General features: G+C 37.1%; 3 protein-coding genes across 3 annotated transcripts; 2 read left to right on the top strand and 1 right to left on the bottom strand.

The window, feature by feature from the left end:
• Nucleotides 1–9,844: 9,844 nt before the first annotated feature.
• Nucleotides 9,845–17,424, top strand: LOC143578093 (subtilisin-like protease SBT2.6). The gene is made up of 12 exons (XM_077061760.1): nucleotides 9,845–10,083; nucleotides 10,265–10,329; nucleotides 10,404–10,577; nucleotides 11,003–11,147; nucleotides 11,753–12,147; nucleotides 12,230–12,325; nucleotides 12,985–13,057; nucleotides 13,157–13,442; nucleotides 14,478–14,800; nucleotides 15,373–15,640; nucleotides 16,297–16,578; nucleotides 16,788–17,424. The coding sequence occupies exons 3-12, from the start codon at nucleotides 10,414–10,416 to the stop codon at nucleotides 17,192–17,194; spliced, it is 2,439 nt and encodes an 812-aa protein (XP_076917875.1). The 5' UTR covers nucleotides 9,845–10,083; nucleotides 10,265–10,329; nucleotides 10,404–10,413; the 3' UTR covers nucleotides 17,195–17,424.
• A 7,685-nt stretch (nucleotides 17,425–25,109) lies between these two features.
• LOC143578090 (uncharacterized) lies at nucleotides 25,110–27,089 on the top strand. Its single transcript, XM_077061757.1, has 5 exons — nucleotides 25,110–25,354; nucleotides 25,436–25,514; nucleotides 26,190–26,280; nucleotides 26,456–26,514; nucleotides 26,751–27,089. The coding sequence occupies exons 1-5, from the start codon at nucleotides 25,110–25,112 to the stop codon at nucleotides 26,826–26,828; spliced, it is 552 nt and encodes a 183-aa protein (XP_076917872.1). The 3' UTR covers nucleotides 26,829–27,089.
• A 1,132-nt stretch (nucleotides 27,090–28,221) lies between these two features.
• On the bottom strand, nucleotides 28,222–38,103 carry LOC143578092 (protein HESO1-like). Its single transcript, XM_077061759.1, has 11 exons — nucleotides 38,072–38,103; nucleotides 36,849–36,921; nucleotides 36,253–36,441; nucleotides 35,968–36,144; nucleotides 35,097–35,281; nucleotides 34,325–34,420; nucleotides 34,075–34,120; nucleotides 31,606–31,712; nucleotides 31,412–31,513; nucleotides 29,548–30,163; nucleotides 28,222–28,541 (listed from the first exon to the last, which is right to left on the bottom strand). The coding sequence occupies exons 2-11, from the start codon at nucleotides 36,865–36,867 to the stop codon at nucleotides 28,504–28,506; spliced, it is 1,575 nt and encodes a 524-aa protein (XP_076917874.1). The 5' UTR covers nucleotides 36,868–36,921; nucleotides 38,072–38,103; the 3' UTR covers nucleotides 28,222–28,503.
• Between the last annotated feature and the right edge of the window lie 33,986 nt (nucleotides 38,104–72,089).

The following is a 72,089-nucleotide window of genomic DNA, read 5'->3' as shown; positions in this document are numbered from 1 at the left end:
GGCTTAAGGGCGGGACGGCGACAAGAGGGAAAAGAAGGCGGAAAGAGAGAAGAGAGAAAGAGGCGGGAAGGAAAATATATATTATTATTAAAAGTAAAATATAAGTAAAAATAAATATTAAATCATAAAAGAAAGAGCGGATCAGAGAAACGGGTACCTGGGTCGGGTCGGATCGGGTCAGATGTCACAGTCTCCCCTACTTTAAGAAATTTCGTCCCGAAATTTATCTCGAAGTAGGTTGCGCAGAGAACAGGTGCGGGTACTTGATCTTCATTTGATCTTCCCTTTCCCATGTAAACTCGGCTCCGCGCTTGGACTCCCATCGAACTTTAACAATAGGGATACGACTGCGCTTGGTTTGCTTTACCTCGCGATCCAAAATCTCAACAGGCTTCTCAACGAAATGCATGGATTCATCAACTTGAACTTCATCAAGTGGTATGTGAAGGTTCTCGTCAGCTAAACATTTCTTGAGATTGGATACATGGAACGTTGGATGCACATTACTGAGCGCGGGCGGCAGGTCAAGTCTGTAGGCAACTTTTCCTACACGCGCGAGAATCTTGAATGGACCAACATAACGAGGAGCAAGCTTACCTTTCTTCCCAAAGCGGACAACACCCTTCCAGGGCGACACTTTGAGGAGAACAAGATCACCAACTTGAAATTCGAGAGGCTTTCGCCTGCGATCTGCGTAACTCTTCTGTCGGCTTCTGGCAGTCAGCAGATGATCACGGATCTTGGCGATTTTATCGGTTGTCTCCTGAACAAGTTCGGGTCCTGTGATTTGAGTTTCTCCCACTTCGCTCCAACAAATCGGAGAGCGGAACTTACGACCGTAAAGTGCTTCAAATGGGGCCATACCGATACTGGAATGATAGCTGTTATTATAAGAGAACTCGATCAAAGGCAGGTGCGAATCCCAATTACCTCCAAAATCAAGAACACAAGATCGAAGCATATCCTCAAGAGTTTGAATAGTTCGCTCAGATTGTCCGTCAGTCTGAGGATGATATGCCGTACTCATGTCCAAGCGAGTTCCTAGCGCAGATTGGAGAGATTTCCAAAAGCGGGATATAAAACGGCCATCGCGATCGGATATGATGCTCAAAGGAGTACCATGGCGGCAGACAATTTCCTTGACATAAAGCTGCGCGAGATGCTCAACACGGTTGCTTTCACGAATGGGCAGGAAGTGAGCAGACTTAGTCAAACGATCCACTATTACCCAAATGCTATCATGTTTGCTTGCTGTCAAAGGTAACTTGGTAATAAAGTCCATCGCTACACATTCCCATTTCCACGTAGGAATTTCTGGTTGTTCGAGCAAACCAGATGGGCGTTGGTGTTCAGCTTTTACCTTAGAACAAGTCAGGCATCTAGCTACGAACACAGCAATATCCTTCTTCATACCGGGCCACCAATAGGTAATGCGCAAATCCTTGTACATTTTATCGGCGCCAGGATGAACGGAATATCGAGATTTATGCGCTTCACTCAGGATATCAGCGCGAAGATTCTCATCAAAGGGAATCCAGATGCGATTGAGATAGCAGAGAATTCCACTCAGATTGGGCACAAAATGCGCTTCCGCGCCACACGCTAACTCGGCGCGAAGGTTACCATTACTGATGGATGCGCGCTGCGCGTCACGAATGCGTGATTCAAGGTTGCTTAGGATCGGCGCGAAGTGAAGCTGGGTGCGCGGCAAAATACAGTTAAGCTGGCTGGGTTTTCGGCTGAGCGCATCGGCTACCACATTAGCCTTACCAGGATGATACCGGATCTCACAATCGTAATCACTGATGAGTTCGTTCCATCGGCGTTGTCTCATGTTAAGTTCCTTCTGATCAAAGATATGCTGAAGGCTTTTATGGTCAGTGTAGAGGATACACTTAGTACCATAAAGGTAGTGTCTCCAGATCTTCAAGGCAAATACCACTGCGCCTAGTTCGAGGTCGTGAGTTGTATAATTCTTTTCATGAATCTTGAGTTGCCTTGATGCGTAAGCGATAACCTTGCCTCGTTGCATAAGAACACAACCGAGACCTTGGTTGGATGCATCGCAATACACGACAAAATCATCATTACCCTCAGGTAGCGCAAGAACAGGAGCTTCACACAACAGACGCTTGAGCGTTAGAAAGGCTTCTTCTTGCTTCGAGCCCCACATATACGGTTTACCTTTGTGTGTTAGAGCTGTTAAAGGCAAAGCGATCTTTGAGAAGTTCGAAATAAATCGCCGGTAGTAACCAGCTAAGCCCAGAAAGGAACGGATCTCGGTAGGAGTGGATGGCGTAATCCAGTTCTTGATTGCTTCAATTTTGGATGGGTCGACATGAATACCCATCTTGTTTACAACATGACCAAGAAACTGTACTTCATCAGACCAAAATTCACACTTGGAAAGCTTAGCATAGAGCTGCTCGGCTCTAAGCTTTTGCAATACCAATCGGAGATGTTGCTCATGCTCGGCCTTGGTCTTAGAATAAATCAGAACGTCATCGATAAACACAATCACGAATTTATCCAAGAAAGGCCTACACACCAGATTCATTAGATCCATGAAAACGGCGGGTGCGTTGGTTAAACCGAAGGACATGACCAAGAATTCAAAATGGCCATAACGAGTTCGAAAAGCAGTCTTCGGAACATCTTCATCGCGGATGCGCAACTGGTGATAGCCAGAGCGGAGATCAATCTTGGAGAAACAAGAGGCACCTTGGAGTTGATCAAAGAGGTCGTCAATACGCGGTAAGGGATACCGGTTCTTAATGGTGAGTTTGTTCAACTCGCGGTAATCGATACACATGCGAAACGTACCATCTTTCTTTTTAACGAACAACACCGGAGCACCCCAGGGCGAAGAGCTAGGGCGAATGAATCCTTTAGCGGTCAACTCTTGAAGTTGGCTGGCCAATTCTTGCATCTCAGCGGGTGCAAGACGATAAGGAGATTTAGCTACGGGGGAAGCACCAGGGACAAGATCAACACGAAACTCGACTTCACGAGTGGGAGGGATACCAGGAAGATCATCAGGAAAAACTTCAGGGAAATCACGCACAACAGGGATATTGCGAAGCTTCTTCTCTTCAGCAGGTTTGACCACATGGGCTAAGAATGCAACACACTTCTTCCGCATAAGCCTTTGGGCTTCGGCGCAAGACATAAGCTTAAGACCGCGGGAGGGTTTTCCGCCGTAGATGTGAAGATCACCGTTTTCTCGAGGAATGCGAATCAACTTCTTGGCGCAAATAACTTCGGCGCGATTCTGCGTAAGCCAGTCCATGACAATAATAACATCGAAACTTCCAAGAGGCATGGGGATGAGATCGATTAGAAAATCGTTTTCATTAAGGTTAAGCGTACAATCCTTGATCACAGAGTTTATTAAAATAGTTTCACCATTAGCCAATTCAACTGAAAAATCTTCTTTTAAGCTATCGCGCGGTCGCGCAAGCTTCTGCTCAAAGGCGCGAGAGATAAAACTTCGATCGGCGCCAGTATCAAAAAGTATAGAAGCATAATTTCCGTTAAGTAAAAATGTACCATTAACTACGTCATTATTCGCTTGCGCTTGGTGCGCGGTTATATTAAAAGCTCGTCCACGCGTCACTTGGTTTGAAATCTGGTTCACCGGATTCGCTTGTGTGATTTGCACTTGTAGCCTCGGGCACGCGTTCCGGAAATGACTGGGATCACCGCAGTTAAAGCACGATCTGGGTCGTGGGTTTTGGTAGGTTGGTTGTGGGTTCTGCGGGTAGACTGGTGGTGTTGGCGCAATTGGATTGGCGGGAAGGACTCTACAGTTTTCAGCAGTGTGACCAGTACGGCCACATCGGTTACATTGCCGACACGGGGTTTGGGTTGGGTGGTGAAATCTACAGGTTGGGCAAAAGGGGTGGTTTCCTGTGTAAGGTTTCTTAGTTGGCGGGGCAGGGAGTGCTGGATTGGTTAAGGCATAGTTGTGGACTACAGGAGGTGTTGGGTAGGCTGACAGTGGTTGAGGGGCTTATACTAGAGGTTGGTAAGCAGGTTGCTGGACTATGGGTGGGTTGGTAAGCGCGTAAGCTTGTCTGCGCTTACGTTTCTGGTTACTGTTTGAGGGTTCTGGTTTGGTTTCTGTTGGTTCAGGGGCAGTTTTGGTGGGTTTGGTCTTCTCAGCTCCCCGCAGGAACAAGGTTCCTGCTCTGACATGGTTGTCGCTGAGCACAGCGGCCAACTCAATAGCGTCAGGGAGGGTTACTGGGTTTCTGGCCCATACAGAATCTTGAATTTCCATGGGGAGACCCCCAAGGAATTTCTCGATTGCTCGGCGTGAAGGGGTAACAAGGTGAGGGACCAGTAAGCTTAGCTCGTGGAAGCGCGTCGCGTACTCGCGCGCTTCTCCACTGTATTGCTTCAGGTTCCAAAATTCTTCCTCCAGGCGCTTTACTTCGTTGGGAGGGCAGAATTCTCGCGTCAAGAGATCCTTAAATTCCTCCCAGAGTATGCTGGAAGCAGCTTCTGCGCCACGCGCATGGGCTACTCCATTCCACCATGTAAGCGCTCTGGATTCCAGGACACTGGAGGCATATAGGGTTCGTCTGTCATGAGGGCATTGGGTATGAAGGAAAGTGTTTTCAATCTTTTCGAGCCATTGGAGCATCACGGTGGCTCCTTCAAGACCTGTGAACTTTGGAGGGTTACCCGCATTGAAGGACTTAATGTTGTAACCAGAGGTGTTGGTATTGTTTTGGCTCAAAGCTTGGGCTATTGCGGTGGCCATTTCCTGGGAACGTTGCAGCGATCGCCTGCGCGCGGCTTCTTTCTTCCTAAGATGGCGAGCTGATAGTGGAGGCATTCTATAAAAGTTTTAATTTTAGTTAATATCTTGGTTTTATCGCAAAGTATAACTTTATAAAGCTTGGTTTCGCAGAGTTAGATGCTATCAAAAGTTAAAGTAAAAGAAATGACTTTAAATGCAGACTTAATAAAGGTAACAAATTCGAATCGAGAATCGACAATTCATGTATCACCATGACCTTCCAAATTCTCAATTTAAAATATACGAGCAAACGAGTATTGGAGATTGACGATTCATGTATCACCATGACTTTTCAATCTTCAATATAAAACATACAAGAAAATGAGTATTGGAGGTTGACAATTCATGTATCACCATGACTTTTCAAGTCTCCAACCTCAGAACATAATCGTAAATGGAAATTGAAAATCAACTATTCATGTATCACCATGACTTTTCGGATTTTCAAATCCAACAAACGAACATGTAAGTAAAATCAATAAAAATCGAAATATCGCGGGATAAAACATAAAATCATATACTGCGTCTGCGCAAGCATATTTATAAATAACGAGTAATTAACAATAAGCGCGCAAACATGAGATTTCTCTCATGCGCGAGAAGGGACTCTTAGGTATTCTAGGTCGTTACGTCTAACCACCTATCCTAAAGTCAACGAGCTCTGATACCAATCTGTAACACCCCGACCAAAGGCGGATTATACATCGGGGCGCCACATATTGTTTCATTACTCGTGACACTATTGGGTGTCAATATTTAATAAATACATTCATTCGCGCACGCACAAGGTATACATAAGATAACATAATCATCATAAATCAATATATTATAAATCATAATATTCGAACATCAATAACTTGTCTTGATACATTTTAATCTAGGTCCAAAATAAAGAAAACTTCCTAGGTTATCTCGAGCTCCAAAACAGCTACTGCAAACCTGAACATGTGTTAAAATAAACGTCAAACACTTGCGTGTTGGTGAGAAATCAAGTTTAATAGTTAATACATAGATAACAATAAATCTGCGCGCAACATGTGTATGTCTGGTTTTCAACAGGGGTGTAATCTGATCGGGACCAACTCTAAGATTCATAGACTGCCAGTGCTCACAATTGAGCTCACAAACAAGACAAACTGTGCATGTGTAAACAAAAGAGAAAATCATAAACGATAGTTCTCCCGTGTTCATCTAATGGTACCATGAGAACTGCGGAATAGACCGACAAGACGGTTAATGATCCACACATACAAATAAACAGCCAAGTCTACGTCCTCAACACATGGGATACTGCGCGACTAAAGTTCATAAACAGTTTAAGACTCTAAGTTTGTATGAACACATGAACATACCAAAACATTAAAAATAAAAGGGATTAGGTACGAGATTACTCACTTGATAATCGGTGTGAAGATAGGTAAAGCAAGAACCAAACAAGCAAAGTTAACCTATAATTAAAGATTATTGTTTTAACGATTTGTTTTAATGTCTTGATTATAAGTTAGCATAATTAATAAGTAAATCATTATATAATATATATTACCGGAAAAGCAGGGTAGAACAGGGAGGAAAACGGAGGCAGAGAGGAGGAGACGGCAGAGGACAACGGCAGAGAGCAAAGGAAGAGAAAGATAAGGAGAGATTAAGTGTTTGTGTGTGATGTGTTAGGAAAATAATATTATTATTTATAGAGAAACCCTAGGGAGCACAATCCCTAGAAAAGGGGAAAAGATCTCAAAAAGTAAAAGATTCCAAAAGCAAAAGATATCAAAAGATATGGCAACTGCAGGGGACAAGGGAAAAGCTGACAGGGAACAGTAAAAGCATGGGCGGGTCAGATAAAGGTACTGGTCAAGCATGGAAAAAGCAGATCTCCAAAAGATAATGTCAGTCACTTTTTCTGCCAACCAATGGGGTTGGTGCGCATGCTGCGCCGAAAGTAACTTTTCAGACATAAGACAGGTTAGGTCAACAGCACAGAAGATAAGACATCACAAAAGTAAACGGCTAGATTAAACAGGAGAAAAGACTCAAGGGTTAAACGCGAGAAGGCATCGAGCGCGAAGGCAAAAGTGCGCGAGCGCGAAGGCAGACAGAACCAACCTTAACACGTCGCGGGAAGAATTATATTTCTATGCGCGCCGCGGGAAGAACTTCAATTCTAAGCGCGTCGCGAGAAGAACTATATTCCTTAGCGCGTCGCGGGAAGAACAGTATCCATAGCGCGCCGCGGGAAGAACTAAAATCCTTAGCGCGCTGCGGGGACAGTTCGTCTCGCGTATCGCAGTAACAGGTGGTCTTCACGCAGGCTTCCTTGTAAAGAGTCTGGCGCGTGGAGCTGCGCAGACAACCTTAGGCGGGAAGGAACAAAGGACAGAGGTTCAAGGCTTAAGGGCGGGACGGCGACAAGAGGGAAAAGAAGGCGGAAAGAGAGAAGAGAGAAAGAGGCGGGAAGGAAAATATATATTATTATTAAAAGTAAAATATAAGTAAAAATAAATATTAAATCATAAAAGAAAGAGCGGATCAGAGAAACGGGTACCTGGGTCGGGTCGGATCGGGTCAGATGTCACACCCTCCCCCCTAACTCCTGATGTGCACATTAGTGACCTGAGAAAGACATGCTAAAAACTGTTAACACAATGATTGGTGAGTTCACATGTTTGTATTTAAAAACAATTTATTTGAACAAGTAGATAATGTAAGCATTGTCTTATTACTAGTCTTTACCCTGACTTGGCAATGTTTAGGTCAATGTTACACCCGTCCGACATCTACACATCCGGTTGAGTTTTAGCGAGGCGAGGTGGGGGGGAGGTTGTTAAATCCAGTAGTACTGCTTAGTATTACCCTCCAATTAACCTTAGTTAATGGTCCAATGTGTGTGAGGACTTTCATTTTATAAACAAACTATGTATACATGCAATAATAACAATTTACAATATCAAAAAAGGTTTGTGCATGCTTTCTCCTCTAAAAGGAGTAAGTAAAAGAGAGAGGCCATGAAACTCATCTTGAAAGCATTCTAACAACAAAGTCAACTACTAAGCGAGAAAACCCGTACGAGTATCCTAAAGTGTACAAGTACGTAAGTAATGTGTAGTGATTCCTGGAACCCCTAGTATCCAAACAATCCCATTGTTTAATTATATTTGACCAAAGTTTGACTTTTGTTGACTTTGACCATAGTTTGACCGAGTTGACCTGACGACCCGTTGGTGACTTATAATCAAATATGTTACTTTATAAGATATTTCAATTCATGAATTTAACGGTTATGCACGACATGTAGACTAAGTCATCTTACTTGTACTGATCATAGAGCAAACAAGTGTTCACCTCTACCACGTATCCCAAATCAGACCAATCATGTAGACAACTGAGTAGTGTTTGGTATGCATGAATGATATAGGGGATGAAATGAGTCATTTGAGGGAATGAGAAAATGAGTGTTTGGTTGGTGAATTGAATAGAATAAACCATTACACATGGAATTTCATTCCCTCAAAACTCATTCATTCTCACCGCCTTCTATTTGTTTTTTCATTTTATTCCTCTTTCACCTTACCCTCTCAACAACACCACCTAATAACCACCACTTGACCACCACCACCACCTGACCACCAACCGCCATCACCTAATCGCCAACGCCACTACCTAACCACTATTGCCACCACCTGACCGCCAACGCCTCCGCTACCACCGTCACTGCCACTACCGCCACTTTCACCACCACTACTACAAATCGTCACGACCACCTAACCGCCACTGGTGCCACCACCACCGTCACCGCCACTACTATAATCGTTACAACCACCTGACCACCACTGGTGCCACCACCACTACTATAATTGTTACAACCACCTGACCACCACTGGTGCCCGGCATAATCATCGCCACTACTACAATCGTTACAACCACTGATCACCATCGCCATCGCTCTACCATCGTCGTCGGTGCCACCACCACCACCGGCACCATTGCAAATTTATTTTGATAGTTTTTTTTATAGAAATATTCTTGTTATTTATATTTCATTCATGCGTTTTTTTTTTCTTTTTTCTTTTACTAAACCAAGTAAAGTAATAATTCATTCAATTCCATAGGTTAACCAAACGAGACAACTGATTGGTAATGATCAATTTCATTCCCTTATCCATTCTATTCCTTCGTCCATTCCCCCTCTATTCCATTACCTTCTAACAAACATACCTCTAGTCTCTAAATACCAAAACATGTACCAAACATCTAACAAGTCAAATAGTGTGTCATTGATCATAGCACTCATCATCAATTATACTTATCCATTTTAAGTTTGCAAGGCAGATTACGTGACACAAAAAGTACTATGAAATTGAAGACATTTCTAATAACACAAACATGATCACATAATTCATAACTAAAAAACTATAATTGAATCAACTAAACGGAGTTTATTTTTACTAATTATCTCTTACAAATTTACCAACATTTTACTTTTTTTGCACACATACTTTTTGTCACGTATCTATTTTCCTTTTTGATAGTTTTTCTGGACGAGTCAAGATCTCTTCTTATATCTTTTTTCGTATACCATTTTATTGTCTTAGAAAATATGAATTAAGTTTTGTATAGTAGTAAACATTTCTAACAACACACAAATGATTAGATAACTCATAACCATAAAACTATTACTTATCAACTTAAATTGTTTTTTTTTTCATTTTTACAATGATCTCATATTTTTTTCTCATCAGATAATAAGAAAAGAAAACACAAATAAAATAATGAAGTTGAAATAAATATTTGGGTCGGAGGCTGCAATCTTTCAAGTTCGAATCCGATCTTAACTTGGTTTTGTCGTTTTGGGTCTTCGGTGATGGGTCTTCCCCGAAGCATGGGACTGTGGCTTGGACTACCAGCGCAAACTGTGATCGCAAACATATGTGGTCTCATTTTAGTATTTTGGTTATTCTGAATATCAGACTTTTATTCAATAATAATAATAAAAAAAAAAAAAAAAAAACCACTGGTCTGAAAGTTGAAGGTGAATTAACAGAGACACAGGAAGACTCCACTTTTGTTGGCTAGCTTCTCCAACTCTTCCGAAAAAGTGAACAAAACACTAACCACCCCACTTCTCAAAACACTCACTGTTGTCCTTTCACTCAACTTTTTCATTATTTTTACTCTAACTCATCATTCCACATTTCTGTTTGCCACTTACTTACTACTGTAGATCAGTTACCACTCCATTCAACTTTTCATTTTATTCTTTTCTTCCTTCATATATCAATGTGAGAGCATTTAAAACTTCTCACCTTTTAATAATAATATTATCATTATTCTTTCTTCTGGGCTTTGATTCTTGATTCAATAAGTGAACTTCACAAAATCACTTTTTTTTTATTATTATTCTTTTCTTGTAAAGATTGGTTTTTTATTAATGGGTATGTTCTTGTGTGTATAAAAAATCAGGTTTTTGATGTAATTCCAAGTGAGTGTTGCAGATACATAGATAGATAGATCCATATTACAAACTGGTATGATTCTTCTTGAATCTTGTTTTTTATTAAATGTTATGATATTATGCTAACTTTGGTTTGATTGGAAACAGATTTGTGGTGATGATGAAGATGCAGATGATGATGTTTTTGGTTTTGTTTGGTTTTGTGAAATCTGAGGTTTATATTGTGACAGTTGAAGGAGATCCAGTGATAAGTTATAATGGTGGCATTGATGGTTTTGAAGCTACTGCTGTTGAATCTGATCAGATATTTGATGTTACTAGGTTAGTGTTCTTGAAGAATTAAGTTTTTGATTTATAAATAATTTATTTATAAAATCAGTTTGCTTTTAGTAAATAAATATGTATTTCATTATTTAAAAAAATTATATAATTATATAGTTAAACAGGTATAATCGTATCATAAACGGGTTAGGCGGATTGACCCGTTTAGAAACGATTTTATTCATGTCGACCCGTTTATGACCCTAACCTGTTTAACTCACACCCAAAACTGCTTAACTCCATGTCTTGTTAGCGGGTCGTGTCAAAAGTTGCCAGCTTTAATTTTTCCTTTGTCATATGGCTCGTAGGACTATACATACGGCCTGTATGACACGTTAGTGGTGTGTGGATAGTGGTGTTCCTTTTATGATTATTATCACATTTCAAGCATCGCGCTTTTGCTAACTGTTTTGCTTTATACACAGTGAATCGGTTATGTCATACTCTCAACACCTTGAAACAAAGCACGATACGCTACTTGGATCACTATTCGAAGACGAAACCTACACAAAACTATACAGTTATAAGCATCTTATCAATGGGTTCGCGGTCCACATGTCTCCTGAACAGGTCACAATCCAGACACTTCTGTTTATGCTGACTTTTGAACACAAAGTTAACGAGCTTGGGTTTATGCTTAACGGGTCTGCTCAGTTTTGGGTTTATGTTCATCAACCATTTATAGATATGTTAGTTTTGGTCATTTATGGTGTAAACAAGCTGAGCCCGAATAGGCTAGAGCTCGTCTTGTTTAAGTTACTAGAGCTCCGGTTTGTTTGTTAGACAAACTTATCTTTGGCTTGAGCTCCGCTCTTTATTATTATTAATTAATTTTCATATATTTATAGTTTTTTTTATATACATTTTAATAATAATTTTTATATATATCAAAAAATATATATTTTTTTGTTATTTTTTTTTATCATACTTTATACATAATAATAACTATTTACATAATTGCATATTTAATATATTAAAATAAAGTTATTTAAGTATAGGCTTTCGAGTCAGCTCGAGCCCGATAAGTGAAGGTCGGGCTCAAACTCGTCGATTAAACAGGATTATTTTTATGCTCGAGCCCGTTTATCTCAGCTCGATTCGAGCTTTCACTGAGCAGCTCATGAGCAGCGTGGTTCGTTACATGTTTTCTTATATGTTTATTCGAATATTAGTAGGCAGAAACGCTTAGGCGAGCCCCGGGTGTGAAGTCAGTTGATAGAGATTGGAAGGTGAGAAAACTTACAACCCACACACCACAGTTTCTAGGACTCCCGACTGGCGTGTGGCCCACTGGTGGCGGGTTTGATCGGGCCGGAGAGGATATTGTTATCGGGTTTGTAGACTCGGGTATTTTCCCGCATCACCCAAGCTTTCAAAACACCATAACCGAGCCTTATGAACCGATTCCAAGATACCGAGGGAAATGTGAAAATGATCCCGACACAAAGAGGAGTTTTTGTAATGGGAAGATTGTCGGGGCCCAACATTTTGCAAAAGCGGCTACGGTCTCGGGTGCGTTTAATCCCGAGGTTGATTTTGCTTCTCCTTTGGATGGTGATGGTCATGGAAGGTTGGTGTTTTTTTTTTGGACTATATTTTTATAGTTTGTTATCGAGCTTTTAGTTAAAGACGCGGTGATTATTGTTTTGCAGTCATACTGCAGCCATTGCTGCGGGAAATAACGGGATTCCAGTACGGGTGCACGGGTATGAATATGGAAGAGCAAGTGGAATGGCGCCTCGTGCTAGGTTTGATCACTATTTCTTTTGACCCGTTGGCCCGTTTTTCTTTAAATGGGTTGATTCGGTTATGTTGTGTCAAACAGGTTTGTTGGGTGGGTGGAAGTAATGTAGTTTTTTTTAATTTATTTTTTATTCTTTACACACATTATAAGTTTATAAAGAAAGTTGGACAATAAGTATTTTTGATCAAACCCGACCCAAACTTTTTGACTAGGGGTGGTAATTTACGACACAACATGAAAATAATTAGGTTTTGGGTTGGTGTATTTAGCTCGTTTAAAAAACGACTCGTAATCGGGTTGACCGGTTTAAGTTGACCTGTTTAACTCGTTTACTTAAAATAGGTCAATCCACAATCTCGTTTAACAGAATCTTTTACAGCCCATCAACTTAATTAACACGTTTACAACTTTCTTATCACCCGTACCTGTTTGGCACGTTTAGAAAAGTGGGTTAATTGGGTCATGTTCGGGTTGACCTACATAGCCCATTTAATTAAACAAATAAGCCCACTAACCCGTTTAATCCAATTTTTTTACAACCCATCACCTCGATCGATACGCTTACAACTTGGTTGTGCACCCGCCAACCCATTTGACACATTTAGAAAAATAATACGGGTCGTGTTTGGGCTAAAATATTTAACTCGTTGCCAATTTGAATAGGATTGCGGTGTACAAGGCTCTCTACCGGCTCTTTGGAGGCTTTGTTGCCGATGTAGTTGCAGCCATCGAACAGGTTTCATTTCATTCCTTATCGGGCCCGAGTAACAAAACATATTTTCATCTAGTTCATTTCACTTATTACTCTTACTGACACCAACTAACATGTTAACAGGCGGTTCATGATGGTGTTGACATTCTGAATCTCTCGGTAGGGCCCAACAGCCCACCAGCTACTACACGGACCACTTTTTTGAACCCGTTTGATGCTGTTCTACTCTCAGCTGTAAAAGCTGGAGTTTTTGTTGCACAAGCAGCCGGAAATGGTGGCCCGTTTTCCAAAACATTAGTGTCGTACAGCCCGTGGATTGCATCCGTAGCTGCTGCAGTTGATGACCGGAGATATAAAAACCATTTAACACTCGGGAATGGGAAGATCCTTCCTGGCATCGGCATGTCGCGTATGTTTAGTTATATTTTATAGTGGTGTGCCTAAAACTGAAAAAACCGACCGGTAACTAAGAAAAGTGAAAAACTGAAAACTGGACTCGGACAAAAAACCAACGGTTTAGTTTTATATTTTCGTGAAAACCAAATTTTCGGCTCAGTTTCGCATTATCAAAACCGAAAAAACCGAACCGAACTTATGGATTTTATTTTTTAATTGAATGTTAAGTAATTAATAAGACTTTTAATAAATAGTGTAACACAAACAAGTTAGCCCAAATGTATAATAATCAGTTAATCATTAATTAACAAAAAGGTTTAGGCCCAAGTTCATTATTTTGAGCCAATTTCTTTCCCGCAATCCCGCCCAAATTTTTTTATTCCAAATGGTAAAAACCAAAAGTACCGAAAAAGAACAATTTTCAAAAACTCAAAAACCGAAAATACCGAATTTTCGGTTTTTGGTTCGGTCTTGCTTTTACTCATCCTAACCGGATTGGATTTATGGATTTTTCATATATTATTTCAAATGTTAAGTAATTTATATTTATTCCACAAATAATTATTTTTGGCCATTTTTTTTTCTGGCCCAAAAGTTTCAAGCCCAAATGACAAAACCGAAAAAACCATATCCAAACAAAAACCAACGGTTTGGTTTTATGTTTTCGTAAAGCCGAATTTTCGGGTCAGTTTCGGTTTCACATGTTACTGAAACCGAAAAGGCAGGACGGAACTGAAGTTATGAATTTTCATGTTTTATTTTGAATGTTAAGTAATTTATTAAAATTTAACAAACTGTGTGACCAAAATATTTTAGTCTAAATGTATAATAATTAGGTAACCATTTATTAACAAAAAGATCAGGCCAACATTCATTATTGTGGGACTAATTTTTTCCGGCCCAAATGGTAAAAAGCCGAAACAAAACGGTTCTCCAACTCAACCAACTTTTCGGTTTGAACCAAAAATCGACCTGAACCGACCCATGCACATTATTCTGCTTTTGACTATTTCATAAAATTAATCTAACTTGATATTAATCAATGCAGCTGCAACTGGTATGAATCAAAAGTTTACACTCGTGGCAGCTAATGATGTGTTGTTGGACTCTTCGGGAAAGTCAACTACCGCGGATTGTCAAAGACCCGAGGTTTTAAACAAAAATATGGTCAAAGGGAACATACTTCTTTGTGGGTATTCGTTTAATTTCGTTATCGGGATCGCATCGATGGCCAAAGTGGCTGAAACTGCAAAAGCTCTTGGGGCAGTCGGGTTCGTTCTTGCTGTCGAAAACGCATCACCAGGCACAAAGTTTGACCCGGTACCTGTTGGCGTGCCAGGAATTCTCATCACTGATGTCAGCAAGTCAGAGGTACATGTGTAGGAGAGCTAAACTGGCCGTGTTCGCATGTTGGCGGGTCCAACCAGGCACAAACCAGAAGTTCGTGCCAAACACATGAACCAGAACACGACATGAATATTCGCAAGTCGACATGGACATAACTTGTTTAACCCGATTTTTCCCCGCATATTAATACTTTAAATGTTCAATTTTACAGCAAAAAATAGAAATGCATATAATACAATTAATTTTTAATTATAATTCCTATGTCAATTTCTCTTCTTAAGTTTTAAAATTTGGCATTAAATGCCAACCAATTTAATTAATGACATATAAAATAGTCTAAATATACAAAATAATTGGGTTAAATGAGCCAACCCGCGAACCCACCTGGTTGAAACACACCACCCGATTAGCTAAACGGGTTTGCGGGTTCGATCCAGAACTGACCCGAAACCGTTTACACTAAACTTAAACCTGTGATTTTCGTGTTTGCTTCGTGCCGTGTTAGAAATTCACACTCCAACGTCTATACTAGTTTATTAATGTATCGTTGAGTTTCCAACTTTTTAATTACTATAACATTTTTTGTATTGTTTTAGGAGCTTATTGATTATTATAATGACTCGACTTCAAGGGACTGGACGGGTCGGGTCAAGAGTTTTAAAGCAGTCGGGTCAATTGGAAACGGGCTGGAGCCCGTTCTTCACAAATCAGCACCAATGGTGGCATTGTTTTCGGCCCGAGGCCCAAATATAAAAGATTACAGCTTTCGAGATGCGGATCTTTTGAAGCCTGATATTCTAGCACCGGGTTCTTTGATTTGGGCTTCATGGTCCCCCAATGGAACAGATGAGGCTAATTTCATAGGTTAAAATTACACTCTGGACCATTTTTGACCCGTTTTATTTTTAACTAAATTTCTTGATTTTGCTGTTTGATCTGTTAGAGATAAAATATAATCTGAATTGGCCCGTTAACGAGTAATGGGTCGAAATTGCCAGCTCTGGCTGATATAGTTAAGTTTTCTTTTTAATTAAATTTGACATGTTAAAAGATAAAACACAATCTGAATCGGCCCGTTAATAAGTAACGGGTCAAAATTGCCAGCTCTAAATTAGATAATCTGATATAACTAAAAACTGAACTTAAATATTTTTTAACTAAATTTCTTGCTTTTACCAATTTGATCTGATAAAACAAAATCAGCCCATTAACAAGTAACGGGTCGACATTGCCATCTTTAGCTGATATAACTAAAAAATAATATAACTGAGGTCTGTGTATTTCTTATTAACTAAATTTCTTGCTTTTACCAATTTCACCTGCTGCCATACATAATTTGAACCGGCCCGTTAACAAGCAACAGGTCTTATTTGCCCGCTCTAGCTGATAATCTGATATAATTAAAAAAAATAATATAACTCGATACCTCCTTTAAACTAAATATTGCTTTTATGAATTGATGGGCCGAAATTTCCAGCTCTAGCTAATATAACTGAATATTTACTTTTTTGCTTGAGCAGGAGAACACTTTGCTATGATCTCTGGGACGAGCATGGCTGCACCGCACATAGCTGGGATCGCAGCTCTCATTAAGCAGAAGCACCCTCGGTGGAGCCCGGCCGCTATCAAATCAGCCCTGATGACAACCACAAATACGCTTGATAGAGCTGGGAGCCCGATCCTCGCCCAACAGTATTCGGGCTCTGAAACCATGACATTTGTTCGGGCCACACCATTTGATTATGGAAGCGGTCATGTTAACCCCCGGGCCGCTTTGGATCCGGGCCTCATTTTCGACGCAGGTATGTGTTTTTTTTGGCCCATTTACTTTTTGTTCATTATAATTAATTACTAGTTATTATTAGTATTTAGTTATCTTTAGCCCATGGGCCCGTTATAGGTTTCTTTAGGGTTTCTGAGGTAACTACTTACCGATTTGGGTTATGTTTCATCTCAAACGGGCCAAATAGAAAACATTACATAAAAAAACGTTTTTATTTAATTTTTGAAGGTTATGAAGATTATATCGGGTTCTTATGCACGACACCCGGGCTCGACTCACACGAAATAAGAAACTACACACACCTACCATGCAACTACAACCTCGGGCACCCGTACAATCTAAACTCACCATCCATTGCGGTCTCCCATCTTGTACGGACCCAAACCGTGACCCGAACCGTCACAAACGTGAACGAAGAAGAAACATACAAGATCACAGCCCGAATGTCACCAGCCGTAGCGATTGAAACGAGGCCGCAAGCCATGACACTTAAACCAGGTGCATTGGGTAAGTTCACGGTGACTCTAACCGTACGGTCAGTCACCGGGATCTACAGCTTCGGGGAGGTTTTGTTAAAAGGTAACCGAGGGCACAATGTTCGAGTCCCGGTTGTAGCCATGGGTTATGACCAGTAGTTTGTGTTTGGTTGATTATTTTGTAAAAGTGGTAATAAAGAAAAGTTGTAAAGAGTATTAAGTTTTGATGGTGCCAATGTTATGGAGGTTTGGTTGTACTTTATGCTTCTTCGGTCGTACACCGTCGAGGGTAAAGGCGTAAAGGGAATGTTGGGATGAAATCGAGTCAGGTTACGTTGGCTCGGCTCGATGTAGTGTTGTTTTGATGTATGTTTATCTGGAGTTGTAACTGTTAGAATTACAGAATGAATGTTGTAATGATTTGTATTTGTTGTAGTAGAGTTTATTATTATTATTTTTTTATTTTAATGTCAAAGCTTTGTGCTTTAGGAAATGATTTGTTACACTAGTTATTTCAGAAAAAGAAAAATCACATAAAGGTTTAAAACTTTCGTCAATTTAAAATGATCTAATTACAATATAGTAGCATATTTACGTCATTATTCTGGTACGATAATACATCCTATATAAATCATGAGTTACACGAGTATGGAAAGTAGATATTTGGATATGAAAGTAGACACTCGAATTGATTCTTGTAGGTGAAAAGACAATTCTAATGATACATGAGTAAAAAAAATGAAACTAGGGTATCATAATATTTATTTATTGTAATGCTTATATATACCGACTGTATTATATTTTAACTTGTAATAATTGTTGTACGAATATAAGGTATAAAAGAATTATAATGATAAAAACTAGATATACTTGAAAATCCCCACGGGTATACCTGATGCCTGACATGTACTTTCCAGACAAAGGCTCGATGGGTAAATGGGTCGGGTATGGGACACAGTTTTACAAATGGGTATGGGCATGATTACCAATACTCGACCCGTTGTCATTCCTATAAATAACACAATTAATTGTATATGTAACACCCCGGCCCGGAAAGGGCTGACGTGTCACAATAAACATGGTTTCTGAACAAAAGACATGCTTTTATTTATTTACTTGTCAAAGACGTAATACAATAGACAAAACAAACCTAAGGTTAATTTAAAAACTAGTACGACTAAAAGATATTTTGTTTAGATCCTGACGTTTTATTCTTCTCTCTTAATCCCGCCCAAAGTAACCTGCAAAAATTTTAATAATAACGGAATGAGCCGAATGCTCAGTACGAATCAAACAATTAATGATTTAATGAAATGTAATTTATAGTGAACTTACTGTAAATGATACATTGCAAAGCAACCTTATAAAACAAAGTAAATCATTTCATACGGATGTACCCATGAGCGAGCATAAAACGTGACAATATACCGGTAGCTACTCCTGCATATTTATCACACGAGATGGCGAGTTGGCATACCCGTTATCCATCTCCTTAATATTAATCCTAGGATCGATCAATACGTCTCCTAATAGCCATATGTACCACACTTGTATTTAAGAGACGCCGTGAACTGATCTCACCGTCACGGTTGGTTCATATGTTGTCGATGCCGCAACAACATGCTCGTGGGACACTCCACGAGAAGCGACACTCAGGGTATTGAAATATAGATGATCTTATTCATATAACTCATAGCAAATATATTATCGTAACATATATTCGAACATGCGATAATGAGTATAATTAAACAATTAAACATAATACTATTGCATAACATGAAAGCTAAATCTAATGTTATAATCAGAATTGGAATCCAACGGACATTCAAGTGAATTAATAATCCAAAGACGTGAGGAGTTTTAATATATATATAAACTCAATGGGTTTATATCAGTTGAATACAAAATAACAAGGAGTAAGGGTAAGGATCTGTAACTTTAATGTTCCAAAGTGATGTTAACCGGTTCACAAGCGTTTTAATTATCTGGCTGGTACTTCGTCGTCTTTAAGACTTCGCCGGAAAACGAGTGCATTAACTGGAAACTGTTTTTGAGTTCTGAGAGAGGTTTCTGTACGTACCGAGTGACCGAACATTACTAACAAGGTGACGATAGGTAGTGGCGTTATCTTACGTTTTAGTTTAACAACTAGCGGTGACAAAAAAGAAAGTTTGACGGTTAACGCCGGTTCCGTTGTGAGGCTGCAAGGTGGTTCAGAGGTGGAGGGGGCCTAACTATTTTAGTGTTTTGTTTCATTTCATTTATCCGGAAACGTAACGTTTCTTTATATCACTAGATATAATTTGTATTTTATTATTTCTTATAATATACTTATTTAAATTATATCTATGTTGTTGTTTATATTATATTTATTTTTGAAGAATGGTTATAAATATTTGTTCATTACAGTATACATGTGAAATACATACATGAAAGAGATTAATAGCAACACTACTACTAAGTGTCTAAAATCACTAACCATGCATGAATTGGGTTTGGGTTGTAAATGAATCGAATCAAACCAAACCAGAAGCCTTATTCATATTCATCCGTTTAGCATTAAGTTTGTTCACGAACGCTAACTAAACGGAACATCTTGTTCATGTTCATTCATTTAGGAATTAAACTTGTTCACAAACACACACAAACATGTACTATTTAAGAAAAAATAAATATTATTAATCAAAAACATTAGACATGATCACCTTAATTAAAGATAAAGTTAAACACTTGAGATAATAATAATCATATACATAGGGGAATGTTAACGTACAAATGAAATTAACATCCTAAACATGAGAATCAAATAGAGTAATTATATATACAAGTAGAGTAATTATGTAACTACATTATATAGTAATTACATAATTACTCTATGATAATTACTATACTTGTATATAAAATTACTCTACTTGATTCTCACGTTTAGCACTATAATTTCATTTATATTTGATCCAAACCCCATATACATAATCATCCCCTAATTGATGGATTTATTTTGATAATGTTAACAAAACACAAATTAGATTTGTTGTTAATCAAAGGTGGACTTTATAAAGGGTGCTGCTAAACGTCCCCCATCCCCTTTTCATTTTTAATAAACGTACCACATCTCTCAAGTTTTGCATAAATACGATTTAAACCTTTTTGTTTTTTCTTTACCATGTTGTTATCTGTTATTATTATTATTATTTTAAAAAGGTTTTTTTATTCTTTTAAGAGTTTTTCCTTTCCTTTTTTTCATATTATAAAACTTTTTTTTGTATGTTTTAATACTTTGAAGTATGTTTTTTTAATAGTTTTTAGAGATAGCTTACATTTTTTTTTCTAAAATCGCATTGTTTTTAATCAACAAAAGAGTCTACACAACATCGACTTGATCATCAATAAGTTAGTTCTTTTCTTATACGCCCAAACCTAACAACATATATTCAAAGGATTTTTTTGTCGGACAGGAGACATATAATAAGATAAAAATATACAAAATCGTTTTATCGTTTTTGTAAAGAGGTTATATCGTTATTTCTTTAAATATATTTTATAATGATGGTAAATATTATTAATATGATAGAGAAAATAAACACTAAAATAGAGAAAAAAAAACTTTGCAAAAAATAATCAATATTACTAGGGCTATGCAACGGTTCAGAACCGCGAGAACCGAACCGGAACCGGAACCGAACCGGAACCGAAAATGAGTGAAAAATAGAACCGGAACCGGAACCTATTATAGTAAACCGGTTCGGTTCCAGAACCGCTAAAGCCGGTTCTCGCTAATCGGTTCTGGCTAGAACCGGTTCGATCATTTATTTATCAAATGAGTTATGCAAACTTTGCAAGTTGCAAAACAAGTTTATATAATTGTATATATTCTTTCACGGTAAAACTAATTTAGATTACAACATTAACACCGGTTATACTTTTTATTAAAAAACCTAAGTGTTGAAGTTAAATAAATCATTAGCAACAATAGATTAATGGAAGATCATGTCATTTTATATTAAATTACCTTGATAGCTTAAATCAAAATTGATCATGATTGCTAGTTCTTGAACGTAAAGAAAGAAGATTTGAATTAAAAAATGATTGAATGGATGCCGGTTAATAAGTTACTCTATAAAAAATGGGGATTGGTAAATTTATTTAAAACGTTTTGAATTTTCCGGTTCTTCGGTTCCAAGTCTAGAACCGCCGGTTTTACCCGGAACCGAACCGGGAACCGTATAATGCAAATTCTTAGAACCGAGAACCGAACCGATACACATTAGTGGTTCTGAGGCACCGGTTCGGTTCCGGTTCCTCGGTTCTGACGGTTCCAAACCGTTTTTTGCTCACCCCTAAATATTACTATTATAAGCTTTACAAAAAATATTATAGGGTAGTAATATGTCAAATAAAACTGTTAAAGGTATTGAAAGTCTAGGGGAGGGGGTATGACAAGTACACGAGGGAGGTACGTTTAGCCTAACCCCTTTAGGCTAAGGGTAGTGAGGCTTAGGGATGAGCGTGGGACAGTACCCGTATCCGTACCTGTACTTGTACCCGATTGTACTTGTACAAAAAATCAGTAAAAACACGTACCAATATTCGTACCAAATTTTTCGGTATGGTACATGTACGACTGTACGAGTACGAGTATTGGTACGGGTATTTCGGTACAGTACCCGTTTTTGTACCACTTTACCTTTTTATTTCCAAATTTTCGACGATCTTGAAACCGGTACCGGTACGAGTAACAAACAGCCTGAATTAGTCCGAGTATCGGTACTTGCACAGGTACGTGACGGGTACCAAATTAGTACATGTATCAAATTGGCCGTCGATTTAATGATAAGATAGTTTTAAGAACCCTAATTCGGTCGCCGACTTTAAGTGATTTGTTTGTTGGTTCGAGTCTTAGATGTTATATAATTTATTTTGAAGAAACATTTGGTACTTGTTCAATAATAACATGATCCCCCGTATTACGGGGGCTGTTAAAAATTATTCGTTTTTAATATTTATATACTTTTTTAGAATTTAATTTTACTTATTGTAAGAAAATTTATAATATACTTATAGTTTGATGATAAAAGGGTTTAACATATAACTAAGATGTTATAACCCGGTTTAAAAGTTATCTGGGTTTGGTGAGACCCGAGACCCGCTTATTTTTTTTACTATAAAATTGTTTCTTAATTATAAATAATATCTTTTAAAAAAGTCATATAATAATTTTTAGTATATCCTATTTTATTGGATTTTCACATCAATAATTTGGTGAGAATAATTTTTAATTTAATAAGATATTATAACCTGTTTAAGGAATATCTGGGTTTGGTAAGACCCATACACATGAATTCGGGTCAAATGCATGAGAAACCTCCTTTTAAAAATCAAGCAAATCTGGTGACTCCAAAAGGGGGGGAGCGATCACATCTCGACACGTAGGATTTTTATGTTTTCGTTTATATATATATATTATAGATATGAACAATCCAAATTAAACCCTTATATAATCCAAACATGAACAAAATACCAAATGTACCCATACCGTACCCGTATTTGTATCCGATTGTACAAGTACCACAATTCAACAAAAATGAGTACCAATTCCCGTACCGAATATGCAGAATCGGTACGGGTACATGTATGTGTACGGGTATGGTACGAGTACAAGTACGGGTATTTGGGACAAAATGCTCATCCCTAGTGGGGCTTTATCAAGCGCCAAGTGATTCAATACATTTACGACACGTAAGCGCTGACGTGGCTCGTGATCAAGCCCCTGGATCAAGCCCCAGAGGGTGTGGTCCAGGTGATCCGGGGCTTGATTGAATTTTTTTTAAACACAAAAATACTAAATAAAATAAAAAAACACATCTTCTTCCTCCTTCTCCAAACCACCATCGTCCACCCCCTCTTCTTTCTCTCTCTACACCCCAAAACCACCACCAAACACCGCACAACCAATAGCTTGGAACTGACGACCATCAAACACCGACGACCACCAAACACCGTACCAAACACCGACAACCCCCAAAAACAAGTTCCAGCCAGTAGCTCGAAACCGACGACCATTAACCACTGCACCACCACCATACCAACAACATCCACCGTCCACCCCCTCTTCTCTCTTAACGGCTCTTTTTATCCACCCAATGCCCAACTGCTCTTTTGAGCCCCGCGGTCCGGCTCGCCCCGGCCGCCCGCGCCCACGTCCACGCAACAGGGGTAGTGGTGTTCGCGAGCCACCTAGGCAGCCACTTGGACCACGCCCAGCCCTTCACACCCCACTACCCTCGGCCTTATAAAACAAACCATTAAATGTTTAGCATTAAGTTAGTGAAACGAAATAAACATAAATAATAAACTTATAAGATTTGAATGTCAGGTTGGTTATTATAAATAAAATATTATAAAAATATAAAATAAACCTTTAACAAACAAATATAAACAAACAAGCGTAAACAAACAAAATTTCTTGTTCATGTTTGCTCATGTATTAAATGAACAAATATAAACGAGCTTCGTGACGAATGATTCACGAGTTGTTTGCTAAATTCTCGGTTCGTTTACAATTGTGCATGAGCAATCTTAGTAAAAAAAATAAAAAATAGTTGACCTAAGACCAGTGTTGCAAAAATCGCTAGTCGTGGTCGGGCGGTGGGGTGGGGACTAGCGATTAATCGGGATTAGTCGAGATTAATCGGGATTAATCGGATCAGACTTTAATGTATATTTTTTAGTTTTATACATACACATACATTTTTATATGTAATTTTCAGTTTTATACATACACAAACATATTTTGGCCGGAAATTGGCAGGAATCTCACAGGAAACCACTAGTTTTTGCTGCAATCTCGCCGAAAATAGTTGATTTGGGTCGAAATCTCCCCGGAAACCACTGATTTTAGTTGGAATCTCGCCGAAAATCGTCGATTTTGGCTGGATAACCGATTAATTGACCGACTAGCCCAAAATTAATCAGTGAAGTGGAGACTGGGGATTAATCGGTGACTAGTCGGGAACACTGGCTAAGACTTGTACCTTATTAATTATGAATAAATAAAAAAATAGAAGTAATAAAATGAGCGATTGATTATTGAGCCCTGAAAATATAACGGTGACAAAGCAGCTGGTCCGGCGTCCACGGTTTGTTTGCATTTTCGAATTTATGGTTTTTGTTTTTCACTCACAAGCAACTGCTTTTAATATATATATATGCTTGTGTTAACTGTTAATTCCAGCATTTCACCTCACCATTTGCACAGAATATACATATTTTGTTTCACCAGTCAATCCACCAGAGCTCGCCTCGTTTATTATTTATTTATATACATATTTTTAAATTATCTTAACGAGCCTAATGTCACACAGCAATCCTCTTAGACTCCATGTTGCGCCCGATGGCCAGCCGATCGGTCTGCTGGTTTCGTGCCGTGGACTCATAAGGCAGGCGAGCTTGCTACTAGCGATGCGTTGGCATGTACGCCTCCTTTCTCGCTGAGGCCGTGGCCAATAATGTCCGAGACGAGCCTGGAAGCATTAAGCACAATCCAAGCAATTCGATCTTCAAATATTTGTGCACTGTGTAATTAATATATACAAGTACAAAATATAGAATTTCTTTTTTGAGAATTCACTAGGGTCGTTAAGGCTCAAGGAGCCTAAACAATCTTCCAATACAAGGCTCGAGCTTTGATTCGATAACTGAACAAGCTTTATTTGAGGCTTGGGTTTGATAACTAAATGAGCTTTATTCGAGTAGTTCGCAAATGGCTCGGCTCGTCTGCACCCTTATTTTATTTTCACATAATTAGGTTTGCATAATTTTATATTGTTATGATCTGCTTATTTTAAATATATAAAGATAATTGCTGATGTTATGTTTATACATTATGGTTTAAGCATCCTTAATGTTATGTACTTACTTGCTTCATTGTATACATTTGCATACATCAGGCAATTTATATACATGTGTATAAACAAATTAATGTTATGTTCTTACTACAATTGTTGTGCTTAATGTCTTTCAGATTATTAAAAGCTGTTGAAAACCATTTCCTTCGTTTCAATTCCTACAAATATAAATGGAGGTGCAAACGTTCTTTGATAAAATGATGATTAATCTGCGTTCCACTTGCAAGTACGCGTTACATTGTTGTTCTAACGCCATTTATTTTTTAAGTCTCTTATATTGTATCGTATTTCAAAGGTATTACACCGGATATCCAAAGGATCTTGGGCCATCAAAGGTTATTAATTTCACTTCAGAACGTGAATTTGTTCATCTTTTACATCAAGGTCACCCGGTGATTGTTGCGTTCACTATCAAGTATGTGTGTTTATCTGTTGTTTTGCATATTATATCGTACTGTATAGTGGATACTTATTTATATGAATGTTGTTGTTGCAGGAGTAATTATACCAAACATCTTGACAAAGTCTTGTACGAAGCTGCTGCTGAGTTTGATCCCCAAATTAAATTTGTGCGCGTAAGTTGGTTCTTGTAACATAGCTAATATTAAAGTTCAAGAATTTGTGTATTGCCAAATGATCATGTTTTAAAAAAAACTATGAACAGGTCGATTTGTGGTTGCGTTTATGTCAAATGGGTCAAATTGAATAATAGCGAAAAGGTTGGACGGCTCAAACTGAACAATGTAGCTGACAGGGTGAGCGGGTCAAGTTAAAAAAAATATAGCTGAAAGGGTGAACGGGCTAAACAGGTCAAATTAAAAAAGTATAGCTGAGAGGGTGAGCGGGCCAAATTAAAAAATATAGCTGAAAAGGTGAACGGGCTAAAAGGGTCAAATTAAAAAGTATAGCTGAGAGGGTGAGCAGGTCAAATGGGTCAAACTGAAAAATGTAGCTGACAGAGTGAGCGGATCAAACGGGTCAAATTGAAAACATTAGCTGAGAGGGTGTGCAGGTCAAACAGGTCAAACTGAAAACTATAGCTTGAAGGGTGAACGGGTCAAACGAAATCATATTTTTGGTGTATACAATACAAAGTTACAAATAATAATAACTTGTTAATGTCATAACATTGTTTTTGTAATCTTAATTAAAATATTAAGTATTTATCACAACTCTCGTTTTTTTTTATAAATGCACTTGCTACCCGTGCTTAATTTTAATGATTTTCTGTTTTTTATGACGTGTTTCAGGTCGAGTGTCCAAAATATATTGGATTCTGTATGACCCGACAAAAGAAGGATTATCCATTTATAGAAATGTTTCATAGCCCGTCACACGTAAGTATTTGATATTTCTTGAAACAAAATCCATATACACTATAAATATGGTAAAATCGCGTCGAGTTGGGTTTTATTGACCAACAATTTTGACCAATTTTTTTTGTGTTTTTTAAAAATATTGAACTAGTAGGGTGAGAGCATTTGACCCATTTGACTTGTTGATTTGATACAGGCAGATAATCAAGGAAGAGCTGTTGACCCGAATGTTACAAAGTACTCGGTGAAAGTTTTACCTGTAAGTTTTTTTTAACTTCTTCAACTTAATCGTATAATTGTGGTAATTATAAATTTATAACCCAGTTGGTTATGAATAAGTTGATTCGTGTTATCTTTTATCTCTAACGTCTCAAACGGGTACAGTTTTTTAAAAAAAAAATTGTCAAGATGGGTCATTCGTTTTGAAAGTCTTGTAAAATTACCCTTTTGACCTTTAGCCCGCTATCCAACCTTACAGTTTCTTTGTATTTCCAGTATAACTATGATGTCAGCGCGTACGGATTTAGAGAATTCTTTAAACGCCACAACATACAAGCGTCCGATCGCAAGTAAATTGAACTCCATTTGGTATTTTGGTTATGCAGTCGTGCGTAATTTTAGGTGCATTTACATTTAGCTTCATTTTTTATATGGATTTTGCAAAATATTGAAACTTTATTATAATAAAGGTGACATTTGGGATTTAATATGAAGTTAAAGAGTGGATGTGGTATGTAAATTAATTTGAACAGCAGCTGGCAGTATTAGCATGCTTTAGCTGCTTGTAACTGACGCTTTAAAATCTGTAGGGGTAGCACAGTAGCACAATATGAGATTACAGAAACTTGTGAATTATTATATATATAATTGGTCGCAATGGGCATTCAAATAAAAAACAGTGGAAGTAAAGTTGGAAGTCCATATAAGAATTTCTACCTGATCTATACGTTTTTTCGGTTTTTGTTGATTTGAATAAACGATTGAAGGCCAAGATACGATAAATATGATTACTGCAAGGATAGAGTATTATATAGCTCAAATCTCAGAGAAAAAACAAAAAGAGCTCCCTAGTCTATTCAAAGTTTGAACATATCCTAAGAACACTTATGCAAGTAAACAAGAAGTTTCAAATTTTGATATTATCAAGTTTTATAGGAAAGAAATGAAGAGGCATTTCTCTAAAGTTGTTCTTCAAAAGCCATGTTTATTTCTTCTAGTAGTCAAGAAGATTATAAGTTATAACGAATGTCTAGAAACAGATTTAAACAAATATTTAGAAAAAAAATTCAAAATAAACCCGGCAAAGAAAATGAGCCAAGCAAACAATAACCATCAACGTGTTCCCGATTCATACAAAGGGAATCTCCAACACAAAAAATTATAGTTAAGCTTTGAATGTCTATATGTAATAACAGTTATGGCCATTTCTTATATAGAGTTATTTTATAGTAACGATGGTCTACTACATAATGTTATTTTTACGCTTTTAGTGTATTGTCCCCATATAAAGGGCGTTAGTCTATAGTTGGAAGCACTGATTCTTAGCACCTCTTTTAGCACTCTTGTAAAATATTCCATATTAAATAGATATTATATAAAAGTGTAATAATGAAACAAGAACCTCTAAAAGTATTAACTGTTATAAAAAATGAGAAACTTTTGGCCGTTAACATTTTACGGCCTGGCACTTGCATATCAAGGTGAAAACATGTACGTACCGTATGCAACGGTAAATACAAGCAAACACATTATTTGAAACTACACTTCAAAATTTAACATGTACTTTCACATTAATTACGAAAATGCCAACGCGTAAAAAGTATTCAACAGCGCTAAAAAGTCATTCTTATTTCATCAAATGGTTCTCATTTGAACCAAACCCTACAACATAATATATGATTACATAAACAAATAACATATACATCATAAAAAAACTAAGCAATGCAAAATAAATTAAAACTAGACATAAGCACAATTTAATTTAATTTAAAATTAAACCAGGTATGGTAAAAAGAACATCAAATGCAACTGTCACATGATGTCCTCTGCTATCACTTTGAATCTAAATCATGGGCTTGAGTTCATGTTTAACCAAAAAGATACACTTCGGCCCGCTATGATTATAAACAGCTATCACTAACACGCTACAACAAACAAACACAAGCAAAAACGAACAAACTCGACACAAAAAGCGCCACAGATGGGTGCGACTGAGTCGTTCTGCACATGTTTGTTTAAACCCCAAACCTCAACGATATGGTGGACCATATGCGTTGGAGGAACTCCCTGTAGAAAAGAACACAATGAGTTTGTACATGCTAAAGTTTTTACTTGGATATAGGTCGATTTGGGTTATGTATAACCGAAAATCATAACACAAATTTCTAAATAAAGAGTTAGTTAATTACTTGAATGGTCTATGGTATGGACATATTGTCAGTATGGTCCTTATTTTTGAGATGTTACATGTATGCTCCCTAATACTTCTAAAGTGTAACACAAATGGTCCTTCAAATTGATGCGCGTTAGTTTTTCTAGTTAAGTGATGTGAAATGACTAAATTACCCTTACTCCTAACATACCCAATGGACATAAATCACCATGCTCTCAAACAGCCTAACCACCACATCCGTTGGCCTTTTTTGGAGGTTGGATTTGGGTTGAGGTAGATATAGAAAGAGAAAATGGTTTTAAATATCTTTTATTTTTTGTTTTGTTATTAATATTAAGGGTAGTTTCGTCATTTCACACACACTTAACTGAAACACCTAACCTCTGAGCATTCCAAGAGCCATTTTTCAAAATAGTTTGGACCATACGTGTAATTTTTCAAACTTAAGGACCAAACTTGCATATGGACATACCACAGAGATTATCTTAGACTCTATATATAAATTATGGATTTTTTTCTTGCCAATAAATTATGCATTATGTGCATGCTAAAACTATTCAAGTTTTATAAACATTAATGAGTAAAAATATATATTTGAACCTTTTTTTTAAATAAACGAGTCGACCCATCTCGCCTTTTTTACAGCCCTAGTTATGTTTCATATCAAACTGGACAACTTAATAAAAACCGGTTAAATGTTGTCCAAAGTGGTATTTTTAAAACATAAAACTCCAAAAATCATGATGTTTAAAAACTTAAGAATATATTTAAAAAGATACAAGTTTTGTGTATAAAATAATGGAAAAGGTGTTTTTGGGTTAACCCGACCCGAAACCCTATTGACCCGTTAAACCCATTTTGACCCAAACTAGGGTTTATGCAACTGCATTACAAATTTACCATAAGGAGGTTGTTGAAGCCTTCTAGGGTCCCATGCATGCTGCATCTCATGTGACCTAAGGTGGTCCCCCCCAGAAGCAGCCCCGTGGTCCCCACCCCTACTGCTAGGAGATGTGGGGTCCCAGCCTTGTGTCCACCCGGGCCCACCCCAAGCAGGTTGGGTTGCAGACACAGTCTCTGCAACCCTCATTCTTTTAGTCAACTGATGGTCATACGACTGCTCCGGCCACGAATTTGCCGGGCCTGTAGTCACGGCTCGATACAGTGGCGGGACCGGTACAGCCCAGTGACTGGTTTGTGGTTGACTTGTTGACCAATTAGGACCAGCTCTCAGATCCATCACAGTGTTATTCACGGTCAATAAGGGGTTTGTTGTCACGACATGTCGGTTTTTTTCATAATGTTCTTGCCACATATTCAACTGCGGGTCAACAGGGGGATGAGCTATTTTATCAATGCCAAATAAGGATTCTTTTAACTCTAGCTCTTGAATTTTATCATTCATGAAATCATCGAGACTTCGATTGGTGAAATGAATGCATTCATAAATACTTTCCACTTCTGATTCTCCGACCGCTCTAGCCACATTTTGGGTACGGTCCGTAAAATCCTCAACCTATAGAGATCAAACATAACCCAAATTGACCCATTAATTAGTAAATTTATTCAATTTGCCATTACATGAATTTAGGGTGTCAATCATGTCTGGCTGGCGGGTTGACAAGACAGATTAAATTGTTCAGACCGAACATGAACCATATTTTTTACTTATGCCGAAAGCATCAACCCTAAGCCGCACATACTTAAAATTGTGTAACCTGAACACGGCCCGTTAACTCATTATAGCATATCAACAGGGTTGGCGGTGATAACCAAGTTGTAAACGTGTTAATCGAGTTGGTGGGTTGTAATAAAATGGGTTAAACGGGTTGGTGGGTTGTAATAAAATGGGTTAAACGGGTTGGTGGGTTGACTTGTTTAACTAAACAAGTTGACCGGTCAACCTGTTTAACTAAAAGGGTTAAACAGGTGAACCCAAATACAACCTATTTAAGTACGTCAACCCGAACTCATTTAACTCATTAATCATAACATGTCAAACAGGTTGGTATAAACCAAGTTGTAAATGTGTTAATCAAGTTGGTGGGTTGTCAAAAAAATGGATTAAACGGGTTAATGGGTGGTCAACCTGTTTATCTAAAGAAGTTAGCGGGTCCACCTGCTTAGCTAAATAAGCTAAAACCGGTCAACCCAAGCACGGCACGTTTAACTAAACAGGTCGGCCTACTAACCCGTTTAATTCATTTATCATAACGGTTTAAGTGGGTCTACTAACCCGTTTAACCCATTTGTCTTAACTTGGCAGCGATAACCAAGTTGAAAACATGTAAATCGAGTTGGTTGTTGTGAACAAATGGGTTAAACGGGTTAAGTGGGTTCTCCCTGTTTAACTAAACGGATTAAACAAGTAAACTTGAACACGAATCATTTAATTTAACATGTCAACCAAACCACGGCTCGTTTATCCGTTTATCTTAACGTGTCAAATGGGTCGACCTGGTTAACCAAACAAGCTGGCGAGTCGGCATGTTTAACTAAACTAGTTACAGATCAACCCAAACACGACCTGTCTAACCCATTTATCTTAATGTGTCAAAAGGGTTGGCAACGATAATTGTAATGAGTCAATCAAGTTGGTGGGTTGTAAAAATATGGGTTAAACATGCTGGTGGGTCGATTTGTTTAATTGAATAAATTGGTGGGTTGACATGCTTAACTAAACGAGTTAAACAGGTCAGCCAGAACACGAACCGTTTAACTAAATAGAAAACACGACCTGTTTTTAGATAGGTTAGATACTTACACTCATCCTGGCTATTTTAGTGTTCCAAGTTTTAGATGTCCAATGCCCTAAATAAGGACTCGCACACAAGCCTTTGGGCCAAAGTTTTTCAACCGATGCTAACTGCAAAACCCGTTTACAATAAAAAAAAAATCAAAAATGTAAAATTTAAGAAATGAAGATTCGTTACCAACAATGATATTTAATGATGCTACCTTCGTTAGAAACGACACGAACAATTCACCTAAAGTTTCTTTGTTTCGTATACCATAGTTCTTAAAGCTTCTAACCGACCTCTTTACGGACTCAGGATCCTCTCCATCTAGAAATTTCTCGTGCCAAAACAAACGCAAAAAACCATGAGTTCTCTAATTAAAAAAAAGCAGAACATAACTTTAACTTTAACCTAATGTTAGTTTAATAACCGAACAAATGATCGAACACGACCAATTATATGAATATGGTTTTATTGTTTGCGTTCGTTAAAAAAATGAACGTGTTTGTGATCGTTTATGTCTGTTCGTTAGCACTATAAACAAACAGTTCATAAACGTATACAAACGAACATAAATGAACATGGATGAACGAGCATAACTGAGCTAAAACTAAATAAAGTATATGTGAACAACAATGTGCTGAGCCTAAAAGGTTATTAATCAATCAATCAAGCCCTGTATATCCCACCGCATAGCACGCTATCGGTAGGGTCAGGGGAGGGTGGGATGTAGGCAAGTCTTTCCTCTATCCGTGAGAATAGAGAGGCTGCTTCCAGAGAGACCCCCTGCTCATAAAGCTACACACATGTAAACAGAGTAAACATACATCCTACAAGCAAAGACACTCAGCAATACATAGTATAGCAAACTACCAAAATAGCAAGGAATTTGTAACCTACTAAGGTTAGGGCATAAGAATCAAAAGACAACATCAAACAACAAAAAATATACATAAACAACAAGGAGTCAAGCTAGCCAAAAACTCGGTACCTTCCCTAAATACAAAGCTAAGCTAACTAGGTACCTTGTTCTAGAAAGTCGCTAACCTTAATCCTACGTCTCCACAAATCTCTATCATGGACCATGTCCTCAGAGAAGTGCAACTCTGTCAAGTCATGTCTAATTCTCTCATCCCAAGTCAATTTAGGCCTGCCTCTACTCCTCTTTCCTTCCACAATGAAGGTTTCCACTACTCTAACTGGCGCTGTTGTTGGTCTCCTCTTCACATGCCCAAACCATCTCAATCTCCCTTTCTTTATTTTCTCTGATATGCTAACTATTCCTAACCTTTCCCTAAAGACCTCATTTCTAATCCTATCTAATCTAGTGTGTCCGCACATCCACCTCAGCATCCGCATCTCTGCTACCTCCATCGTGCGCGCCTGTGTCTTCTTGATGGCTCAACAGTCTGTTCCATACAACATTGCAGGTCTAACTGCGACTCTATAAAATTTCCCCTTTAATTTAGATGGGAACCGCTTGTCGCATAAAACCCCAATGGCTGCTTTCCACCTACACCAGCCAGCTTGTATGCGGTGGGTTATGTCACTGTCTATCTCTCCATTGCTTTGGACAAACGATCCTAAATATTTAAACTTCGTTATCTGCGGAACCACCGGGTCCTTAATAGTGATCTGGGTGTCCTCGCTATCTCCAACACCACTGAAGTCACAACAAAGGTACTCTGTCTCAGAGCGACTAATTCTTAAACCTTTATCCTCTAAAGCTACACGCCACTCCTCTAGCCTTTCGTTCAAGCTTTGTTTAGTCTCAGCCACTAACACAATATCATCTGCAAAGAGCATGCACCATGGGACAGGCTCCTGAATCGACTTGGACAGCTCATCCATGACTACCGTGAAAAGAAACGGGCTTAACGCCGATCCTTGGTGAAGTCACATCTCCACCGGGAAAAAATTTGTATCTCCTACCGGCGCACGAACACTAGCTGTAGTCCTGTCATACATATCTTTAATTAAGTCTATATACTTTCCAGGTACCCCTCTACCTTCTAAACTATCCCAGATTAGTCTACGTGACACACTATCATATGCTTTTTCAAGGTCGATGAATTCATATGTCACGTACCCCTCTACCTTCTAAACTATCCCTAAAAAGGTTATTAAACCTAGACTAAATTGTAATGAGGCTACAAATTTTTAATGAATATATTAACGAGTGTAAACGAACGAGCATACACAAACATAAATGAACGAACAAAGACAAGTTTTCATGTTCATCCGTTTAACTGAATGAACAATTTTTTTTTGTTCATGTTCTTCCAACAAACACAAACAAACTTCCCGTCAAGCGGTTCACTAGTTGTATACAGGCCTAGCTGCCATTTATCAAGTTTTAGGGTGTGTTTGGGATTCCTTATTTAACCTCCTTATAACTTTTCCAAAAAGTTAATAAGTCACAGCATTGTGACTTATTAACTTATCCTCTCACAACATAAGCAATCCCAAACAACTTATTAACTTTTCTAAAAGTTTTATAAGTTGGTGAAAATAAGCAAATCCCAAACACCCCCTTAATCATTTGATTTTAGTTACATCAACAGATGTGACCAGTAACCACAGACCACTAAAATACTAAATATCGCATATATTTGTAATTTTGCATAAGAGAAATTCTCAATTTCTTAAATGATTTATTTAGTTTTACTTAAATAAGTCTCAACATTACCTTTTAATATGGCAGAAAATGGAGGTAATATAGGGGGGTCTCGAGTCTGCAACAAAAAATCGACAATAAAACCAAATTTCACGGTTAGAATACACAAATATACTGCTTATCTGTTTTTTTTCTCATAATAATAGTAAGTTTTAATTCAGACAAATTTAATATAAACTAAACAAGTTCTATCTAGAGTTTTCTAGAAGCTACCAATAATGTTACAGATAAAAGATTTAAAAGTAAGAAATATATCTAGTACCTGTAGATGAAAAGCAACCATTAATATTATAGATAACGAATTGAGAGTTCGATCTTTTGAGCTATTAATATCATTTTCTTTGGCCCACGCTTTCATCTGCATAAACAGATATAGTTTCAATATCAAATTAAGTAAACAATTAAATTCCCTACAATTTAATGAATGTTGCATCCAAACAAACCTAAACTCATGAATTTTGTGGCTAAAAACAAATTAGAGAAAATTGCACAAATGATCCTTGTGGTTTGACCATATTGCAAGTTTGGTCCCCAGATTTTAGAAATTGCAAACTCGGTCCAAACATTTGTGAGAGGGTTAAACTTTTAGTCCCCACCGTTAATCCCTGTTAGGTTTTAGTGAAAAAGATGTCATGTGCCATTCATGTGAGGAAAATTGTCTTTCAAATTTGGAACCCTAGTAAAAATATTCTTACTAACTATTCCTAACGCTGACTTCATCACCTTCGATTTTGCAGTGATCGAAAGGTGTTGAAGTCGACGTTAGGAGTTTTGAAAAGAGTATTTTATTGGCGTTCCAAATTTGAAAAGACACGATTACCCTCACATGAATGTTGCATGACATCACTTTTCCGTTATAAACTAAAAATTAATGGTGGGGGCTAAACATGCAACCCTCTCTCGAATGTTTGGACTAAGTTTGCTACTTTTTAAATCGGGGACCACACTTGCAATATGGCGAAACCATTTATGCAATTTTCTCTTTAATTAAAAAAAATTCTACAATTTTTATTAAAGCACAAACGTAAACTTACCAAGAAACTTAGCTTGTGAAACCGTTGATCTATTGAAGTAATGAAGCGAATAATCAAAGATTTTGAAATCCCGTCTCTGTTTTCTACCGAAAGGTCACATTCAACACCTGTTCCTGTATCAGTAATCTTGACAATTGGTACCTTAGCAGCCATGATCGGTTGGACACCTTTAACGTGACCTTTATCTAAACCACAAAAGACCACAAACAGATAATAATCAGACATTAACGTATGGTAATGCATTTTATATTTCAATGTCACTTTCTAGGTAAAAAGGTACATTATTTTTGCATAAGTCAATCTAATTATTTAAAAACGGGTCAATCTGGGTTGTGTTTTTATCTCAAACAAGTCATACATTTAGAAAGAAGTAGGATAAATCAAAACAGGTTTAAAGTCAACAAAAGTCTACCCGTTTATTCAAAGATTTAAAATACTATCTTTTTTTAATGATAATTAACACGTTAACGTTGATAAAAGTTTAAAATGATGGATAAAGTTAAGAGTCGGTGGGTCAAACTAGCCCGCTTTGACTCATACTAAATAACGCTATGTTAATTGTGAATTCGAATTTTGGTTCCACAAATTTCGCTTTTTCGGATAACTGAACTGAATTCAATCGAATAAACCGAATGATAACCAGTTTAAAACGGATATATCGAATAAACGAACCGAATAAAGCGGCTTAATCGGTTGAATCTGATTCGGTTAGACACATTCCTAATTCGGATCGGTACTCGGTTAGAGACAAAAGAAATTCAAAACCGTTATAAATCGCATCGAATAAACAGATATCCGAACCGATGCACACCCTTAATTGAAAATTTATAATAATATCAAGAACAAACAAACAGTAAAGATAAAAGTTTACTTTGAAGGGCATAAAACTTTCTTGCAAACTTTCTAAGCGTTTTTATTTTCTGATCTCGCGGAAATGTTAACGGGCTATTTCTGAAGTTGATTGAGAGATCTAAATCACTTTCTGTTGTAAAAAGGTCCATTGAAAACGACCCAAACTCCTCGACTACAGGACAGCTGGCAGAATTACCTGAATCACATACAATATAACTTAAACATAAAAATAAATTATTTACTCGAATATATATATAATTATATAATAAACAAATAACCGTAACTGTAATTGTAATTGTAGTACCATATATATCTTTTGCTATCTCATTAAAAACTCGGATCAGATCTTTGCGATGCTCATATTCACCCGGGTTTGGCCTACGGATTACATACACATCGTTAAGTAGTTTGTCGAGTATTTTTAACCGTTCCCTGTTTATTGTAATCTTCTGCAATTCCTTTACTTCAAATTTCTCTGCTTTCGTTATGAGGACTGAAATATTAAAGAAAAACAAAAAAACATTAAAAAGATGACATGGGTCAAATGAAAGAATAACTTCTTCACATTATAATATATAATGTCTAATGAAGATATAAAAACTTACATATCACAAGGTTCAAATGTAGATATTAAACTAAAATAATGTTGCTAAAAATTTTATAGCTCATTAAGATGTGACCGATTCATTAAGTGAGTTACCAAAAAGGAGGACAGCATATCCTTTTAGGGCTCAAAATATTACTCACCTTTTCGTATATTATCTACTATAATTCATTTTGCATATATCTTACTAATGTTATTTTCCAGATAAGTTATCATCACACGTCTGCCAAATAATGTTGTTATACATTAAAGCAGACGAGTATACAAATGAAATATTTTAGTTAACAGTCACTCACCCTTTTCACGCAATGCCATGATTGTGCTTCCAAAAGTTAACAAATGAACCCTAGATGACGTGATAGAGAAACCCTACAATAGAAACCAAATCAATCAAACTATGAATTTTTGAAGTAATAAAAGATTGGATTGAGCACAAACGTAAGTAACCAAAACATGACATCAGTATGATGATATTATTGCAACACATAGAGATATGGATCTTGTTAAAGAGCAAAATAACTCATTCCCTTAAAAAGTTTAACATTGCAAAAGGTAATGTAGTTATATAAAAACATTTTCGGTAGTCAAATAAAAGCATTATTCATTCAAGGCGCTTAATTATGTATAAACATTGGCATTACGAGATACGTACTCTAATGTTTAATAGGTTATATAATATTTTCGATAAAAAGAATCCGGTTACAATAAAGAGGCAGGTAAGCAGGCAACAAGCTGCGCCGCAACCCCCTTTTGAATGGCAAAACCGGTCCTAGTGAAAACAAAGTTATGGTTCTTTGCCCAATTGACAGCTTACTAATTATGCCTTATCTAGGGTTGGCTAAAAGCTTCATGAGGTCAACTGGAGTTCGTTTAAGCAGGTTACCAATAAAACAAAAATCTGTTTCATTTGATCCTCACCCGTTATAACTTGTACTTTATATCTTTAATAATTATTAAAACAAACACACCACTTGTTTATTATAATGCCAAACCATTGCAGATGCATAAATTAACAAACTTTACATTTACATCCTTTTGTTGCAAATAAACAATTCATAATCACTAATCTATCATAAAAACATAAAATTAACTAACGTTTCAACCTAATTGTACACCGATGAGTCAAGAATCACTTTCCGATATAACCCAGATGATGAATCAATTAAACAGCAATGCGGATTAGATAAATTAACTATTGGACCCAAACTAAATTTAAAAACTAAAAATCAAAAACCTCATTAGGAACATAGCCTACGCACTTTTTGAATTCGGCTCGGCCGAGGTATTTAAATCCCCGGGGCCGTCCTTTCATATTACTAATTATATGCCTTCTCTAGGGTTAGCTGTTATAACTCAAACTGAAATATTTGATTATTAACAACAGCACACCAACTGTTCGACGAAATGCCAATTATAATTTACAACTAAATTGACAAACTTTACATCATTCTGTTGCATATAAACAGTTAATAATCGCCAATTTATGATAACAACAACAATACTAACTAACTTTTCTAACCTAATTTTACACCGATTGAACCCAGATGATCAATCGATTAAACAGTACTGCAGATTAGATTAAAAAAAATATACCCAAATTGCATACCGATTATGAGTCTTGATCAGAGGAATGAATGGTTCGGGTCGGGTCGACTGCTCGTCCCGGTGAATCGGGTCAAGCCGTCGAGTGAATCAGGTCTGATGAAGAAGAATACGTGACGAGTTGGGGGGTTGTGTTGTTTTGAGGTTATCAAGGTAGTTGGTCCAACGTGATATAATAATCTTACTAGAGTCCCTGACCTAATCATTTCTTTGATTGTTTGTTTGTTTACGGTTGTGTTTTCGAGTTCATTTATGAAAAAAAAGAAACGAAAATAAAAGTTTTCTGTTTTTTCCTTTCAAATCTTTCCATTTTGAAAAAAGAAGTAAATAAACTTATATTTATTTTCCTTTTTAAATAAAACTTAGAAACACGGTGTAAACGTATATTTTTTAATGTTTTTTACTTGTTTTAGACATGTTTTGTACTTTTTACTATTAAGAGCATGTATAGTGGGTTGTATTTCACATGTCACATACTCTTTGAAGGGGGGTTTCGTGTCGTCGTTGAAAGTGTGTGCATGGGCACGAAGTGGGGTAAAAGGTGGGGTGCTTTTCAACAAATCGCCATATGCCACTTAACCTGTTACTAACATTAAATATTATTTTAATTAATTGTATTGTGTGAAAACCAATATGCATTTTCTTTCGGGGGTGGTTTTCATTTTTTTAAGAACCATTAGACCACCCGCTATGGGGCGCTAAAATGGTAGATGGCGGGCACCCTTGGGCGCTGAACACCACAAAGGGGCGCCCTTTGTGGTGAGGCGCCGTGATGCCCATCGTCCCAACGGCCGGCGTGGTGGAGAGGAAAAAGGGTGGGGCCCTCCTCAACGGTCACTAATGTAAAATTAACTAACTTTTTAACCTTATTTTACAACGACGAGTCATAGCTCAAGAATCACTTTCCGATATACCCTAGATGATCCATTGATTAAACAACAATGCGGATAAGATAAATTAACTATTGGACCCACACTAAAAAAAAGTTCAAAAAGCTTGTTAGGGCCAACGCGCTTTTTGATTTCAGCTCAGCCGAGGTATTTAAATCCCTGGGGGCGTCCTTGCATATTACTTATTATGCCTTTTCTAGGGTTAGCTGTTATAACTCAAAACTTAAATATTTGTTTATTAACTAAAGCACACAAACTGTTGGATGAAATGCCAATTATAATTTACAACTAAATTAACAAACGTTACAACATTCTATTGCAAATAAACCGTTAATAATCGCCAATTTATCATAAAAACACATAATTAACTAACTTTTCTAACCTAATTTTACACTGATTGAACCCAAATGATCAACCGATTAAAAAGCAATGCAGATTAGATAAAAATAAAAATAAAAATAACAACCCCCCCCCCCCACATTACATACTGATTATGAAGAGGAATGAATGGTTCGGTCTGCTCGTCCTGGTGAATTGGGTCTAGCCATCAAGTGAATCGGGTCTGATTAAAAAGAAGAATAGAACATGTGAAGAGTTGGGGGTTGTGTTGTTTTGTTTTGAGGTTATCGAGGTGGTTGGTCCTACGTGGCATAATAATCTTACTAGAGTACTTGACACCAATCATATTTATGTTTAGACCATCCGCTATAGGTGCGTTGGAGGGCGGAAATGGGACGCGGAGGGCGCGAAACACCGTCGTGAGAGGGCGCGGAGGGTGGGGCGCGAACGGTAGGGTCTTCACGTTGTCGGGCGCCTTTCTCTGAACACCTCTCTCTCTCTCTCTCTCTCTCACACACACACACACATATATCTATATAGGGGTGCCGATGGACTTTAAACAACAACGTGGCATTATTGGTTGTGGCTTTGATGCCCCCGATGTGTACGTGGCGCTGTGGAGGGGCTTCGTTGCCCCCCAACCATAGGTGATGGTCTTATGGGGTGTCTAGAATTCCTTATTTTACCTCATTATAACTTTTCATTAAGTTAATAATTTACAAAAGTGTAACTTATGAAACTTTTGTTCTTATAATCAATGTTTTCATAACCAGATCGGTTAGCGAACCGGTTGGGAAACCGGTTCAACCGGTCAAACCGGTCAGACCGACCGAGCAGATTTGGCTAATAAATGCCGGAAAAATAATTTTCCAATTTTTTTTAATAAAACCGGTTTGGTGAACCGATTTCGAGCCAGTCGGTGTTCTGGGAACCGAGCGAACAGGATAGAACCGGAATGGTTCGGTCGTGACAACATTGCTCATAATATAAGCAATCCCAAACACTTTATTACTTTTTAAAAAGTTAATAAGTTATAAGTTGGTAAAAATAAGCAATCTCAAACACCCCCTTAAGCTATCTTTCCAAGTTCATTTGTGAAAAGAAAGGAAAGGAAATAAATATTTTTGTTTTTTTATTCTTTTGTTACTACTGTTTTTTTCTTTTTTAAAACTAGCATAATAGCAAATGAATTAAAGTCAGATATGTGGGGACAAAAGAAGAAATTTCATTAATCAGGTGTATGATACAATGAGATATTTACAGGAAAGAAAAACTTGGGAATGAAGCTAATCTATAATCTATATTAGATGTTAATAGCCATAATATTAATATATTTATAACACTAGGTTATTAACTCGTGTACGACACGGGTGGAAATATTGAAATTTTCGAACAAACATATGTCATTTGAAAAGACAACATAAGTTGTTATGTTATTCGGGACGATAACATACTTTAAGTTGTAAATAATATTGGTACGAAAACCAATGATTGTGAAATACAAAGATAAACCCAAACAACATTCAAATAACAATCTTTGAAAACATAATCAAAAGTTAAAAATGTAAAATTCATAAGCTACTAAAAAAACTTCCTTATAAACCAGATTTATTCTTTATTTGTAACTTTGTCTTCCTTGTTTAATATAAGAATTTTAACACCACTCTTCACTCTTGATAAAGCTACATAGAGTTGTCAATGTGTAAACACCGGGTCTTTGAGATATATGTCAACTCTTGCTAGAGATTGACCTTGACTTTTGTTAATGGTCATTGCAAAACAGATTACAACTAGAAAAAACTAACTTATTTTCAATTTAAACGAAAGTTTCTTATCTGAAGGTGTTAGACCACAACGAATTATATAAGTGCGACAACCAGTATTAGTACCTGAAATAACTTTTACTACAACAAAACGCCTACCCAAATTAATTACTCGCAATCTAGTTCCATCACATAAATCGTTCTTCTAATCCATATTCCTTAGTAACATTATTGGTACATCGACTTTTAGAACCAATCTATGAGTCAAAATAATTTTGGTCTTTTTGATTTTATTTAGCATAATGTGTTTATGAAAATTTTAGTTCAAATTAAAATATAAAAAAATAATTTGTATGATCTTACTTAAAAACCAAAAAACTGATTTTTTATATGGGCCACAACTAAATTTGTGAATTTTGTTGCAAAGTATGAAAACAATATAAATTGAGTTAACCAAATATAAGTAAAAAAATAATGGAGAAATATCTTTGCGCCTCTAATTAACATAAATTGATTCGTATACACATTTTAATTAAAACATATATTTTAATTGGTTTTAAGAAAATAAAATAGGATTGGATAGTTGAAAATTATGTTTCGTATCATTTCTAAAAAAATAGAAAAAAGAAATGTGTGAACATATATTAAATGTTATTAAAAATTTGTTTATCAAAAAGGTATAATGTAGTTAATAATAAATATAATAAAAATCGTTTATAATTTTCTGTTACAAGTGCCTAATTTTTAGTTAATAAAATATTAATTTATATTTACTACATTTTAGTTAATAAAAATTATATTATAATATAATATATTGTATTAACGCGTTTAAAATAAAATGTTACCGTTCAAAATGCTAGTAAGTATTTCTCTTGACGTTGAAGCTGCACGTTTACAAAAAAATGCATTCTTAAAAAACATTTAAAGGGTAACTAAAAAAAATATTAAAATGACTAACCGTTTGAATTACCCCTCTTATTGAAAGACGTTGATTGACCAAAAATTACGTTTTCTTTAATTTGAAGACATCTATAATAGAATATAATATGGTTAATATATGAAAAAGTTGAACAATATATATATAAAAACAGAATTTTATATAGCATGATGTTTCAAGTTTGATGACTTAATGAAGGATTTTAATACACAAAACTATAAAAATTAGAAAACCGGGAAACCAAGTACTATTGTTGGAACCCCGGATAGTATCAATTCAATAACAATTAACAGATCTCAGATCTGTGTCTAATCGATTAATACTTTACTAATAGATCTAGCTCATAATTACGTATGATTAAGTGTTATATATGTTTATGTATTATCACTATATATGTATTAGTGATTGTATAATATTAGGATGAAGATCGAGAGAGGATTTGGACAGGGTTTCGTTAATTAACTCTCAAAGCTTAACATTAAATGTGAACAGTGTTCACTATATATAGAAGATAGGTCTGGTTTGCTAACATTCCCTAGCGAACCAGACACTACTTCGTTACATACATTAATAAACAAAATATCTTAACGAATCACCCCCTGATTCGTTAACATCCCCTAACGAATCAGGAGGGATAATAACTTAAGTCTTAGTTCGCTAAACATCCTTAGCGAACTAGACATTACATTAACGAACTAGAGAATAACTTAATTAATTATTACATTAAATATAAAAAAAAAAACGTTAACGATAATTACAAAGACTCAAGACGCAAAACTGTGCACTAACAGACACCCCCTCGTCTTGAGCTCTTTGTCTTTAAGTTACTTGAAGCGCTTGGACTGCCAGTCTCTGCAACTATGAATTCCATTTTCTACAAACACGCACGACGCGCTGGAATTGCATAGCCAGGTCGTAGTCTTCATTGCGCTCGATCAGAATTTGTTTCCTGTGTAGCACGTCATTGTCGGTCTCTAATAAATTAACCAACCACATCGGGTCGATTATCTTGATAAGCTTGGTCTTCAGTCCTTTACCAAGTACAATGACGGCCTCGCCAGTACGATTGTCATAATACCAGCGGTTGAACGAGAGATGCAACTGTTGGGGCATCGTCTTCACAGGAACCCGCTTCATCGTCTTTGGCGGCTTTTCCTTAAGTACAAGTTTCCTCCAGCCAGTCCTTGGATCAATCTCGTCAATACGCTTACATCTCGGGACCTGGGGCTTAAAGAACTTAAAGCCATGATTGACCTCGAACAGTAAGTGTTGATGAAACCACTCAGTTGTCCGGTAACCCCCACGATTGATAAATGGACGTCTCGCGAGTGTACGAACATCCCAACGCGGTAAAGTAAGAACATCCATTATCGTCTCGTAGTACTGGATCCCTTCTCCCATTTAATTATACATACTTTAAGCTCGGAATCATAAAGCCATGAGACAATATCACCATGTACCTTGGAAACAGTCTTGAAGGAGGTCACCTGGTTTTCTTTGACCCATGCAACAGCTGTGTCTTTTCGTTCTTGATCAACAAAACGATATGCCTTGATAATCTTACCCACCGCTTTGTAGTTGAACCACTTATCAATATCAACATCAACATCAGTTGGGTTCTCAATTGATCTGAAACGAGTGTCCACAACCTTAGACTTCTTTTCCAAGTCATCTTCAGCCGCTTTAACCGTCTGTTCATCAAATACCAGAGCACCTTGATCAACGTTTGTGTGTTGAAACAAGTCCGGATACTCTTTGGCAGTTACATCTTCCATCTCAACATCCTCGTCTTCATAAATAAAGTATTCATCTGAATAGACGGATCATCCAATATACCTTCCTCATTCACCACCTCGACATCAGGCTCGGTCTTTAACACAGTCAACTGATCGTCATTCAACCCAAGCAGTATGGAAATCTGCTCTCGTGTTAGAGACCTGTCAACAAACTCACCAACCTCTATCTCATCTCTGTTCTCCACACTTCTAACCATCCCCGATCCATCCATAAATATCACAGTATTAGCTGCAATAATCTCAATTGGCTTAGCGGCAGTTGGATCCTGATATAAAATAATCTGTTTACCCAAGTCCTCACCGCCACTTGTACCAGCACCGGAAGATGAGCCGTGCTATAGTTTAGGCTCACCTCCTCCACCAGACTCATCAGGATCTTGATCGTCATTTTTGAGTTTCTTTAGGGCATCTTCTTTGCAAGTCAACTGCAAGATTAACTCTTTTTGTTCCTTCATTTTCACCCCCTGAGACTCAACAATTGCCCGTAGAGCTTTAGTCTCTTTTTGACAAAATGAGATATAACTCATCATCCGTCTTTGATTCTCCATAAGACGTTCTTGATTCTGACGGTCAGCTGCCATTTGGTTTTCATAAAGGTGGAGAAGATTCAACAGCATCTCAGTCTGACGGTTTGGTGGCAGATTGTACAATGAGGGATGAGCAGGTTGGATCGGTCCTTGAGGCCGAGTGATTCTTATAAAAGAGACATCACTGGGAGGAGGAGGAGTAGGAGGACGAGGAGGAGGAGGCCTCATAGATGGTGTTGAAGGGACAATAGATAATGTAGCAGGAGGCCTTGGTATTTCAGATAACGCCATTTGAGGGATTAAACCAAGCCTTTCATGGGACACCAACGTCGTTGTCAATGTAAGCATCGGAGTGCTAGTAGTAGGCGGCACTACCGATCGTTGAGGCGTTGATTGACGAGGTGGTGGTACACCAATAATTACCCCAGCCCCAGCTGAAACACGTCTTTTCTTCGATGGCTCTCCAGTTGCCACCGCTTTCCCTGTCCTCTTTCGTTCTTGTTGAGCTGCAATGGTGGCAGCTAATGCAGCATTTACTGCCTCTTGTTGCTCTTGAAAGGCAGCATCACCAGCTCCACCATCACCATCATTACCATCATCATTCCCATCATCATCGTTTCCACCTTCTCCCCCTTCACGCTCGGAATCCGAGTTGTCGTGGATCCAGCGTTCATTAGGAGGACAGACATAGTTCGGATTAATTATATGACCAATCACGCTTTTATCCTTTGGCTTCTCCTTTCTATAAACTAACATCCTATGTATGGTATCAGCTTTCATGTGTTCCATAGGAAGCACATCATTCACCTGAGTTTGATCAATTACTAAATTGGGAATTAAGTCATGAATGATCAGCTGTAGAAACCGAGGATACATTAAAAATTTCTTCTTTTAAAGTGTTTGTTGAGCTTGTTCTTTCAGATGATCAAATACAAGCTCGGAGTAGTTGAATGGCTTGTTGAGGATAAGAGCAACGAAAGCTGATTGCACACTGCTTCTACATTCGTCAAATCCACCACGACGACCACTCATACAATGAATTAAAACATGAAGAAGATACTTGTATGGTGGGCATAAACCATTCTTGTTCAACATAGACTTATCAATATCACCACCATAACGTAGACGAGTAAACAAACCCTTGATCAACTGCTTGTCAAATTCACTCGGGTTGTCATCATTGTCACCAAATTGAAGCACACGGCGAATCACTCCCACATCAATTGTAATAGCAGTTTGATTAATCGTGGCTCTAATATGATTTTCCGCCTCAACAACCTCAGCAGTATCCCAAAACTGCCTAATAATACTCAAAGACACTCTGGGTCGAGCAGTGATTGCATAACGTATCACTGAACTTCTTAAGAATGCTAACATGTCTCCGAATACGTCAACGTCAGCAATATCTTGATCAATATACGCACAGATGTTGTGTTTCGTGTCATATGGTAACATAATAACATCTTCCTGCTGTGCTTGAGGTGGTTGCTCTTGTGGTGGTTGTTCTTGTTGTCCTTGGTCAGCAATCGGTGGATCTTGATTTACTTGATCAGCCATGTTTACTGAATAGAGTTTAAAACAGGTATGAGTAATATGAAGAAATAATACAGTATGTCGTGTGTAATTAATGTATTTACGCGTTTAGACGGTTGAAATACTTTATTTAATTTAAAAATGAATTTAAAAGGTAATTTTAAATTTAATTAAATAATTAAATATAAGTGTCATTCGTGTGATTGTCACTATGATTCGTTACCATCCAGTAACGAATCAAGCGAGTCGCTATCATGTAAATCGGTTAACGAAAGAGACGCAGCGAATCACCTATAAAAGTTTAACGAACTGAAGTCTAGTTCGTTACAGATTTGGCGAATCCATATTTGATTCGTTAAGAAACTGATTCGCTGAGCTAGTTCGTGTATTTCCTTAACGAATTGGACACGAGACAGTTCCAATTCGCTAAGGATAACAAATGGTCAATAATTTAGACTTAATCTTTGACTCGCATAGTCAAATTCGAAATTAATATGAACAACCGATGGTCAACTGGACAAAACCAGACTCAATTAGCTCATGCTAATCGTTGAGTAATCAAAACTACAGATTTGTCCAACTCGGAATTGCAATTCGAAGCACATGGTGCTAAGATTGAGGCTAAGCACCATACCCTAAATAAGAACATTCAGTAAATTAAACGGAGTCTAAAACTCGGAAACAATAATCATTCAAGCGACCCGGAAAACGATAATCAATCATCGATTAAAGTCTACCAAGGGTATCGGTATCGCATTCCGATAACATTGAATCATAAATAAGCTACATTAACAGAGTATATCATAAGTAAATCAGGGTTTTGAACTTAGAAAACCCTTAGAACACAAAAACCCATAATTAGTCAACTACTACACCGTCATTTTTGACAAAAATCACGTCACTGTGATCGTTTATACCTTAGTAACACAACGATATTCTTGAAATGTCGAAATTTGAAAGTCGAAATTCAGAGAAAAAATTTGAAAAAGGTGACTTTAGGTTGAAGAAAGATGATGAACAGTGAAGGACTGTTCGTGTTTCTGTCTTATATAGCCTAGCACGCCACCCAAGGTACTCTCCGTACGAATCAAGCGATTCGTTTGAATTCTGAGATAACGAATCAGGCAATTCTTTAACCCAATTCGTTATACCAGAATAGCGAACCAAACATGAATCGTGTGTTGATTCATTACATATGTATAGCGAATTAAATGTGGTTCGTTACAGAGTGCGGAAGCGAAATTAAGAGCGAACTAGAGACTAATTCGCTTAGAAACCATCTAATTCGTTATCCATATGTAGCGAATTAAAATTTATTTAATTTTTAACTTGAATAATTAAATGAAATAAATAAAGAATTAAAAAAAATAATAATCAATTTTAACTTAAAACGAATTACCGAGGACCTTTATCCCGATAATTGACTAACTTTAAAAAAACGTTTCAATTATACGAAACATAACTTAAAATCATTAAATAATATGTAAAGTAAAAGGAATAAAATATTTTTGGTATTTTGTAAAAATTAAAGAATGTATTTACAAAGAAGCATCCGAACATTAAAAATGGACAATCTTTTTGTATTTTTCTATGATTTATCAAAAGCAGTACATATTTTTGTGTTTTTGTTGAGTTTGAGCAGAGAATCATATTGACCAAAATGCCCTTCCATCACAGTTTTATATTTCAGCGATATTACGACTGGCGTTAAGTCGGTCATTGATATTGTTGTCAACTTAAATCTTATAACAAACCTTCGAGCAGTTTTGTGATATGATTTATGGTTCAATTAGCTCACAGAATATTAGAAACTATCAGCCCCTAATCTTGGTTCAAGCTTAATTTGATTTTAGGCAAATCACCCCAACTTGACTTAAACCAATATAGTGTTGATCAAAATTTTTGATACCAATTATTGAAATTCTGAGCAATGCATCAAGTTTCCTTTACTGTGAGTGAGTATGCACGAGTCCATCTGTCGGCTTACATACATTGTATCCCCTGGGGTCCGTTTCTTATTGGTATTGAGACGCACGCAAGGGAGAAACAATTTGTATGACTAACAACAGATTTTGATTAAGTCAGTAATTTAGATTGTACGGAGTACAGCAGTGATCAAGTTTAATGACTTTGGGTTTGCTCTAGAAAGCGAGTGAAATATTCATGCTTATGAATACCCAGATGATTAAGCCGCATAAAGACTCACAGTGTCCAGAATCCTAACGCTTGTTATTTGCTTTATTATATTTTTGGGTGATCAACAATTATAAGGCTTGAGTATGACCGGTTATTACATTTCTGCCATCTTCGACTTTTGCTAGAGACTTGTTGGTGCATAAATGTCAGTAGTTCATATGTCTAATGTCTGTAATCGAGTCTGTAATATTGTTTATGTATTTGTTTGTTTAAAGCGAAGTTGTTGACAAGTTCGCTTAGGCGAACTTGTTAACCAAGCGAAGTTGTTGACAAGTTCGCCTAGGCGAACTTGTTGAACAAGCGAAGTTATGGACAACTTCGCCTGAGGCGAAGTTGTCGTGTATTTATATAGGTTACGGATTATCGTTTTAAGAAGTAGTTCGAGTTCGTGTAATTCAGTGAGTCAAGTGACGTGAGTTCGAGAGTCTGTAACTGTGATTATATCACGTGTTGAGTTATTAATATAACGTGTGTTTGTTCGTATCGTATTCGTGTGTTCGTGTGTTTGTGTTCTACGTCCGTAACGATCTACACAGGGATTCCGCACCTGTGTATATCGGGATATCTCGTGTGATCCGTCCAGGGAACCTACAATTGGTAGAGTTATATTTTCTGATTAATATAAACGAGAGTTATTCAAAAAAAAAAAAAAAAAAAACGTCACTAATCGCTTAAAAATATGTCGGTTACATCAGTTTGAAGGACTTGTCTTCGGATATGTTTTGGTCCTCATTTTCTACTTGTAGATTTTGAGGATAGCCATTAACCAGATTACTGATAGTGACCGGGACGGTTTATGATGAGTTTTTCATTCTTACGCTTAAAATTAGTCGATCATACTTAGTTAGAAGGACACATACTAGTATGTGGTCAGTCCAGCTGATCCATTGGATCTTCGGGATAGCCGTTTACCTGAAGACTTTGTTTTGGTCGGGGCGATTAATATTAAAATTTTGAAAGAATTGGGAAATGAAATTACTTTTCAAGTCTACTACTTCGTAAGAAGTTCATTTGCTATGTTTAACAGAAAATTGATCCAACCTTGGAAAATGATAGTTATACTGATTCTGTGTGCTTAACTAGTGAAGTTATTAGGCTTAAAAGGCTTTAGAACAGTCATTGTATGTCATGGTAACTTTTTAATGGTGCGTAAAAGTAGATGTGATACAAACTAAATTTACTTGATTTTACGTGGAAACTCCTTAAGAGTTTTGCATGTCTTCATATATATCTTTCCGAATGATAGGCAGAAAAGCGATTACCCAGTCATACACGAGCCCATGTGTGTTCTGATTCCCGTGAAGATAGCGTTTCAAAAAACTGTAGTGATCCAGATTCGGGACTTGCAGTTGGTTTACTACTCTGAAGTCTATGTAAATTTGTGAATTATTAAAAAAAAAAAAAACAATTTGAGTTATTGAAACATTCTATAGCTGAAGGTGTCAAGACTTCTCAATCTTAGAGTAAGAAGAAGAACGGGAAACAGATGAAGAGTACTTACAACTTAATCAGACACTATGGGTCGAGGTCAATTCGGGGTGACTTGGGGAAAGCCAAATACGCTTTGAGGATAGATAGGAGGCATCAAAATCTCTGAGTTGTTGCCCACTTAAATTTTGAGGCTTAATCGAACCTAACTCGTATCACAGAAACGATGAAAACCACTTTAAGTTATACCTGCTTACAATCTGTCTCTATATGTCATAATACAGCTAAACACGGATCTATGTGACAGTCACGTAATTAGTATGATTCCTATTCGGATCTTTTCTTAAAACGTGGTAGTCCCTAACTAGACTGAAATTTGATCCCTTATACTTTAAATTTTTTAAGTTTTTGTACTTAGATAGTTTTATGATTTTTAACTGGTTACTTAGAATTGATCATGTCATTTATTTCTTAAAGGGATGTTTTAAAGGGTTAATTGAAAAATGTTCAAATTATAAGGTTTGATTTTGTAAATATAGGCGATGTTGTTAAACAGGCGAAGTTGTGAATAACTTCGCCTAGGCGAAGTTATCCGTAACTTCGCCTGTATAACCCAGACCCTATATAAGGATGTTCAAGAGTCAAACTGTTCATCACTTTTCAAAAAACAGCGAACTTATCCGGCGAACTTACTGTTTTTCCGGCGAACTTATTGTTTATTTCGATTCCGAGTTATTTTTTCCAGATTTCATTAAGATTCAAGGTTCGAGATGTCGATTTATCATATATTCCATGTTCATTCATGCTAATCAGGGATCGTTTGGACCGATTTCGAAACCTCGGACCATCGGCATTTAAAGACCGATTTTCAAAACTTGTTTTTACGTGTTAAGAACCACTTTGATCATCTAGATAACCTTAACATCATGTTTTCCGGATTCCTTAGTCACGAAAACATCAACTGCACGTTGTTCCATAATCCTTACTGTCGCCGATTCAGATTCAGGCGAACTTAAGGTTTAGGTGAAGTTATCCGTAACTTCGCCTGAGGCTTATCTTCGCCTGAGGCGATGTTGTCATTAACTTCGCCTGAGGCGATGTTGTGATGAGGCGAAGTTAACATTAACTTCGCCTAGATCAATTTTACTGAATGTTAAATAGACGAAGGCTGAAGCGAAGTTGTTCCCAACTTCGCCACACCTTTAACTTCGCCTATAAACAGATTATCACAACTTCGCTAATGGTAACCAGCGAACTTGTGTTATTCTTTAACGTTTATCTAACTTGGTTTGTTTGTTGCAGATATGGCTGCAGTAGCTGGTGCTGGAGGTGCAGGAGGAGACGACGGTGACAATCAGAGGCAATTTTTCCCGGGTCACAATATGTACATCACCCTTGACCCGGAAGCGAGCGGCGTTGAGGATTACCGCGAGATTATTACTTTCCTCATACGCTCGAGGATTTTTCATGCTATCACGAACACTCTGCCGATATCCTTACCAAATATCGAAGACTTTTGGCAGATGGTAGAATACGATTGTCGTGTTGAGCCCCCGGTCATGCGAGCGACGGTGAACAATCAACAGGTTCAGTTCAATTCTGAACAGATTCGGGTGGCATTACGGTTTGGAGAAGAGACGAGGGACGACCCAACTGAGTTTGTGGCTCCGTTTCGTGATGGAGCGTTTCTCCGAATGGGCTATTCTGGTCCATTAGGCGATACACAGAGACAGAAGGGTTTTCTACTTGATCAGTGGCGCTTCCTTATGCACGTCATGATAGTTTGCATGTCAGGAAGGAAGGCGGGCACTGACGGTATGGGTGCGACCATGCAGTCCGCAATGACTGCACTGACTTACAATAAATGCTATAGTTTTAGTCAGATGGTCTTTTACGAGATTGACAGACAGAGAATGGCGATGGCTCGGGAGCGGTTCATTATGTATCCACGTTTCATCCAGATGATATTGAACCGTGTGGCTCCGAATCTACCTCAGAGACGACCAATCAGATACGTGGAGTCTGTGAGCAAACGTATCTTTGCTCAATGCCGCACTTCGAGTGCGAGGAGCAACCCTGAACGTCGTCCAAGGCATACTCCACTGTTTGGGTTTTTAATCAACCCAGAGTATGTTCCTGCTGGTGGGGACGAGTTCAGAGATCCTCAACCGCGACAGGCAAGAGCAACTCAAGCTGCATCTGCTGTGCCTGTTGTGTCGGCTGCAGAGGATATAGATCTTGATGCTGTCTTTGGAGGTCAAGGTTATTTCGATATGGATCAAGTTGATACACATGAAGAGGTGCAGGTCTCTGCTGCACAGGGTTCGGGTGTGAGTGTTACTAGAGCAGCTACGTCGATGGCTGACTCAGATTTGGATGAGATCATGAACGAGGGGAGACGGTTGATGGTGTCTCGAGAGAGAACGTTTGGGAAGAGAAAGAGAACGGAGGATGATGATGAGTCAGAAGAGGAAGAAGATACACATAAGCTGATAAGACGATCAAGACGGGAAAGGACAGGTGCAGGTATGGGAGCTGGAGAGACTTCAAGGATGGTACGTTTTGCTCCGGCTGCACTGTCTGGTATGTCTATCGTTCCTACTTCTGTACAGGTTACAAGTACAAGCGCTGCGGATGTTTCCGTGGTGGCTACATCATCTGCTAGCATTCCATCTACCACTACCATCCAGATGACGACTCCGGAGATCGTGTCTCTACCACCTCCAACGCTTACTCAGTCGGTGGTAGCTGCACGATTTGTAGAGTCAACGGTCGTCACTACTGCAGGGTTATCAGGTATGGTACCACCTGCGGTTACGCCTGCTTCTGATGTCTCGCCTACGCCTATGTCAGACTCAGAGAGAATAGCTTCACTAGAGCGGATCGTGGCAGAGCAATCGAAGACTATTCAACGCCTAGTAGAAGCAAATCAACTACAGTCATCCCTCCTGGTTGAGCATGGGAAAATTATAGATGCCTTGAAGGAGTTCTTGGCATCTCAGGGGGAGATGAGCTGTAAGGGCGACGAGCTAAGGACGAAAAGAAGAAATGACCGAGACGATGATCCCAATGCATCGAAAGATGCAGGTGGTGAGCTGCCAAGAACTTCTCAAGCTCTTGGTACTTCCACAGCTGAGGGGGAGTCTGCCGACGCGGCTGGTGGTTCTGGTGGTGATGATGATGTGATTGATGCGTTGAAAGAACTTGACAATGATATGTTCAGCGATGATGTGTTATTTGATGAAGATGTGCTGCCGAGTGATGTGATTGAGAAGATCGGTGAGCAGATTGAGATTGAGAATGAGATTGAGGAAGGAGAGATAGTAGAGGAAAATGTCGAACATGACATTCCAGAGGTTGAGAAGGCCGATATGGGTGATCAGACGGCAGTTGAAGATACTGAATGGGAAGAGCAGCCGAGGTGGAAGGAAGGATACGCTCAATGGTTCGTCAAAACGAAGAAACCGGCAGTCCCTACCATGTTCAAAAAGAGTTACAACATTAAGGGCTATGCTGAAGCAAAGAAAGGGATTATATGCTGGATTTATGATGAGCAGTTGCGGCTCTTCGTGATTAAACGATATGATGGAATTCAGTACCTTAGAAGAATGTTGAGATCGTTAAACACACTGCCTGAATGTGAGGTTAAAGACTTAGCCAGATTGGGGTTGATCAATCGAAGTGACGATAATATGGCTAGAGTCATAGGGAAAATCGTATGGAAAGAGAGCATAAAGGAAAAGAAGTTTGAGCTGTTGAAACCACAGAAAGGGAAACTTGTTGAAGACAAGGATAGAGGTTTGAGAGCTGATGGAAAGCCTTGGATGGTTATGAAGTATAAACCAATCCGGTGCCTTAAAGAAGTACCGATGAAGCTTATGCCCAAGGATGTGCTCAAAGACCTAAAGTGGTGGTTCGTTGATTGTGAGACAGCGGAGGCAGTGATGGAAGATGAGGATGAACAAGAGATTCTTAGAGTTTACGATCCGATGCATCTTGTTAACTTATCACAAGCTGATCTGAAGGTGCTTAACGAGAAGAAAATCTTTTATATTCCAGCTTGGAAGGATGAAGCAAGAAAGTATCAACGAGTTGTGTTGGTGTGTGTTAGAGAAGGAGTGCACGCTTGAAGTTACAGGATTACGAGACAAGAGCTGAAAGATCAAGATATGAAGCTACTGCCAAGGGGGAGTCTGTTGGTGCATAAATGTCAGTAGTTCATATGTCTAATGTCTGTAATCGAGTCTGTAATATTGTTTATGTATTTGTTTGTTTAAAGCGAAGTTGTTGACAAGTTCGCTTAGGCGAATTAGTTAACCAAGCGAAGTTGTTGACAAGTTCGCCTAGGCGAACTTGTTGAACAAGCGAAGTTATGGACAACTTCGCCTGAGGCGAAGTTGTCGTGTATTTATATAGGTTACGGATTATCGTTTTAAGAAGTAGTTCGAGTTCGTGTAATTCAGTGAGTCAAGTGACGTGAGTTCAAGAGTCTGTAACTGTGATTATATCACGTGTTGAGTTATTAATATAACGTGTGTTTGTTCGTATCGTATTCGTGTGTTCGTGTGTTTGTGTTCTACGTCCGTAACGATCTACACAGGGATTCCGCACCTGTGTATATCGGGATATCTCGTGTGATCCGTCCAGGGAACCTACAAGACTAACACCTCTTTCAATTTGGTTTTTCTTTAAGTTTATATCACTTACTTTACTCTAACAGTTTGTTTAAGACCTATCAATGCACCAATGATTAAGCACACATTTTTTTAATCTTATTTCTTTCTGGATTTGGGGTCAAATAATCAATGTACTATCATTTTCTCTGTTTGCTTCAAAAAACTCAAAATTTTGAGGAGCATAAAACAAAATGATTTTAATTACCCTAGTTAATTTAAGTTCATAAACTAATGGCTATCCTATCCATCTACAAGTAGATAACAGGACCAATACATGCAAGCATGCTTCACATACTTAAATAGCTGACTAAATTTTTAGCTAAAACAAATTGAAAGCTTAATGAACGCCCCAAGTACTTTCCATTTGTCTGGTAAATGGCTAACCCGAATATTTACAAGAAATTATCAGGACCAAACATATACAAGTATATGTCCTTCAAAATAGAAGCAAATGACATAATTTTAGCGAACATAAGCGAAAATCTTTTTGGTTTTTCTCTTTACAAACATAAAAACACAATCTTTTTGTCTTTTCGGTTTTTTCTTTACAAAACGAGAAATTCACATTCTTTTTGACTTTTTCAAAATTTTCTGTACAAACAAAAATCACAGTCTTTTTGTTATTTTCTAATTTTAAAATGTTTTTGGTTTTTCAAATATTAAAATAAAACGAGAAAGAACACAATATTTTTGATTTTTCAAAGTTTTTTAATGTTTTTGGGTTTTATCTATACAAACTAACAGCACAATATTTTTGTATTTTCGAAGATTCACCCCCTAAAACCTAAAAACAAGATAAAAGTTAAACTAGAACAAACAAAAATAAAAATAATTATTCTAATTTTAAGATCTCAGCAAGGGTCTTCAATCCATTTAAACCAAGCAGAAAGGTAAAACGTGTTTTATTAAAGGCTTTGGTAAATAGATCGACTTTTTGAAAATCAGTATGTACTTTCTCAAGGTCAATTAATTTCTTTTCATAACAATCCCGTATAAAATGATATCGAATTTCGATATGTTTCGTTTTAGAATGTTGTACGGGATTCTTGGTGATACTAATAGCAGTATAATTATCAATCAAGATGGGTGTAGTAAGAAACTTCAAACCGTAGTCGCGAAGATGTTGTTGTATCCACAAAACCTGGGAACAGAAACTCGAGGCTGCAACATACTCAGCTTCGGCGGTTGAAGTGGAGACCGTTGTCTGCTTCTTACACTGCCAGGAAACAAGCCGGCTTTTTAAGAATTGACATCCCGCTGTAGTAGACTTGAAATTGATCTTGCATCCTCCATAATCTGAGTCTGAGTAAGCGGTAAGATCAAAAGTATCATCTTTGGGGTACCATAACCCGATGTCAGGATTTCCCCTTAGATATTGTAGAATACGCTTTACCGCTGCCAGGTGAGTCACTCGGGGACTAGCTTGATAGAGGGTCGGATCAACGGTATCCTAGCACGATAGAGGTCGAGAAACAGTTAAATACATTAAAGAACCAATCATAGCACGATAGAGGGTCGGATCAACGGTATCCTCCAATTCATCCGGTGATAAATTGTGACCCACGGGAAGAGGAGTAGAAGGGATTTTTTCCGGCAGTAATCTTGAATCGGCTCAAGACATCGTTCACATATTTTGTCTGATGAATGAAGATTCCCTTCGCAAACTGATGAACCTGCAACCCTAAAAAGAAATTCATCTCTCCCATCGAACTCATCTCGAACTTGGTTTGCATAGACTTCTCGAACTCCTTACACAACGTGTCGTTTGTAGACCCAAAGATTATGTCATCAACATAAATCTGAACAAGCAGAAGATCATCACCAATATTCTTATAAAACAAAGTGCAGTCGACAGTTCCGCGTTTGAAACCGTTATCTGTCAGATGGTCGGCGAGGGTGCCATACCAAGCTCTCGGGGCTTGATGTAGATCATATAATGCCTTGTTTAATCGGTAAACACGGTGAGGATAATCAGGATCTTCAAAACCTGGAGGCTGTAAGACAAACACTTCCTCATGAAGTTCACCATTGAGAAAAGCACTTTTAACATCCATTTGATAAACTTTAATATTCTTGTAAGTAGCATATGCTAGAAAGATTCGAATCGACTCTAATCTTGCAACTGGAGCATAAACCTCAGTATAATCAATACCCTCTTGCTGATGAAAACCTTGCACAACTAATCGTGCTTTGTTTCTCACAATTACCCCACGGTCGTCCATTTTACACTTATATACCCACTTAGTTGGAATTGCCTTCTTGACCCGAGCAGGTTTATCAATAAGATCACAAACACCCAAACGTGCAAATTGCTGTAATTCTTCTTGCATGGCTTCTACCCAAGAAGGATCTTGAAGTGCCACACGAGGAGTCGTTGGCTTAACTTGAGATAGAAAACAAGTGAATTTAGCAACAGTTGCAATTTCAGATGAGTGTAAGTCAGCATATGCACATAGAGCATTATTTTCACTTGAAGAAGCAAGTTGATGGTGTGTCTGAACTCCCATATCAAGGTCTCCAATAATGTTTTCTTGTGGATGGTAATTATGAATCCTGAGAGTAGGATTTTCAGAAATAGCAACATTTTCAAATAAATTAGTGTAATGTTCACCAAATTCAGGAGAGGAAACATCACTGTCAAGTTCAATATCTTGATCCACAACTGCATTATCATCAGATGAAGTAGAAGCATTATCATAATGAACAGGAGACTCATTATCAGGTTCGTCAGTTGGAGCAGCAATTTGAGCTTCAATATCATTTGAACTGGCAAATCTAGGAATTTCCAAATGATCTTTAAAATAAGCACGAACTAAATCTTCATCTGGATGATCAGTTGTTGGAGTAAACGAATTATATAAACCATCGTAGTCAAACATCCAGTCGGGACCTTTGCCTTGAGAAGGAGTAGTGTACTTTTGACAGTCCACATGTTACCATTTTTCAACACAACCGGACGTAAAGTTAAACACTCTTTTCTTAGGTGACACATACCCCAAGAAATAACCCTCAATGGCTTTTTCTTCAAACTTCCCCACATCCTTTTTCAACATAGTACAAGGACACCCAAATGGCTCCAAGTACTTTAAATTAGGTTTACGATTATTCAATAATTCATAACTGGTCTTCTTGAGTCGTTTAACAGTTAGAACACGATTGAGTGTATAACAAGCAGTATTCACTGCTTCATTCCAAAACTGGACAGGAAGCTTTGAATCAGCAAACATTGTTCTAGCAGCTTCAATCAACGTTCTATTCTTTCTTTCAGCTACACCGTTTTGTTGTGGTACATATGGGGCACCGTATTCTCGATGAATTCCCTTTTGGATACAAAAGAAATCCAATACAGTATTTTTAAATTCAGTACAATTGTCACTTCGAATTCTCCTCACTTTCAGTTTGTAAAGTGATTCGATCTTAGTGATTAGATTTTGAACGAGACCCGGTGTTTGATCTTTTGAACTCATAAATAAAACCCATGAATATCGTGAATAATCATCTGTAACTACTAGGCAGTACCAGTCTCCAGAAATACTCGCACGATTCACTGGATCGAACAAATCCATATGAAGTCGTTCAAGAGGAGTATCAATGGAATTTAATAACTTAGAGGGATGTGATTTCTTCTTCTGTTTGCCCTTTTTACAAGCAACACAGTGATCAGATAACTTAAAATTCTTTAACGACACCCCCTCTACCAGATCGTTTGCCATTAAATAATTCATCTTTCGAACATGTATATGACCCATTCTTCGATGCCAAAGTACTGAGTCTTTCTCAGTTGCTTTCGAGACAAAACACGTTTCGATCGATGTAGATACTTTAGAATTCATATTCAAGACATATATATCATTTGATCGAGGTGATCGCATGACAACCATGTCCTCGGGAATCACATAACCCGGTTTCAAAATCAGACATTCTTTATCTGTAAATATTATCGTGTACTGCTTATCACAAATTTGCGACACACACAATAAGTTATGATCCACTTTATCACAATAATTAACCTTCCCAGCAAACACCACATAACCCCCTAGTATATTTCTCATATTTGTTTAGAGGTTGAGATTCCCAGTAATATGTCGAGAATATCCACTATCCATGATCCAGTTTTCACCAGAAATGGTCTTGGATGTACCCTACACACAAAAGAAAATGATTAGTTCAAAAAGGCAGCCCAGGCCTCGGTCTTGGGCACCTTTTGGTTTCCTTGAGAAAAGTTTAACTTTAGTTGCATTCAATTGTTGTTCAGCAACTTGAGAATAAGTTACAGGTTTCTTAGACTTTCGTCTTAGATACGCAACTTGAACCACATTTGAATTAACATTTTTGCATAATGGTTCAGTAGGAATAAACTTAGGTTTAACGGACCATGAGTTTCATTCACATGAACAACTTTTCGAGGATGTACATTCAAAAACATAATATGAGTATCATCATCATACGACACAGGTCGTTTTAGAATCTCCTTTACCAAAGGAATCGGTTTGGAGTGGTCCTTGATAAAAGGATGAAGATTCTGATAATTCTTCTGGCCACAATTCCTTACTACATGACCTTGTTGACCGCACAGAAAACAACTTCGCATGTCAACATGATGATGTTGAAAATTTGTTAGAACATGTGACACAGACGATGACTGATGACTCACATTTTTAGTCATGCTCTTAGCAAAATCATCAGATAATTCAGATTTCTTTTTCAAGTAAAAATCTAAATTAGAACAGTTCGAAAAGATTTTCAATGTATCTGTCCCAATTGACTTCACAAAGTTAATTTTCTTAGCTTGTTTTAAAACTTGTTATGCTTTAGTCAACGTGTCAGATGAAGCTGATGTTTTCGTATGAGCATACAACCGTTCAAGTTCACGAACCTTGGAAGTTTCATTGTGAAATACACTCTCAATCAGTTCAGGTTTAATGATACTTATTGGAATGTCTTTCTCAGTGAACATTGTGTCCATCCCTATTAACTTAAACACATGAGCAGATGACGGCTTAGATACATTAGGATTTATGAAACGCAACAAATCCTCATCAGAAATTTTGGGTTTTTCGGGTTTCTTAGCCTTCACTGGTTTGACAAAGACATCTTTTTTCATCTTAGTTGTGTGCGAACCATACACAGCCTCCTCAAATTCATGAGGTTCACATAGTATGTGATTAGAACTTGGAATGTTCTTGTTCTTGTGTATAAGTTCCGGTTCAAACACATCCTTCATGATAACTTTGTCAACATTTTCAACAAAAACTTTGTTGCTTTGAACATGAGGTTTCTGAGAAACAGATTGGGTTTTAACAGTTTCAGACTTACTAGGTTTAGATTTTTCTGAAATCACAGGCTCTTTAAGAATAACATCTTCCTCAGTTGGAGCGAAAGGATTAATTTTATAATCATTGTGAAATGGTGGTGGAATTTCAACAAAGCCTATACCTTTCTTTGAATCCTTTTATTTTCCAGAAACTTTGATAATTTCATTCAACAGAAAAGATGAATTTCGAAAGTTACCCAATTTGTTCTTTAACTCAAGAACCTCATTCTCAAGCTTGGTTATCTTTGAACGATGTTTCAAAATTTCCTGAAACTTATGATCATTAATTGTCATTTTCACAGATAACTCAGCTTTGAGATCACGTTTACTTGTCGACAATGCTTCAATATTTTCATGAGATCTCATTTGAGATTCGTGAGATTGTGGATAAGTATCCTTTAGAGACGCAATTTCTCTCACTAAATTATCATTGTGATTCTTTAAAGATTCTAACTTAGGTTTGTTAGATTCACAATCAACACAATTTACTTTAACAGATGATGTAGCAGAAATAGAATGACTAACCTCGTTTATCTTAGCCATGCATGCAAAGACTGTTGTAAGCTTGTCACATGAATCATCAGAATCCGATCCAGAGTCATTATCAGAAGACACCTCACTTCCATGGAAATCTTGAGTCAACCCGAACAAAGCCAAATTAGCTTGATTATCATTGCACAGTAATCGTTGTGACCAATCATCTCCATTAGCTAACATTGCTTGTGACCCAGAACATGATGGTTTCTTCTCAGCATCATTACCTCGTGGTGTTGACGAATTTGAACTTTGACCACGAGGACCATTATACTCCTTTTTTTGGTTTGTCACATTCTTTTGCAAAATGACCGAATTCTTGACAATTATAACATTTTACCTTCAACTTGTCAAATCCCAACTTCTTGTTTAAAGCGGGAAGATCTTTTCCGGTTCTTTGCATGAATCTTTTCACCTTTCGAACAATCATTGCCATGTTCCACTTTAAATCCATGATTTCTAAGTCATCTGGATCAATTTGATCATAGTCTTCATCAGTTAAATCACTAGTGGCAATTTTGCTACTAACCAGATTTTCATATGACGTCATGAAAGCGGATAGAAAAGCAAAGTTTTGTTCAGCTTCTTTCATATTGAAGTTTGGAGGTGATGAGTATTGAGTTGCTAAAGACGAACTTCCTGAACCAGCAGAAATATTTGGTGATCCAGAGTTACCAGCAGTATAAAAACATGCTCTAGGATCACTATAGATTGTTGTTTCATTCTCTTTTGCATTCTGTGTCAGAAAAGCGGTGATTGGTGAAATTGTTGAACTTAAAGGCATGCTGCCACCATAGAAAGCAGGATCTTGACTTTCCTTTGATGATTTTTGACACTTGAGATCATACTCACGAGCTTCAATCTTTTGTAAGAACTCACTTGCAGTCAAGTCTTCATTGAAATAACTGTTTTCTTTTAATACCATTAGAAAAGTAGAGTACGAACTTGGTAATGCACTCTTAATAGTATCAATCTTGTCAATCTCAGAAATTTCCATTTTCATTTTATCCATTTCTGCAATCAAGTGATTGAATCTTGTAGTCATCTCTTCAACCGTTTCACCTTTAAGTAAGTTAAACTTTAACATCACCTTTTTGCTCTCAGCTGTGTTTCCCATACTTCTCATTCGGATATGTTGAAACAAAGAAGCACATATTTTAATACTACCTACTTGGTGAAATATATTTTCAGGTAGAGCCATGGTTAGAGTAGAATATGCTTTTGCTTCTATCTCTAGTGCCTTCTTCTCTTCTTGTGAGTATTGAGATATAGCTTTAGGTTTGAATCCGATAGTCTTATCTCCAATCATGGGAACAGTATAGACTTCATCTAAACAATATGAGCAGTCAGGATAAACTGATCCTAGATGAGCACGAAATCTAGGTTCCCATTTGGCAAAGTCACTGAACTTCATCCATCTTGGACATTTAGAATGTGAACCTATCTCGGTTTCAAGTTGCAACATTTGTTGCATCAACATGTTTTGAGACGCTAATGCATACATACCGGCCATTGTTGACAAGTTTCCAAAATTTTGGAGGTGTAACGAATCAACTAACAAATAAGATTAACGAATGAGAATTATAACGAACTGTAAACAGTTGTAGCGAACTGTGAACAGTAGATTAACGAATCAAATCTTAACGAAGCTAAGATTGATCAGATAACGAATCACGATTTAATTTAACGAATCAATCTAATCAAAAAGTCAACGAATCAGATTTATTGCAAAAAAGGGAACCATTTTGGTCTTGTATTATTGCATATTTGGATGTGTAATAGATGTTCATAACCTAGCCATGGCCTTGTGTTTGGTTGAATGATTGTGTTGGTTGTTTGTTCATTCGATTTGGTTGTAATATTTATTTGGGTTTGTAATCTATTTATTCATTCATATGGCTTGTAATAATAAGTAGATTAGATGTATTTCTTTTACTAGAAAAATGTATTAGGATATATTTTGTAAAAGAAGATGCATGGATGGAAGCCCAAATAAAATGATGAAGACCACAACACCGGGAGTAAACACTTGGAGCATATGGATGCGGAATCAAGTGGGAGTTCACCGACACAAGTGCATGTTCTTTTGGGTCCCTTAGGAGAGACTTTTTGACACACTTGTCTTCGGTCAACAAGTGTGGTCAATATTAGGAGGCTATGGTTATGAACTTGTGGTTGTGTATATTTTGTGCTTGCATGGTTGATTTACTTATTATTTGCAATATGGTTTGCTTAACAACTTAAAATCAACTAGCATAAAATTGGTTCCTTAGAAATCGTTAGGTAATAAAAAATGGTTTTATTAATAACTAATGATTTCATAATAAAAATGGGTTTTATTAATTGGAACTTTGAAAATGGGTTTTTCAACTAAGTACCATACATTTGAATGCATGCAAATGAAAGGTACAATAAATAGTTTTCCAATCTAAAATTTAGAAAACTAAAATCCCTTTTTAAAAACAAGTTAACACCATCCTTTTATACGACACTTAAGTCACAAGACTTGAAAGTGAGTTAGGATCACCTAAGCACTTTTAAGAAAACTTGTGATCTTAAGGTGATTTTACAAGTATTTTTGGCATTAGGATCACCTAACCAGTTGTATGAGTAAACTCACACGTGTGTATAAGTAGGACGACTTGATTTGAAACCATGACTATAGGATCACCTTAACATGGCGTTCAAAGGTGTTGATGGGATTTAACATACCAACTAAACATATGATGTTTAACCGATCCCATACAACTAGAAGTTGCAAAGGGTTGCAATTGTAAAACGTTGACTACCTTGTTAATTCGAATAGTTGGATAAAGGTCACCTAACTACTATTTGAATAAAACGTTGGGTTCTAGATTTTAATCAATAATTGTCTTGGAGACATTTAAAGGGTATTAAAGATTAAAATTTTATTAATATCAAAAATACTAATTTGAACTTTGTTAAAATTCTTTTAGATGGCCGCAAACAACGCACCGAACGCAATTATCCCACACGTGCATAATCTATCACTAAGATCCATTCTGGATAAGGATCATCTAAACTTTAACAACTTCATGGATTGGTATCGAAACTTGAGAATTGTTCTCAAGCAAGAAAAGAAGTCTTATATTTTAGACGATCCTATTCCCGATGAACCCGATGTCAATAACTTGGATGCCTATGCGGATTGGTTAAAATACACCAAGGATTCGGTGCAAGTTTCTTGAGTTGGGAACAATGATTCCCGAGATCCAAAAGGATTTCGAGAATCATGGGGCGTATGACATGATAACCCAACTTAAGGAAATGTTCCTTACTCAAGCTCGGGTTGAGCGATTCGAAACGGTTCGAGCGCTTCATGCATGTCATATAGAAGAAACCCAATTTGTTTCATCTTATGTACTTAAGATGAAGAGCCACATTGATCGGCTTGAACGACTTAATTGTCCCGTCTCAAAAAAGTTAGCCACGGATTTAATCCTAAATGGCTTAATTAAAAGGTTTGAGACATTCGTCATGAACTACAACATGAATGGATGGGACAAAAGCATTGGTGAGCTTCACGCAATGCTTAAGACAGCCGAGGCTGGCATGGATAAAAAGGTTTTACCCGTTCTTGCGATCAATGAGGGTGGCTCAAAGAAAAGGCATCACCCGGAACCAAAAGCAATGGTTGCCGTTGGTAAGGGGCAAGTCAAGAAGGGGTTCAAGGGAAAGATAAAGGCGGAGCAAAAGCCAAAGAAGCTAAAGGTTAGCACTGATGATCCGTGCTTTGTTTGTGGTGAGATAGGTCATTGGGTGAGAAACTGTCCGACATATCTCAAGGAGTTGAAAGTTAAGAGGGATGCGGGGCAAACCTCAGGTACAACTTTCATGATTCACATTGATCTTAATATTATTTCTTCTAACACATGGGTATTGGATACCGGATGTGGAACTCACATATGCAATTCATTGCAGGGGTTCAAAAGAAGAAATGAGGTGAAGAAAGGAGATATAAGTCTCTTCATGGGCAATGGAGCAAAGGTTGACGTCCAAGCCCGAGGAGATTATGTTTTAAAGCTTCCAAATGGTTTGGAAATTGTTTTGAAAAACATTTTATATTCCCCTAGTTTGACTAGGAATATTATCTCTGTTTCTGTATTAAGACAATCTGGTTATGACTTTAAGTTTGTTGATAATGGTATTTATGATTTCATGGATAATGTCTTTTATTTTAAAGCGATGCCGTTTTATGGCATTTATGAATTAATTCATGATGACTCATACATTGATAACTCGTTGTACCAAGCTAACACCAAAAGACTCAAAATGGATTTGAGTAATACTTTTCTTTGGCATTGTCGTCTTGGTCACATAAACAAGAATCGTATTCATACACTTCGAAAGAATGGTCTTTTGAAATCAAATGTTGATTCATTTGATGAATATGAATCTTGTTTATTGGGAAAGATGACCAAAGAACCCTTTAATGGAACAAATGAAAGGGCGAAAGACTTATTAGGTATCATACATTCGGATGTATGTGGACCTTTTAGGACAATGACAAGAAATGTTGAAAGATACTTCATTACCTTTACTGACGATTATAGTCGCTATGGGTATGTGTTCTTGTTAAGACACAAAAATGAGGCATTTGAAATGTTCAAAGTCTTCCAAAATGAAGTACAAAATCAACTCAACAAAACAATCAAAGTACTACGTTCCGATAGAGGAGGTGAATACCTCAATGATGCATTTCTAGAACATCTTAGGAGTTGTGGGATTGTCTCACAACTTACTCCACCTGGAACACCACAACATAATGGTGTATCCGAAAGGAGGAATCGAACTTTATTGGACATGGTTCTATCCATGATGGCTAGATGCTCATTACCTCTATAATTTTGGGGTTTCGCTGTGATCTCTGCTGTCCGTATTTTAAATATGGCACCAACCAAGAAAGTGGATAGGACACCTTTTGAAATATGGCATGGAAAGGCTCCAAAATTTTCATATTTAAAGGTATGGGGTTGTGAGGCTTATGTTAAGATCTACACCCCTGACAAACTTGAATGTCGATCCACTAAGTGTATATTTGTAGGATATCCCACGGATTCGATGGGATATTATTTCTACAATCCAAGCGAGCATAAAGTGTTTATAGCTCGAAAGGCTAAGTTCTTGGAAAGAAGGTTCCTTATGGAAGGAACTGATAGAACTGTAGAACTCGAAGAGGATCGAGAACTACAAGCCGATACACGTTTGGTTGACACTAGCAATCAACAAGAGGTTGTTGAGGATGATCAAATGGTTGATCAAAACACACAAAACATTCGCAAATCTGGTAGAGTTAGCACCCCACCTGAGAGATATGGATTTTTCATGGATGGATGCTACGTGGTTGATTCGGATGAACCCACCACATACCGAGATGCAATGTCGCAATCTGATTGTGACAAATGGCTAGAAGCCATGAATGTTGAGATGCAATCCATGCATGACAAGCAAGTATGGGACTTGGTTGCTCCACCTCTAAATTCCAAGCTGGTTGGAAGTAAGTGGGTTCTCAAGAAGAAAACTGATATGCATGGAAACTTGGATACTTATAAAGCTAGACTTGTAGCAAAGGGTTTCACTCAAACTCAAGGGGTGATTATGATGAAACTTTCTCGCCCGTGACGATGCTAAAGTCTATAAGGATATTGTTTGCCATAGCCGCATATTATGACTATGAGATATGGCAAATGGATGTCTAAACTGCTTTTCTAAATGGGCATCTTAAAGAAGATGTTTATATGGTTCAGCCTGAAGGTTTTGTCGATCCACAACATCCTAACAAAGTATGCAAGTTGAAGAAATCAATCTATGGATTGAAACAAGCATCCAAAAGTTGGAATCACCGTTTTGATGATGAAGTTAAGAAATTTGGATTCATCAAAAACGCTGATGAAGCTTGTGTGTATAAGAAAGCTAGTGGGAGCATCATAACCTTTCTGGTAATAAATGTCGATGACATATTACTGTTTGGAAATGACATTCTAACCTTGGAAGGTGTGAAAGCCTGGCTTGGAAGCTGTTTTTCCATAAAGGATCTTGGTGAAGCCGCCTGTATTCTGGGAATAAGAATCTATAGGGATAGATCAAGGCGGTTGATAGGTTTGAATCAAAGTGCATACATTGACAAGATCTTGAAAAGGTTCAAGATGGAAAACTCTAAGAAAGGTTTGGTACCTATTCAAAGAGGAACGATGTTGAGTGCTTCTCAGTGTCCAAGCTCAATGGATGAGCAAGAAAAAATGAGTGGTATCCCATATGCATATGCTATAGGATATCATGTATGCCATGATTTGCACTAGACCGGATGTGTCATGCGCCTTGAGCATGACAAGACGATATCAACAAAATCCGGGAACTAGCCATTGGATGGCTGTTAAGAGCATATTGAAATACCTTAGAAGGACTAAGGATATGTTTCTAATATATGGCTCTGGTGAGGAGGAACTCGTTGTAAAGGGTTACACTGATGCGAGTTTCCAAACTGATCGAGATGATTCTCGATCACAATCGGGATACGTTTTCGTTCTCAATGATGGTGCTGTCTCATGGAAGAGTGCAAAACAAGACGTGGTAGCTTTATCCACCACTGAATCTGAATACAACGCTGCCTCCCTGGCAGCTCAAGAAGCTGCATGGATTAGAAAGTTCATTGCCGATCTAGGAGTGGTTCGTACCATTCAGGACCCTCTAGAGATCTTTTGTGACAACGAGGGTGCGATTGCTCAAATCAAGGAACCCCGCGCACATCAAAAGACGCGGAGATTCAACTACATAAGGGATGAAGTTGAAAAGGGAAAGATATGTATTCGCAAAGTTCACACTGATCAAAACATTGCGGACCCACTCACGAAACTCCTTGAAAGGCCGAAGCATGAGAGTCATACTTGCGCCTTAGGACTTCGATATTCTAGTGATTGGATTTGATCAAAATTTGTATTTGGATATTGGAACAATTTTATTTTAACTCAATCATATGGTTTTGGTTATGGTCATGTTCTTGAGTTATGTTCCATTTTAGTATGTTTAAATCGTGAATAATTTGAATTATTCTAAACGTCCGTAGTCATTCATATTTGTGGGAACAAATGTGAAAGTAAGACTATTATGAACTTGGATTGGTAGATATTCATGAGGTATGAATATAGCAAAGGGTTGCTGCCAAGGTTCATAGATATTTATGGGATAAATATTGGACTGACCCGCTCTCAATTTTACTGCATGGAATCCTTGGGATTTGTGATCATAAGTAAATTTGAGTAAAGGCGAACTTCATTGTATCCTCCGACCTGAGATACATATTGGGTCTTGATATTCATCGACTATTATGCTTTGACTTAGTTCTTCGCTGCTCTGAAATATGTCAGTACATAAGGCTAAGCTCAAGTATAGTACAAGGTGATAGTGAGAGACGTATGTAGTCAATATGGGATTTGTCCCTCTTATTCGTTGAGAGTTAAATGTCTAAGGCCTGACAAGTTAAATCAACAGAGAATGATCACTCTGTGTCTCTGGATTTAACATGACATTTGTGGCAAAAGGATAAATGATAGTTTCACCTAAATCATTTCAAGTATGGGACTTGAAAGGGATGATGTTATTGAATGGCACTTCGTCATACGTATTAGGGGTAGTAAACCGTAGTTAGGCGGTATTTGCTACTTGCATCAATCTTCTATGTATCTTGTGCAAGTGGGAGATTGTTGGACTCGGTCTGCCCAAGAGACATATTAAATTGATGTGGCTAGTACGTTATGATCCAAGTCGGGTCATACCCAATAACAAACTAGACAAACACCGATAATATTCGTTCATATATGATGTGATCATAACAAATGAATATTAACACTTGAGTTATTTGGAAAGGGGTTTCTAAATAAAATGTACTTGTGTAATAAACAAATCATATGGATGATTTATGTTTTATGAAAGAACATTACATAGTGTTATTTAAGTTGGTTAAATAACAATATGTGAATAATAATAACCAAGCATGTCTCTTAACATATAATAGGTTTTATAAGTTATAAGTTATAAACTTATAAAAATATATATGTATGGATATATATATATATATATATATATGTTTAAAGTTTTATAAAAGAAAAAGATAATAACTCTTTCAAATGTAATATTATTATATGTTTGAGTGGAGACATGCAAGGTGAGTGGAGACATGCAATGGTTATTATTGGTGGAGAGAAAGATGCCTTTAAATAAAACCAAGTCTTTCTCTTTCATTCTTTCATAACACACATAATTTCCAAGTAAACTTTTCTCTCTTCCTCTCTTGGGTATTTTCATCCAACATAAGAAAAGAAGAAGAAAATTTCAAGTGCAAATCCTAGCCAGAAGTGGTGTGTTGTTGAAGCTTGGGGTATGCTAGCTTGAGGAGCTTCCATATTCAAGTTCTTACCTTTCAATCATCATCTCTTTCACCCGGTTTTGTCATATTGAAAGGTAGTAGTAACATGCATGGACTTATAGTGACATGCATGTATTTGATAGTGTGTAATTCGTATTTGGATCCGGGTTTGGGTTTTGCATGTTTAAAATTGGTTTTATACATATCATATTAACAAGATTTAAAACTTTTATATCCACTGCGTTTTTGGTAAAATAGGGATTTTATCACTTTGATAATCTTGTTAAAACCCAACAGACATTAAACATTATTTTAATATATAGGCTTAATTATCAGAATTGTCTATTAAATCAAATATTCGGAGATTCAAAATATGGTACAACATAATAAAATATATTGTATATCTTAAACTAAAAATCTTATATTTCTGTTTGTATATTATTATCTTATATTATACATGAATATTATATTATCTCTTCTTTAGTAAACATTATTTTAATAAAGAAATATAGTATATACATAGGCTTAATTAATTGTATCATATCCCGTATAATAAACATCCTTTGAGGTTAGTTTATACATTTATTTTTAATTAGTTGACTCAATTAAAATTTTCAATTTCATATGCCGTCTCTAGTAAAAATTATTTTAATATATAGGCTTAATTAGTATACATCATTTTTTTATAAAGCTAAACAAAGTTATATTCTATGCTTAATTATTTATGTTATTGTTAATCGAGATCCCATACTTGGCTGAGAACATGGGTTGGCCGAGAACCCTCAGTCTTGGCCGAGAACCCTCAGGTTGGGTGTGTTCAGCTCATCTTTCTATTTTTATAACTTTTACCTAGCTCAGTTAATTGTTTTATGGTTCATATCATGAACCTTAACCACCCTTTCTACTCATCCCAACCGTTTTACACCCATTAGCATTTCCTTACGAGATTTAACCCCATTTAGGTATAAAGTTTAAACCTTTTATCAATTTCAAACCAGTTTTAGCTTGGTCTTTAGGTAACAAGTTGATTGAGTTCATCCTTAACATCAAGTTTGCATTTTTATGAAACATCTAGACCCGATCTACTCTAGGATTAAGTTTCATGGCAAACCGTTCATAAAAATGTAACCTTTAAGGTCAAGAACATATCTTTATGTGCTTGTTAGGTCACGGTTAGAGTGGTTATATGAGCTTGAATCGTGTAACTAGCTTGAATATCGAAGATAAATCAAGAATCTTTACTCGTTTGATCTTTGATCTCACCTTCTCTCTTGCGGCCGATTATGGAAAGTTTGTGTGTGTTTTTATGGTGTAGAGAGAATAAGATGGATAAGATGGATGTAAATGGAAAGAATTAGGGTTTAAGGGGTATTTATATTCCCTTAATCCCATGGACTTAAGACCCATCTTTCCTTTTTGGTCCATAATTAGCTCCATCTAAATAGCCTACTTATCTCCCTATTATTATTATTATTATTATTATTATTATTATTATTTATTTACTAACTCGGGTAAACTTTTCCGTTAAAATAAATAATATATATTAACAGTTTTATTCGAAATTTTGGGATGTTACATATAAATAATAATTCCATCGTAACTATATTCTTTATTTACTGGTTAAACAATTTAAGCGGATTTTAGTTCGTTGCCCAATGTGTAACTCTTACGGGTGATAACTTGGTCAACCGCGTTAAATTAACCAAACCAGTCCACTATTTCCAATAATCAGAATTCTTACCAATTCAATATGATAGGAATCGGTAATTGGTGGTGGGCTGCTACTAGTTAAAAAAACTAGGCCCAAAAAAATTAAATAGACCATAAACTGAATTAGAGGTGCACAAATCGGGTTTTTTAAATACCCGGGTTCGGGTATAGAACCGGGTTCGGGTATGGCCGGGTATTAGTAATAATTGGGTCGGGTATTGTCTCTAAAAACCATACCCTATGCATCGGGTTCGGGTCGGGTATAGAACCGGGTATTTGAATACCCTATTATCAAGTATTAAAAAAAAAACCTATTTACGGGTTTTTTCGGGGTTTTTCCGGGTATAGATTGGATTTTTTAAAAGTTTGCACTTTTAGGGGTATTTTTCGGGTATTTTTAATGTATTTTTCAAGAATACATCGGGTATTTGAAATACCCGGTTTCGGGTATCGGAAGAACCCGATACCGGGTATGGAACCAGTTCGGGTTTTCGGGTCTTACCGGGTACAAATCGGGCCCGGTTCGGGTTTTAGTGCCAAAATGCATACCCTATCCGTACCCTACGGGTAGGGTCGGGTATTAAGAACCCGGGTATTAAAAAAACCGGTTCCGGGTTTTTATTTCGGGACCGGTTCCGAGTTCGGGGTTTTTGTGCACCTCTAAACTGAATCATGGGCTGAAGGTCTTGCTTTTTGAACGTCATGCAGGAGACAAAAGAGTTTTAACGACTGACTTGGATATACGCAGTTTCCACCCGTCTCCGTCATGTTAGTTGGACTAAAAAAGATTGAAAATACCATTATAAGCATGCGAGGCTAAATCACCCAGTATCTCCTTCGAGTGTAGTGTTTGTAATATTAACATTTATTTTCTAGTTTTTCAATATTATTGGGATTAGATTTGTAACCCTTTTAAGTTACATTTATCTAATTTTGGTTTTTGGTTAAAAGATACAATTTCATTGATTTGCTTATATTATTGAACTAGTTTTAGAGCCTGTGTAACACACGGGATGATCTAAATAATTTATAATTAAGTTACAAATAAAGCAATACATAATCTATATAGAAAAACGTATTACATTTATGCTTGTATTATTATACATAAACTGATTTTATTTATATCACAAATTGATTTTTTCAAAAGAAAAATGAATTTAATAAAAAAAAATAAGGCACGTACAAAAACATACCCAAAAACACTCTATTTATTGAAAAATTATTCTCAGTATCATATATTTATAATTGAAAGAAATTTGGTTATGAACCAATTTCGGATAATACTTCTCATATAATAATAGTTATTAGCTACACCATAAAAATGATTTTGATAAGTTTGAGGAGCTTCTCGACTTTGCCAATTGAAAAAAAATAGCAAGTTAACCCGTTAAATTTTGTGAATATTTTGCTTCACTTAAGCATAATTTGTACGACATGCTTCACATACAACATTCTTATCACTATTCAAGGAAAAATCAATGCTGACACAAATATTTCTAATTTGATAAAAGTTATAAGCATTGATAGCCCTGAACTCTGGAAGTGGCATGTCGAAAGTGTTTATCATTTTGTTTTAAATTTTAATAGTCATGGGAAAAATAATCAATGTGCAAAATCCTGAATCTTTTGACTATTTCCAAAAATGTCCTTAAAAATAAATTCGAAACCCAATCACATTTGAAATTCTAACTTTCATTTTTTTTTACATTTTCAACTCAAAACTTTGAACCCGTAACAGGTTTGAAGATAAATCTATTTGCATTCTCAATTTTTTTTTTAAATATTTAGATTACCTCTTTTTTTACCCGTAACAAATTTGAGCCAAATGTATTTAATTTGTACCAAACGATCTATTTACCTACATTTAACCCGTAAAAATCAAATTAAGTTTACAGTATTCAACAATATT

Source organism: Bidens hawaiensis, unplaced genomic scaffold (genome assembly GCF_021521415.1).
Source record: "Bidens hawaiensis isolate Kalapana, Puna unplaced genomic scaffold, B.hawaiensis_p1.1 tig00029014_1, whole genome shotgun sequence".
NCBI lineage: Eukaryota > Viridiplantae > Streptophyta > Magnoliopsida > Asterales > Asteraceae > Bidens > Bidens hawaiensis.
Note: the sequence above shows the minus strand (reverse complement) of the source record. Positions and strands in the feature narration are given on the sequence as shown.

Bases quoted from the DNA above. Each gene is read 5' to 3' on its own strand.
- LOC143578092 (XM_077061759.1), bottom strand. The intron at 35,282-35,967 runs GTAAACTTTTAT...TTTGTGGTTTAG, and splicing joins AAAGTTTTATGCCCTTCAAA to ATAAAGGTCACGTTAAAGGT. The intron at 28,542-29,547 runs GTAAATTTGTAA...TCTTTTCTACAG, and splicing joins GCTTCAACAACCTCCTTATG to GGAGTTCCTCCAACGCATAT.
- LOC143578090 (XM_077061757.1), top strand. From the start codon at position 25,110: ATGGAGGTGCAAACGTTCTTTGATAAAATGATGATTAATCTGCGTTCC. The intron at 25,355-25,435 runs GTATGTGTGTTT...TTGTTGTTGCAG, and splicing joins ATTGTTGCGTTCACTATCAA to GAGTAATTATACCAAACATC. The intron at 26,515-26,750 runs GTAAGTTTTTTT...TTGTATTTCCAG, and splicing joins ACTCGGTGAAAGTTTTACCT to TATAACTATGATGTCAGCGC.
- LOC143578093 (XM_077061760.1), top strand. From the start codon at position 10,414: ATGATGAAGATGCAGATGATGATGTTTTTGGTTTTGTTTGGTTTTGTG. The intron at 13,058-13,156 runs GTTTCATTTCAT...ACATGTTAACAG, and splicing joins TAGTTGCAGCCATCGAACAG to GCGGTTCATGATGGTGTTGA. The intron at 16,579-16,787 runs GTATGTGTTTTT...TAATTTTTGAAG, and splicing joins GGGCCTCATTTTCGACGCAG to GTTATGAAGATTATATCGGG.